The 72,089-nt window shown below is 45.1% G+C and overlaps 2 protein-coding genes across 2 annotated transcripts; both read right to left on the minus strand.

The window, feature by feature from the left end:
• Positions 1–7,871: 7,871 nt before the first annotated feature.
• On the minus strand, positions 7,872–29,880 carry LOC120986620 (vitelline membrane outer layer protein 1-like). Its single transcript, XM_040415279.1, has 3 exons — positions 29,652–29,880; positions 25,725–25,849; positions 7,872–8,326 (listed from the first exon to the last, which is right to left on the minus strand). The coding sequence occupies exons 1-3, from the start codon at positions 29,808–29,810 to the stop codon at positions 8,032–8,034; spliced, it is 579 nt and encodes a 192-aa protein (XP_040271213.1). The 5' UTR covers positions 29,811–29,880; the 3' UTR covers positions 7,872–8,031.
• Positions 29,881–39,767: 9,887 nt separating this feature from the next.
• TM4SF5 (transmembrane 4 L six family member 5) lies at positions 39,768–51,029 on the minus strand. Its single transcript, XM_040415281.1, has 5 exons — positions 50,781–51,029; positions 50,383–50,463; positions 48,133–48,287; positions 46,250–46,436; positions 39,768–39,985 (listed from the first exon to the last, which is right to left on the minus strand). The coding sequence occupies exons 1-5, from the start codon at positions 50,949–50,951 to the stop codon at positions 39,974–39,976; spliced, it is 606 nt and encodes a 201-aa protein (XP_040271215.1). The 5' UTR covers positions 50,952–51,029; the 3' UTR covers positions 39,768–39,973.
• Positions 51,030–72,089: the final 21,060 nt, after the last annotated feature.

Genomic DNA, 72,089 nt, shown 5'->3' on the forward strand with positions numbered 1-72,089 from the left:
CAAGGCCTAAAATAAAAAAAATTCTATTCTCCAGCAGGGCACATTTTTGAGAGTTTCCCTTTAAGCCCTTAAGGACACGGCCATATTTCACCTTAAGGACCAGGCCATTTTTAGTAAATCTGACCAGTGTCACTTTATGTGTGAATAACTTTAAAACGCTTTCACTTATCCAGTCAATTCTGAGATGATTTTTTCATCACATATTGTACTTCATGACACTGGTAAAATGGAATCAAAAAAATTAATTTTTATTTATAAAAAAATACCAAATTTACCAAACCTTTAGGAAAATTAGCAAATTTCCAAATTTCAATTTCTCTACTTTTATAATAGATAGTAATAACTTCAAAAATAGTTATTATTTTACATTTCCCATATGTCAACTTTGTGTTTGGATCATTTTGGGAATGCCATTTTGTTTTTTGGGGACGTTACAAGGCTTAGAAGTTTAGAAGCAAATCTTGAAATTTTTCAATAAATTTCTAAAAAACACTTTTTCAGGACCAGTTGAGGTCTGAAGTCACTTTGTGAAGCTTACATAATAGAAACCACCCAAACTACACCCCTCAAGGTATTCAAAACTGATTTTACAAACTTTGTTAACCCTTTAGGTGTTCCACAAGAATTAATGGAAAATAGAGATAACATTTCAAAATATCACTTTTTTGGCAGACTTTCCATTTGAATCCATTTTTTCCACTTGCAAAGCAAGGGTTAACAGCCAAACAAAACTCATTATTTATGGCCCTGATTCTGTAGTTTATAGAAACACCCCACATGTGGTCGTAAACTGCTGTACGGGCACATGGAAGGGCGCAGAAGGAAAGTAATGCCATACGGTTTTTTGAACAAGATTTTGCTGGACTGGTTTTTTGACACCATGTCCCATTTGAAGACCCCTGATGCACCCCTAGAGTATAAACTCCAAAAAAGTGACCCCATTTTTGAAACTACGGGCTACGGTGGCAGTTTTGTTGGTACTATTTTAGGTTACATATGATTTTTGGTTGCTCTACACTCACCTAAACTATTATTAGGAACACCATACTAATACGGTGTTGAACCCACTTTTGCCTTCAGAACTGCCTTAATTCTATGTGGCATTGATTCAACAAGGTGCTGATAGCATTCTTTAGAAATGTTGGCCCATATTGATAGGATAGCATCTTGCAGTTGATGGAGATTTGAGGGATGCACATCCAGGGCACGAAGCTCCCGTTCCACCACATCCCAAAGATGCTCTATTGGGTTGAGATCTGGTGACTGTGGGGGCCATTTTAGTACAGTGAACTCATTGTCATGTTCAAGAAACCAATTTGAAATGATTTGAGCTTTGTGACATGGTGCATTATCCTGCTGGAAGTAGCCATCAGAGGATGGGTACATGGTGGTCATGAAGGGATGGACATGGTCAGAAACAATGTTCAGGTAGCCCGTGGCATTTAAAAGATGGCCAATTGGCACTAAGGGGCCTAAAGTGTGCCCAGAAAACATCCCCCACACCATTACACCACAACCACCAGCCTGCACAGTGGTAACAAGGCATGATGGATACATGTTCTCATTCTGTTTACGCCAAATTTGGACTCTACCATTTGAATGTCTCAACAGAAATCGAGACTCATCAGACCAGGCAACATTTTTCCAGTCTTCAACAGTCCAATTTTGGTGAGCTCGTGCAAATTGTAGCCTCTTTTTCCTATTTGTAGTGGAGATGAGTGGTACCCGGTGGGGTCTTCTGCTGTTGTAGCCCACCTTTCTTTCCCTTTCTGACATTAAGTTTGGAGTTCAGGAGATTGTCTTGACCAGGACCACAACCCTACATGCATTGAAGCAACTGCCATGTGATTGGTTGACTAGATAATCACATTAATGAGAAATAGAACAGGTGTTCCTAATAATTCTTTAGGTGAGTGTATATTACACTTTTTGTGAGGAGAGGTAACAAGAAATAGCTGTTTTGGCACCGTTTTTATTTTTTGTTATTTACAACATTTATCTGACAGGTTAGATCATGTGGTATTTTTATAGAGCAGGTTGTCACGGACGCGACAATACCAAATATGACTGGTTAGGTTATTTGTTTCAGTTTTACATAACAAAGCATTTAAAAATAAATAATGATTCTTTAGTGTCTCCACATTCTGAAAGCCATAGTTTTATTTATTTTTTGGGCGACAGTCTTGTGTAAGGGCTAATTTTTTTCAGGATAAGATGACTGTTTGATTGCCACTATTTTGGGGTGCGTATGACTTTTTGATCGCTTGCCATTACACTTTTTTATAAGTTTTTATTTTTATTAGGGTTAGGTCATGTGATATTTTTATAGAGAAGGTTATTACAGACGTGGCAATACCTAATATGACTACTTTCTTATTATTTATGTAAGTTTTACACAATTATTTCATTTTTTAAACAAAAACAAAATCATGTTTTAGTGTCTCAATAGTCTGAGAGCCATAGTTTTTTCAGTTTTTGGACTATTATCTTGGGTAGGGTATGATTTTTGCAGGGTTTGAGATGACGGTTTGATTGGCACTATTTTGGGGTGCGTATGACTTTTTGATCGCTTGTTATTACACTTTTTGTGATGTAAGGTGACAAAAATAGCTTTTTTATTTTTTACGGTATTAATCTGAGGGGTTAGGTCATGTGATATTTTTATAGAGCAGGTTATTTATGTAAGTTTTACTCAATGATTTCATTTTTGAAACAAAAAAAAACATGTTTTAGTGTCTCCATAAAAACCAACCAAAAGGAGTGGGTCTTTTTTATACGTTTTTATTTTTATTACGGTTAGGTCATGTGATATTTTTATAGAGCAGGTTATTACAGACGTGGCAATACCTAATATGTCTACTTTCTTATTATTTATGTAAGTTTTACATAATTATTTCATTTTTGAAACAAAAAAAAATATCATGTTTTAGTGTCTCCATAGTTTTTTTTAGTTTTTGGGCGATTATCTTGGGTAGGGTATGATTTTTGTGAGATGAGATGACGGTTTGATTGGTACTATTTTGGGGTGCGTATAATTTTCTGATCACTTGCTATTACACTTTTTTCTACGGTGTTCACCTGAGGGGTTAGGTCATGTTAAATTTTTTTTAGAACAGGTTCTTACGGACGCGGCGATACCTAATATATGTATACTTTTTTTTTTTACTTAAGTTTTACACAACACCAGCATTTTTTAAACAAATAAAATGATGTTTTAGTGTCTCCAAATTCTGAGCCATAATTTTTTCATTTTTTGGGCGATTGCCTTAGGTAGGGGCTCATTTTTTTGTGGGATGAGGTGACGGTTAGATTGGTACTATTTTGGGGGGCATACGCCTTTTTGATCACTTGGTGTTGCACTTTTTTGTGATGTAAGGTGACAAAAATGTTTTTTTTTTACACTGTTTTGATTCTATTTTTTTAATGGTATTTATCGTACAGGATGAATCATGTGATATATTTATAGAGCTGGTCATTACGGATGCGGCGATACCTAATATGTGTGTTTTTGTTTTTTGTTTTCAGTTTTTTATTATAAAATAAGGGGAAAGGAGCGTTTTTTTTTTCTTTTTTTTACTTTATTAATTTTATTACTTTATTAAAATCATTTTTTTTTTACTTTTTTTTCTTTACTTTATTTCTGATGTTCACTTTTGGGGGTCTGATCCCCTCTGCAATGCATTACAATACATTGGTATTGTAATGCATTGCCTGTTCATGTACTACAGTGAGTAGTACACGAACAGGTTGCCTAGGAGACCCAGCCCAAGGCATTGGGCAGCCTCTGCACGGCATCGGGCTGCCTTCTGAGACATCGAGTGCCCGCCACAGCAATGCGGGGACTCGATGGGCTCCCTCAAACACGCGGCAGCGGCATAGAAGGGGTTAATCTGCAGAGATCGCCGACATGGGGGAGGTCACAGGACCCCCCTCGGCATTGACCCAGGGTGCCTGCTGATTGATTTCAGCAGGCACCCCATTCCGATCACCTCCCACCGCGCGGCGGTTATCGGAAATACACAGGGCGTACAGGTACAGGTATAAAAAGGCCTAGGGATTGTATAGAATGCCTATTGTATTCTGGCAAAGTATAAAGCGTCTCAATACTTCCCACATTTTCTAGGCATTCTATATAATACCTAAAGGCAAATCTGCAAAGTGTAAAATACTCGTCTTCCAGAGTCGTTGCCATTCTTAGCCTTCCTTGTTGCAACAAGTGAGCAACAATACTTGTCCCTTTCTCTTGTTTTTCCAGCAAGAAAGTTTTGCATTTTGTTTATTGCAGTTCAAAATGCCATTCGCTGTTGAAACAAGTGAGGACATTTGCATTTCTTCAGTACAAGAACAAGTGCTAAACTGTGAAGTGCTCTAGTGTGAGGAGTGCAACAAGTGAGGACAATACTGATCTCTGCATCTGGTTTTTCAGTAATTATTCTTTCAGTACTTATTCATTTGTTTATTTAGCATTTCTTTTATTTCATGTTTTCACATCAATAAACATTTTTGCCCTTTGTTATCTTGATGGTAACTTGTTGTTTGTGTTTTTATTACCCTGTATGTGGATGTATTACATGAATTGTCACACTATGGTGATCATGTTGACCTGGTGATCTTTTTCCTGAGGAGCCTGATTAATTATTTTTGGGGATTTTAGTTGTTGTTAATCATGTGATGTTTCTTTTGGTTTTATAAAGACTGTCACTTTTTCAACTTTAGCTGCGGTACTTACCTTTATGTGCTTTTCCCTCCTTTCTTTAACCCTTTGTGTGCTTATATTTCCAGGATCCTCTTGCTGCACCCCCGGTTCTCATGTCAATGCTGTGCCAACTCTTGGTAGTTAGTCTTTTGTAATAAACTTCCTCATCAGTCCAAGCCCTGGATAATACCCTGAGACGAATCGTTCATACATAGAGATCCTGCTGACCTTTACTGAAGCCTCAACCATCATAAGGATTCTTTTGTGTAAAGTGAAAAGGGAATTTTCAGTTAGGAAATATGGAGATAATTGAGGAAGCTGCTGGTCCATAGGATCTCCTGGCAGCAACCATGAGATGTTAAAGGGGTATTCCCATGTCAGACAATGGGGACCTATCGTTAGGATATGCCCCGATTGTCTGATAGGTGCAGGTCCCACCTCTGGGACCTGCACCTATCTCAAAAAAAGTAGTCGAAAACGAAGCCAGTAAAGTGGTGGCCAGCAGTGCCAGATCCGGCTACCACCAAGCATTCCTATCGGCCCGCCAGAATCCCAATCTAAATAAATGGGAGCGCATGCGCAATCACCGCTTCCATGCACTTCTATGGGGCGGACAGAAAAAGCCGAGCCAGCTATATTCGGTGGGACTATAGAAAAGAATGAAGGGTGGCCGCGCATGCGATTATGAGATAGGTGCAGGTAGTAGAGGTGGGACCCGCACCTAAAGTCATGGCCCTAAATGTTGGCACCCTTTCAAAATACTTAATTTCCTTGAACAATTTCAGGGGTGCCAACATTTACGGCCATGACTGTATCAGACAATGGGGGGCATATCCTAGCGATATGCCCCCATTGTCTGAGATAGGAAAGCCCCTTTAAGATGGAGCAGATACATAATATGTTATAATTAGTCACATGGCTGAAGTACATGACTTGTAAATATTGCCTATCCTCTGATACATCATTCACTTCAGATTCCACACGACCTCTAGAAGTGACGTCAGGACGTGCATCAGGAGCTTCATGAAACGGGTTTCTATAGTTGAGCAGCTGCAGGGGTTGTGCAGTGCTACAATTTTGATGAATTAATCCTCAGGATAGGTTATTGATATCAGATCGGCGGGGGTCTGACACCCAGCACCCCCGCTGATCAGCTGATTGTAGCGGTGCTCATATGATCGCTGCTTCCACTTCAAAATTACTTACACGCCGTCTCGCTTGTAGCGGCAGCGCAGTGTAATTACAACTGCTTGTCCCATTCACTTGAATGAGCCAGACGACGCGCATATAATTTGGAAGCAATGCTCACATTAGCACCCGTTGATCGGGGAAAGGGGGGGAGGTGCAAAGAGTCAAACGCCTGCAGATTTCATATTGATGCCATATCCTTGCAGGATAGTGAATGCAGCTCTGGAGTATAATACAGGATGTAACTCAGGATCAGTACAGGATAAGTAATGTATGTATGTACACAGTGACTGCACCAGCAGAATAGTGAGTGCAGCTCTGGAGTATAATACAGGATGTAACTCAGGATCAGTACAGGATAAGTAATGTATGAACACAGTGACTGCACCAGCAGAATAGTGAGTGCAGCTCTGGAGTATAATACAGGATGTAACTCAGGATCAGTACAGGATAAGTAATGTATGTACACAGTGACTGCACCAGCAGAATAGTGAGTGCAGATCTGGAGTATAATACAGGATGTAACTCAGGATCAGTACAGGATAAGTAATGTATGTACACAGTGACTGCACCAGCAGAATAGTGAGTGCAGCTCTGGAGTATAATACAGGATGTAACTCAGGATCAGTACAGGATAAGTAATGTATGTACACAGTGACTGCACCAGCAGAATAGTGAGTGCAGCTCTGGAGTATAATACAGGATGTAACTCAGGATCAGTACAGGATAAGTAATGTATGTACACAGTGACTGCACCAGCAGAATAGTGAGTGCAGCTCTGGAGTATAATACAGGATGTAACTCAGGATCAGTACAGGATAAGTAATGTATGAACACAGTGACTGCACCAGCAGAATAGTGAGTGCAGATCTGGAGTATAATACAGGATGTAACTCAGGATCAGTACAGGATAAGTAATGTATGTACACAGTGACTGCACCAGCAGAATAGTGAGTGCAGCTCTGGAGTATAATACAGGATGTAACTCAGGATCAGTACAGGATAAGTAATGTATGTACACAGTGACTGCACCAGCAGAATAGTGAGTGCAGCTCTGGAGTATAATACAGGATGTAACTCAGGATCAGTACAGGATAAGTAATGTATGTACACAGTGACTGCACCAGCAGAATAGTGAGTGCAGCTCTGGAGTATAATACAGGATGTAACTCAGGATCAGTACAGGATAAGTAATGTAATGTATGTACACAGTGACTGCACCAGCAGAATAGTGAGTGCAGCTCTGGAGTATAATACAGGATGTAACTCAGGATCAGTACAGGATAAGTAATGTATGAACACAGTGACTGCACCAGCAGAATAGTGAGTGCAGATCTGGAGTATAATACAGGATGTAACTCAGGATCAGTACAGGATAAGTAATGTATGTACACAGTGACTCCACCAGCAGAATAGCGAGTGCAGCTCTGGAGTATAATACAGGATGTAACTCAGGATCAGTACAGGATAAGTAATGTATGTACACAGTGACTGCACCAGCAGAATAGTGAGTGCAGCTCTGGAGTATAATACAGGATGTAACTTAGGATCAGTACAGGATAAGTAATGTATGTACACAGTGACTGCACCAGCAGAATAGTGAGTGCAGCTCTGGGTTATAATACAGGATGTAACTCAGGATCAGTACAGGATAAGTAAAGTATGTACACAGTGACTGCACCAGCAGAATAGTGAGTGCAGCTCTGGTGTATAGTACATTGTTTAATTCAGCATCAGTACAGAATAAGTAATGTAATACATGTACACAGTGACTGCACCAGGAGAATAACGAGTGCAGCTCTCAGTATAATACAGGATGTAACTTGGGTTCTATAGAGGATAAGTAATGTAACGCGTGTACACATGAGTATAAGGCTTTTGGTGTCAACACTCAGGTAATTCTATGTGATGTTCAGTGTCAACAATCCAGACAACAAACTAACCTTGTTCTCAGCAATTGTCAGACCCACGAGAAGTACAAAATAGAAACATTTTGAATGAACATTTATATGGAAACAAAAATTTACATGTATGAAATATATTTTTTAAAGCAGAAGCAGATTGAAACATTTGGTTGAAAAAAATATTTGATTAAAAAATTGTGGCACAAAAAATTATTTTCATGTTTCCATGTTCTCCGGCGATGTTTACTTCTGACAGCAGATGAACTGGACATCATTAAGAGCTGTGTCATCTAGAGTGCCTTGTGGTGGCTCTATCTTGGTCTTCATGCCACAAATTCCTTTTATGCATTTTCCGCTCCACCTGTCATAGTGTCCCCAACTATGTCCAGTTCCCAACAGGATTTCATAATCACTGCACTGAAACATTATGTTGTTAGCAGCTGTATCATCCACACCTTTTCTTGGTGGTTCTACTTGCATGCTGAAGCTGATAAGATGTCCTTCCGGACACCATAAGGTGGGACTCCACTCACCCCAGCTGTGAAAAAAAACAAAACAACATCTTCAGATTTGACATCTTGGATGTAAACTGTAGCAACAATTCTCCTAATGAACCAAAATAGAGCACCTATAAAACGTTGCCCTATGTACAAGAATATAACTACTATAATACTGCCTCCTATGTACAAGAATATAACTACTATAATACTGCTCCTATGTACAAGAATATAACTACTATAATACTGCCTCCTATGTACAAGAATATAACTACTATAATACTGCTCCTATGTACTAGAATATAACTACTATAATACTGCTCCTATGTACAAGAATATAACTACTATAATACTGCTCCTATGTACAAGAATATAACTACTATAATACTGCTCCTATGTACAAGAATATAACTACTATAATACTGCTCCTATGTACTAGAATATAACTACTATAATACTGCTCCTATGTACAAGAATATAACTACTATAATACTGCCTCCTATGTACAAGAATATAACTACTATAATACTGCTCCTATGTACAAGAATATAACTACTATAATACTGCTCCTATGTACAGGAATATAACTACTATAATACTGCTCCTATGTACAAGAATATAACTACTATAATACTGCCTCCTATGTACAAGAATATAACTACTATAATACTGCCTCCTATGTACAAGAATATAACTACTATAATACTGCTCCTATGTACAAGAATATAACTACTATAATACTGTTCCTATGTACTAGAATATAACTACTATACTACTGCTCCTGTGTACAAGAATATAACAACTATAATACTGCTCCTATGTACAAGAATATAACTACTATAATACTGCCTCCTATGTACAAGAATATAACTACTATAATACTGCCTCCTATGTACAAGAATATAACTACTATAATACTGCTCCTATGTACAAGAATATAACTACTATAATACTGCTCCTATGTACAAGAATATAACTACTATAATACTGCTCCTATGTACAAGAATATAACTACTATAATACTGCTCCTATCTACAAGAATATAACTACTATAATACTGCTCCTATGTACTAGAATATAACTACTATACTACTGCTCCTGTGTACAAGAATATAACAACTATAATACTGCTCCTATGTACAAGAATATAACTACTATAATACTGCCTCCTTTGTACAAGAATATAACTACTATAATACTGCCTCCTATGTACAAGAATATAACTACTATAATACTGCTCCTATGTACAAGAATATAACTACTATAATACTGCTCCTATGCACAAGAATATAACTACTATAATACTGCCTCCTATGTACAAGAATATAACTACTATAATACTGCTCCTATGTACAGGAATATAACTACTATAATACTGCTCCTGTGTACAAGAATATAACTACTATAATACTGCTCCTGTGTACAAGAATATAACTACTATAATAACGCCTCCTATGCAGAAGAATATAACTAATATAATACTGCCTCCTATGTACAAGAATATAACTACTATAATACTGCTCCTATGTACAAGAATATAACTACTATAATACTGCCTCCTATGTACAAGAATATAACTACTATAATACTACCTCCTATGTACAAGAATATAACTACTATAATACTGCTCCTATGTACAAGAATATAACTACTATAATACTGCTCCTATGTACAAGACTATAACTACTATAATACTGCCTCCTATATACAAGAATATAACTACTATAATACTGCTCCTATGTACAAGAATATAACTACTATAATACTGCTCCTATGTACAAGAATATAACTACTATAATACTGCTCCTATGTACAAGAATATAACTACTATAATACTGCTCCTATGTACAAGAATATAACTACTATAATACTGCCTCCTATGTACAAGAATATAACTACTATAATACTGCTCCTATGTACAAGAATATAACTACTATAATACTGCCTCCTATGTACAGGAATATAACTACTATAATACTACCTCCTATGTACAAGAATATAACTACTATAATACTGCTCCTATGTACAAGAATATAACTACTATAGGGGGGCGGAGCCTGACCTTGGAGCTGAATGGTTGCTTGTTCCTGAGCTCCTCTCCCTGGCAGCTATTATAGCCCCTTTTATTAGCTATTTACTCAGTGCCAATGGGGAAACCAGGCAAGAACCGTCACCCTGAGACACCAGAGCCGACAGGGGCCCGTTCCAGGCAACCGGAGATGGATAAATACCTCAAGAAACAGTCCAGGAATCCTGCTGCTGTTGAAACAACCAGGAGGGCGCGGCAGCTCTCAGAAGCAGAGGAAGGCTCTGAGGCAGGAAGCACTTCTGATGTTTCTGATTGCAGACCACTGCAAACAAACTCCTCACTCTCCAAAACAGATCTCAGGGACATCCTGGAATCTGCTCTTGCACCTCTTAAAAAGGACTTGGAGGAGATAAAAGGAGACCTGCGGCAAATTGGGAATCGTGTGGAGTCCCTGGAGCTAGCACAGGAAGCCATCCTGGTGCATGAGGGTAAGACCCGTGCAGCCCTGCAAACCCACAGAGACTTGCTAAACGACGCGCTGATGCGCATAGAGGATCAGGAGAACCGGAGCCGGCGGCGAAATATTCGCATCCGCGGCCTACCCAAAAATATTGCGATTGACGCGCTTCATTCAGTCGCATGCGAAATTTTCTCCTCCCTGCTGGGAGCTGAGAGAGCAGCTCCGATTGTGATCGAGCGCATCCACAGGGCCTTAAGGCCCAAGCCAAAACCTGGTGAGCCACCGCGGGATGTTGTTTGCGGCATATTAAGCTATGTGGACACTGCTGCACTGCTCAAGGCGGGAAGGGAGGCCGACCGCATCATGTACGGCGAGACCCCAGTCCTATTCTTTCAGGATCTGGCCCCCTCCACCTTAGCCAAGAGGCGCATCGTGAAGCCGCTCCTAGAGGCCCTTAAAGCCACAGCTACGCCATTCCGATGGCTCTATCCCTTCAGTCTGGCCATCTTGAAAAACGGGAGGCAGTATACGGTGCGGACCCCGGGTGACCTGAAAGCTATTTGGGGCCCTCTTGGGATTGAACCCATCACAGTTCCCTCGTGGATGCCGGCTGATCAAGGGGATCCCCTGCCTACCCCTCCGGGTATAGATTCGTGGCAGCAAGTTTCACCTTCCAGAGCTGGGAAACAAGGAAAAGGCCGGTCGCAAGCACCTGTTACCTGACTCTGTTCCGGGAGGCGCTGAAGGCGCTTTTGTTCACTCTTCACTGAGTTCAATGTTCTGTGACTTTGCTGGGTCCCAGGACGTAGGAACTCTGTCTGGCTCTGTCTGAGCTGAATTTTCATCGTTTGTCCATAGGTTTTGGACTTATTTTAGGTCTTGGCCCACTGCCCCATTCTCATTGGTTTTGGGCCTGACCCTATGCTTTACTACCTTGCCTGCATGAGATGCGGGTTACGAGCTGTGCATTAGAGCACTGAATGCACTGTTAGTTATGCGGGGGTTATATGTCTGCACTGTTGTCAGTTATGTTACTGATTATGTCCTCTCCCTCACCCCCGGTGGCCCCACAGGAGCCCCCCTCTGATAGATCCCGGCTGTCCGCCGCTATGAAAAAGGATCTCCATTGTGTCAGATGCTGGGTGGGGTCACGTGCTCCCTGTCCATGGGGAGACATTCTTTGTTATTTGGGTTGTGTTACTGTCTCATTTGTTATGTCTTTTATTTTTCTTTTGACTTTCCCTTTGTCCTCATTCCTCCCTTTCTTCTCCTTACTCCGTCCGTGGCTTTCCAGACTGGATGTCCTCTTGCTCTGGGCCGACAGGCCTCCTCTGTCTTCACTATGGCCTCTGTTGTAGTTGCCTCATTGAATGCCAAGGGTCTGAACGAGCCATGTAAGCGGTCTCAGGTGCTCTCCTTGTTACTGAAAGATGAAGCCTCCGTTGTATTCCTCCAAGAAACTCATTTTAAATCAGGGAAGATCCCGAAGTTGTCCCAAAACGCATTCTCACAATGGTTCCATAGCTCTTTTGCCTCGGCTAGCAGGGGTGTCAGCGTGGCCGTCCACAAGCGCCTACCCTTCAAACACTCCGCTGCCCTTGCGGACACTGATGGTCGCTTCTTATTCGTTAAGGGGCACATCGCTGACGCGCCTGTTACCCTGGCTAATTTATATGCCCCCAATAGGGGTCAGATCCCCTGGCTTGTTCGGACTCTTGAGCAATTACAGGCTTTTAGTGAGGGCATGCTTATACTAGGTGGTGACTTTAATGTGACTATGGAGCCTGACCTTGACTCGTCCTCTCAGAGGTCTGAGTTGTCCCACAAACTTCTGCGACGTCTGAAGACTGCGCTGAAGAAGTTGCGGGTTATTGATGTGTGGCGCACTATGCATCCCTCTGGTAGGGATTACACGTTTTATTCAAACGCTAAAAAATCCTTCCATAGGTTGGACTACTTGTTTTTATCCTCCCCCCATATTTCCCAGGTGGTAGACACGAGGATTGGGAACATTACGCTTTCTGATCACGCCCCAGTATTTCTCCGAGTGTCTATGACAGCTCTTCCTAAACGAGAGAGAATATGGCGTCTTAATGACACATTGATCTCCGACCCTACCAATGCAGCTAGAATCTCCCGGATTATGTCTGAATTCTTCTCTCTTAATGCAGCGGGCGACCCTCCTCCCTCCCCCTCCATCTTGTGGGAGACTCATAAGGCGGTGGTTAGAGGACAATTAATTTCCCTGGGCTCGCATGCTAAAAAGTTGCGCTCCAAGGCTGTAGACGACCTGTTGTCCCGCATAGCGAGTCTTGAACTGACCCATAAGCAAACCCAGGCTCAGGCTGTGGCTGCTGAATTAGCGGAGGCCAGGAAGGGACTGAAAAACTTGCTCAACGCCAAATCAGCGAAACTTATATTCCGCTCCAGGTTTAAAGCTTATGCTCATGGGAACAAAGGGAATAAACTGATGTCTGCCATGGCTAAGCAAAGCCACGCGGATTCATTTATCCCTGCTATTCTAGATGCGAAAGGCAATAAGCACAAGTCGACTCATGACATAGCAAAAGCGTTTAGTGCTTTTTATGCGGATCTATATAACCTCCCCACTCCAGACCGTCCTGGTTCAGCCTCTATTGAGCAAGCCACAGATGAGTTCCTGTCCACTCTGAAGCTGCCCTCTGTTAGTCCCCTACAAGCTTCCCAACTAGTTGCCCCTGTATCAAGAGAGGAAATTGGCAAGGTCCTTTCCTCCATTCCTTCAGGTAAAAGTCCTGGCCCGGATGGACTCCCTATATCGTATTACAAGACCTTCAAAGACGTTTTGACTCCTCATTTTTAGGCACTCTGTAATTTCCTCCTGTCTGGAGGCTCTCTACCCCCCCAAACGTTAGAGGCCCACATAACTATAATCCATAAAGAAAACAAAGACCCCCTCCACTGTGGCAGTTATCGCCCGATTTCACTGCTAGATGCGGATGTCAAGTGGTGGGCCAAGATTCTGGCGCAGCGAATACAGCTGATCCTGCCGGGTCTTATTGATAGCGAGCAAGTGGGGTTTGTGCGTGGCAGACAGGGCTGTGAAAACACGATACGTTTGCTCCATCTTATGGATTGGGCTAGAAGCTCCTCTGCGCCTCTGGCTTTGCTGAGCACGGACGCGGAGAAGGCCTTCGACAGGGTCGGTTGGCATTATATGTCACGGGCCCTGTCGAGGTTTGGTTTCCCAGATTCGTTTATATCTGCGATCTTCACTCTGTACTCAGCCCCGTCTGCCAAACTCAAAATAAATGGTACGCTTTCTCCCTCCTTTTCCATATCCAATGGGACGAGGCAGGGGTGTCCTCTCTCCCCATCTCTGTTTGTCATAGTGATGGAGACTTTGCTGTGTAAGATCCGGCAGGATCCTGCGGTTAGGGGCTTGACCATTGATTCTCGGACCCACTTGACAGCCTCATTTGCAGATGACCTACTTATCATGACCTCCAATCCCGAAACATCCTTCCCTAGGCTTTTGTCTCTTTTTGAGGAGTTTGGCTATGTGTCAAACTTTAAAATCAACTATAGCAAGTCAATGGCCCTAAACGTTACTTGTCCAGAATCGGTTAAAGAGGCCCTTCAGATTACTACCCCCTTTCACTGGGCTACAAAAGACATAGTATTTTTGGGAGTGCACGTCCCGGCTCAGGCGAAGGACTTATTTGCTCTGAATTATGCCCCCTTATTGTCCTCAGTTAGGAAGCAGCTGCACTCTATTAGACTGCCGTTTATTTCCTGGTGTGGCAAGAGGAACTACCTCAAGACCTTTATAGCTCCTAAATTTTTGTACCTTCTGCAGGTGTTGCCTATCTGGCTGCCACACTCATTTTTTGTAGACATCCGCAGAGTTTTTTCCCTCTTTTTGTGGGGAAGTAAACCCTCCAGAATTGCTTATTCGGTGCTGACCAGAGAGAGGAGGTTTGGCGGCTTTGGTCTGCCCGACATACGTTCCTACTATGTGGCCTTTCAACTATTTAGAGGTCTATCCCTCCTCAATAGCACTTATAGTGCTCCATATGTGTGTCTTGAGCGCTCTCTGCTCTCCACTAGAATGAAGCGGATTCTCTGGGGGTTGTCCCCTTGTTCTCCGGGTAGTTCCTCTTTGCCACTCCTATGGAAGGGTATGTTTGTTGAGTGGGCCAAGCAGTTTAGGGATAGAACAATTGAGTTTCCCATACCGGGTACTCCGCTTTCCTCTTTACAGTTTTATGTCCATCCGGAAGCCGAGAAGCCCTCAGGTATCTGGCCTCTTTTGGCCGAGATCCCTTTAAGTGAGATTAGGTCCCTGGATGGGTCCCTGGATTGGTCCACGGTCTTGAATGACCCTAAAGTCAAAAAAGCTTCCTTCCTACAGAGTTTTGCCCTGCAGAAGGAGATTAAGATGATTAAGCTACCACCCCCCACCACCTCTGGAACCCCCTCTTGGCTGTCTAAGAGACTATCAGATGCCCGTAGGATCCCTAAACCGCTGTCTACTATATATAAGGAGTTACTCTCAGCCTCCCCTCCCGAGCTACATTTCCTTTCTTCATGGGAAAGGGAATTGTCCGTCCACCTTACAGACCCGGAAAGGGCTTTTGTCCTTACACACTCTCACGGCTTTAGCCGCTGTATTAAGGTACAAGAAAACTCGTATAAGCTGCTCACGAGATGGTACAAGTCCCCGGAGTTCTTGCATAGGCTTAATGCAGATTTCCCAAGTGAGTGCTGGAGGTGTAGAAAAGACGTAGGCTCTCTGTCACACATTTGGTGGCACTGTGAAAAGATTAAAGCGTTCTGGACCAGTATAGAAGCTCTGATAAATGAGGTGTGTGCTAAGCAGGTTAAGCTGGATCCTAAACTGATTCTGCTTTGGTGCCCTAATGACTCGCTTTCCCCCTGTAGATCTGATCTTCCTACTATGCTCATCACGGCAGCGAGACTGCTCATCCCGCTGCTTTGGAAGGATACTGAACCTCCCACTGTTTCGATGTGGAGGGATAAGGTGGATCAGATCTACAGGTTTGAAGAGCTGGCCCACTGGGAATCTTGCACGCGTTCCCGCTTTCTGAAAATCTGGTCGCCCTGGAAGACATATAGGAAGTTCCCCTGACAGAGTTGGGGAAAACTCCCCTACCCCCCCCCCCTTTCCTTTCCCTTCCTTTCCCTCTCTTTTACTCTTATTTGTGTTATACTTGATTTTTATTGTCTGTCACATTTGATGTATCATTTTGTACAACATGTGTTGCACTGACATGCATCTGTGGTCACTTCCATGACCGATTTGTGACTTTGCCTTACCAGTGATGCTACGATGGTTTGTGATCGTTTGATATGCCTTACTTACTTTGAATAAAAATAAATTTGGTTAAGAATATAACTACTATAATACTGCTTCTATGTACAAGAATATAACTACTATAATACTGCTCCTATGTACAAGAATATAACTACTATAATACTGCCTCCTATGTACAAGAATATAACTACTATAATACTGCTCCTATGTACAAGAATATAACTACTATAATACTGCCTCCTATGTACAGGGATATAACTACTATAATACTGCCTCCTATGTACAAGAATATAACTACTATAATACTGCTCCTATGTACAAGAATATAACTACTATAATACTGCTCCTATGTACTAGAATATAACTACTATAATACTGCCTCCTATGTACAAGAATATAACTACTATAATACTGCTCCTATGTACAAGAATATAACTACTATAATACTGCTCCTATGTACAAGAATATAACTACTATAATACTGCCTCCTATGTACAAGAATATAACTACTATAATACTGCTCCTATGTACAAGAATATAACTACTATAATACTGCTCCTATGTACAAGAATATAACTACTATAATACTGCCTCCTATGTACAAGAATATAACTACTATAATACTGCTCCTATGTACTAGAATATAACTACTATAATACTGCTCCTATGTACGATAATATAACTACTATAATACTGCTCCTATGTACTAGAATATAACTACTATAATACTGCCTCCTATGTACAAGAATATAACTACTATAATACTGCTCCTATGTACAAGAATATAACTACTATAATACTACCTCCTATGTACAAGAACATAACTACTATAATACTGCTCCTATGTACAAGAATATAACTACTATAATACTGCTCCTATCTACAAGAATATAACTACTATAATACTGCTCCTATGTACTAGAATATAACTACTATAATACTGTTCCTATGTACGAGAATATAACTACTATAATACTGCTCCTATGTACTAGAATATAACTACTATAATACTGCCTCCTATGTACAAGAATATAACTACTATAATACTGCCTCCTATGTACAAGAATATAACTACTATAATACTGCTCCTATGTACTAGAATATAACTACTATAATACTGCTCCTATGTACAAGAATATAACTACTATAATACTGCCTCCTATGTACAAGAATATAACTACTATAATACTGCTCCTATGTACAAGAATATAACTACTATAATACTGCTCCTATGTACAAGAATATAACTACTATAATACTGCTCCTATGTACATGAATATAACTACTATAATACTGCTCCTATGTACAAGAATATATCTACTATAATACTGCCTCCTATGTACAAGAATATAACTACTATAATACTGCCTCCTATGTACAAGAATATAACTACTATAATACTGCCTCCTATGTACAAGAATATAACTACTATAATACTGCCTCCTATGTACAAGAATATAACTACTATAACACTGCTCCTATGTACAAGAATATAACTACTATAATACTGCCTCCTATATACAAGAATATAACTACTATAATACTGCTCCTATGTACAAGAATATAACTACTATAATACTGCCTCCTATGTACAAGAATATAACTACTATAATACTGCTCCTATGTACAAGAATATAACTACTATAATACTGCCTCCTATGTACAAGAATATAACTACTATAATACTGCTCCTATGTACAAGAATATAACTACTATAATACTGCTCCTATGTACAAGAATATAACTACTATAATACTGCCTCCTATGTACAAGAATATAACTACTATAATACTGCTCCTATGTACAAGAATGTAACTACTATAATACTGCCTCCTATGTACAAGAATATAACTACTATAATACTGCTCCTATGTACAAGAATATAACTACTATAATACTGCCTCCTATGTACAAGAATATAACTACTATAATACTGCTCCTATGTACAAGAATATAACTACTATAATACTGCTCCTATGTACAGGAATATAACTACTATAATACTGCCTCCTATGTACAAGAATATAACTACTATAATTCTGTTCCTTCATTTTGAACCAAAAAGTGATAAAATAAGTGCAGTACATGGGTGCATTAATGTGGATGAGGGGGTTACAGTCACATTTATTATAAACACTGTCCAGGGACTGTACCGTAATATAACCCGCCTCATCCTCAGGAAGGCTCCCATGTACTTCAGTTATAGTCACATTTAATATAAACACTAATAATGATACAGTCCCTGGACAGTGTTTATATTAAATGTGACTATAACTCCCCTCATCCATAGGAATACACCACTCTACTGGGTGTATTCTTATGGATGATGGGGGGTTATAGTCACAAGTAATACATATTTCTCCAGCTCGGCCACTGAGCTCCCCTTCTTCATATCCAGGTTGTCACTCTCCCAGTAACTTCAGGTGGAGACAGTCCAGGAGTCCTGGGGAAAGCAGTGCTGACTCGGCGGAGCACTAGAGGGTTAGTAACAATTCTTTCCTCCTTCCTTCTCTTACAGGAGCGGCAAGCAACCAGGCGAATGACTGAACTGATTGGTGGAAGCGGCAGAGCAGCGGGCACTCACCACCAATCAGCTCAACATGCAGAGCAGCAGTGCAGAGGAGATGAAGAATCGCTCTCCTTATCCTTTGCTTTGGAGCGGGATCCCAGCTTTAGAACACACAGTATTGTGGGCTGGTGGCATTCAGCTCCAATGCCTGCCACCTACTCCAAACTTTCTCCTAGAGGCTGCCACCTCCCTTGTTAACGCTGGCGGAGTGCCCCTGGATATCAGCCTGAAATGAGCTTCCGGCCATGTTTCTGGGGTGCGTCTTATAAAGCGACAGTTGATAATTACTCTTACCGGTAATTGGATTTTCAGTATAGCCTCCACAACGGCACTAAACAGGGGGGCGAAGGGGGGAATACCCCGCCTCCCAGGGACAGGAAACAACATGGAGAACAAAGATTTAAAAGCCTCCTCCCCTTTACCTTCTCCAGTAAATATCCAAGATGATGCTGAATACGATTTGTATCTGGGAGAAAGAGTATAACAGACACAAAATAATTCAAATCAGAATAAATACAGCAAACATAATTAGAGTGCCGTTGTGGAGACTATACGGAAAATCCAATTGCCGGTAAGAGTAATTATCATCTTTTCCGCCTCCCCAACGGCACTAAACAGGAGGACTAACAAAGGAAACAATACTAGGGAGGGACTGCTGCAGACAAGACTTTCCGTCCGAAGGACAAGTCCTAGTTAGCCATAACATCAAGTCTGTAGTGTTTAAAGAAAGTGGATGGACTGGACCAGGTCACAGCCTGGCAAATCTGGGTTAAAGACACTGCCCTAGTCGAATGCGCTCTCAGATTTAAAGGTGGAGAGACTCCTTTTTCTTTATAGGCGATAGAGAGAGTAATTTTTATCCAGCAAGAAATTGTAGTTTTCAAGGCCCTCTTGACCTTTATTCTGCCCTGCATACTGAATTAGTAGATGATCTGAATTCCTCATTGGACACATAATTGGACATCCAAATTGCGAAACTTCTTCTCGTCTGCCAACTTAGCCTGAGAACAAAAAGGTGGGTAATGATATCTCCTGCTGGCAGTGAAATTTGGAAAATACTTTTGGCAAAAAAGAAGGTTCATGTTTCAGCACAATTCTAACGTCTAGAATGTTAAGATAAGGAGGTCTACAAGATAAAGCTTGAATTTCCTCTATTCTTCTAGCAGAGGTAATAATTGCTATTAGAAAGGCAGTTTTCATGGAAAATAACCTAAGAGAGATTTCACCAAGAGGCTCAAAGGGAGGATCCATGAGAACTGAGAGGACTAGGTTAAGATCCCAGGGAGGGACAGTGGATCTAATAGTAGGATGTAATTTGTATGCCCCCTTAAAAACCTCTTGATCAAATCTAGCTCAGCTAGTCTGATTTCCTAGGCACTAAGTGCTGCTATTTGGACTTTTAGGGTACTTACTCTTAAACCCTTATCAAGACCTTCCTGTAAAAATTCAAAAATTACCTTGACGTTAGGAGATAAGGTGGGATTCCAAGAGTCGCCAACGAAACGGAGGAAAGCGTTCCATGTTCTAAGATAGATCTTAGACGTGACTGGTTTTCTACTAAATAGAAGGGTGTTAATGACAGCATCAGATAACCCTTTTGATTTCAAGATAGACCACTCAATCTCCAGGCAGTTAGATTGAAATGGTGAATCTCTGGGTGCTGAGCCGGACCTTGCAGTAGAAGATTCAGGATCTGAGGAAGAGCCCAAAAGTCTACTTTTTGAGAGGCTTAAAAGCAGGGGAAACCATGTTCTTCTTGGCCAATATGGAGCTATCAAAATCAGGTGAGAACCTTCTTCCGGTACTTTCGTCAGGACTCTTGGAATCAACTCGATTGGAGGAAAAGTGTACATAAGTCCCACGCGGCAGGGACCGGAAAATGCATCCACTCTCTTTGGATTGTCTTAGAATGAGATGATCTGTCTGTCTGTTCCTTCTGGAGGCAACGAGATCTAGGCTTGGAGGACCCCATCTCTTGGAGATTTCTAAAAAGATCATCTTGTTCAGACTCCATTCTACTGGATTTAGTTTTTCCCTGCTCACGAGGTCTGCCAGAGTATTCTCCTCCCCTCTTAGATGGACTGCCGAAATTTAATTTATGTGTATCTGAGCTCAAGAAAAGATCCGGAATGTCTTGCGACAGAGATTTCTGCTTCTTATGCCCCCCTGTTTGTTTATGTACGCTACAGCGGTCCTGTTGTCTGACAGAATTTTGACATTTTGTGAGTGGATGGCTGGAAAAAATGCTTTCAGGGCTAGAAACACTGCCAATAGTTCTTTTGAATTAAAGGATAGAGAAAGGAGCTCTGGATCCCAGACTCCCTGCACTAGTTGATTCTCGCAGTGGGCCCCCCAGCCTGAACCGCTTGCATCTGTTGTGATAACAATTTGGTTTGATGTACGCCAGTAGACCCCCTGGCTTAGGTTCTTTGGATTTAACTACCACCATAGAGAGTTCTTTACTCAAGAAGGAAGAGTCTATTGTCTATTGAAAGTGGACTTCGTTTCCAAGACTCCAGAAGAAAGCTCTGGAGAATCCTCCCGTGGAACTGGGCCCATTTGTCAGCTGGTATTGCAGAAGTCATCAGTCCTAAAATCACCATGATCTTTCGAAAATATACTTTTCTGAGTATACAAAATGACGAGATTCTTGCTATAATGTCCTTCCTCTTCTGCTCCGGGAGAAAGAATGTCATCTGATGAGAGTCCAACAGAATCCCCAGAAATATTTTCCTCCTGCTGGGAGTTTCTCCAGATTCAACTTCCAGCCCAGAGGCTGGAGTTTTTTGTTTTTTTTTACTATCTGTAAGTGATGCTGAGATGAGAAAATCATCCAGGCATGGGACAAACATTATTTCCTTCCGATGAAGGAAGCTTGAGATTTCTGCCACCAACTTGGTAAAAATCCTCAGAGCTGATGAGAGGCCAAAAGGGAGGATCTAAAACTGCAAATGGATTGGATTGTTGTAAATGGGCACATGATAGTAGGCATCCACTAAGTGAAGGGTTATCATGTAGCAATCCTGAGCCAGCAAGTTGATGGTTGATCTCACTATCTCCATCTTGAACTTCATGCATAAGACGAATTTGTTGAGGTGTTTTAGATTGATAATTGCTCGGAAGGAGCCGTTTTTTTTTTTTTTTCTAGAAGCACCCGGGACTAGAACCCCCTTTCTACTTGGGGCAACCAAAAATATTTCCCATCCAATGGTATTTAACCCATACATATTATAAACCACACAACCAATAGAGATATATGGATCCACAAAGTATCACAAAAGATACATGTACAAAACCTAATAAATGAATAATGTATTATTAGCAATTTTATTATTGACATGATTAGCCCAACACAAAACATAAAAACACAATTAAAATAATAGGACTAGTAGTGCATGATTGATGGACAATATAAGCAAAGTGCAAGTGAAACAAAGGCCAGTGATGAGTAGATCTGAATATGCTGATAGGATTGGTAAGGTTATAGACAGAAGCAAAGCCTGATCTGAATTTTACTGATACAAGTGTAGGGAACCTGAATCCACACAATGAACATATGAGGGCCAAGTCCAAAGATCAAAATTAAAAGTAAAAATACAAACATATACTGACCAATATAAAGTCCACAATCACAGCAACATCACCAGTCCACTCCCCAACGTGCGTTTCCCGGTCTGCTTCCTCAAGGGGTAGTCACCAATCCTATCAGCATATTCAGATGTACTGATCACTGGCCTTTGTTGCACTTGCACTGTACTTATATTGTCCATCAATCATGCACTATCAGTCCTATTATTACATTTGAATTGTGTTTTTATGTTTTGTGTTGTGCTAACCATGTCAATAATAAAATTGGTAATAATAAATTATTCAATTATTTATTATATTTTGTACTTGTATCTTTTGTGATACTTTGTGGATCCATATATCTCTATTGGTTGTGTGTCCCCTTTCTACTTGGTCCTACGGAACTGGGATGAAGAAGACTTCCTTTTCCAACAATAGCAGGATCTGGGTTTCTAGAAGATGAGTTTCTTGTTTATTAGGAGTCTTTCTGGAGGGGGGGGGAGTAGAACTCTAGCCTGTACGACTGACGAATTATGTCCAGAATCCAGGGGGATTTTGTAATATTTTCCCAGGCTCTGATGGATCTTTTTAATCTTCCTCCTACTGGATCTCTGGCGTCATAAATTGGACTGCTTTGCAGATTTATCTGGGTTAAAGAGTAAACCCCTGCCTCTACCTTTTGAGGGCTGCCAAGGACCTGAATTATGCTTTTTCTTTTGTTTCGGTCTGTTCCTTTTTTTACTCCAAAAGTAACGTCGCTGATGAAAAGGTTTTGATTCAGTAGAGAACCCCTTTTTTTATCGGATGCTTTTTCAAAAATATTATCCAATGCTGAGCCAAAGAGTCTGTCTGCTTCACAAGGAATGCCACATAGTCTACTCTTAGAAGTAGCATCCCATGACCAGGATCTTAACCATACAGACCTTCTACTAGTATTGGAAAGAGCCGCAGACCTAGCGGACAATTTAACTAAGTCCGTAGAGGCGTCGGCTAGAAAATTTTAATCCTGTTTCAATACTGGCAGGGAAGATAAAATATCTTCCCTAGGGGTGCCAGAAACCAAATGTTCCTCCAGCTGGGACAACCATAAGGACAGGGTTCTATCCCTGTATGTGGCTGCTATACTGGGTCTCAACATATATGTATTCGTCTCTGTAACAGCGGCTGCTGTGCGCCGCTGTTCCCCTGCTTACCGCGGCGGTCCCGGGCGCTGTGTTCAGCGGTGATCTGCTGCCAGTGTTTCCTTTCAGCCCTGGCCACAGCATGCTTTTTGCTTGTTTCCTGCAGCATTTCCTTAAGGGCCACGCGAGTCACTTCCTGTGTTTTATGGGTTGGATCATGTGATCTCGCCAACCAATCCTAGCCCTTCTGCACATGTATAATTGGCTCAGCTTCCTTCCCAGATGCCTCAGTGTCAAGGTCCTTGTGTCCTGCTAAGGTTTCTGATATCCGCTTGTGTTCCTGGACTCTGCTACCTGTTTGATCCTTGCCTGCTTGCCTCGACTCTCCTGTTGCCGATCCAGATTGCCTGACCTGTACCTGTGCCTCCTGCCCTGATCTATTGCCTGTCTGACTTTGCCTCATCCTTCGGTCCTGCACTGTTGCTCCTGGTAACACCTGTACCTCTGGTACCTTTCTCAGGTACCTCCTGGTCCGTCTGGACCAGCTTCCTCGTGTGCAAATACTCCTCAAAAAGTACTGACCTGGTGTTCCCCTTGGGAAAGTCTATCCCCACTATCAGGGGTACTGTGAAGATCGAGGGATTCACTTAGACAACGGCCTTAGAGGAGGTAGGACACGTAGCACAGTGGGTTCACACATGCTGGTTCGTGACATTCTCCCAAGATCTCTTGAGAAAGAATTCACATTTTTTATCCATGGAATCTCTTAATAACCCCACGTCTTCGAATGGTAAAGAGAATTTTTTTTGAATCCTGGCTATAGTGGTGTCTACTCTCGGGGTTTTGTCCCAGTGGGCTGAGTTGGCTTCATTAAAAGGATACTTCCTTTTATAAATTTTTGAGATTCACAATCTTTTTTCTGGGTCTTTCTATTCTTCTGAAATGAGTTTTTTGATGTTATCATGAACCGGGAACACTCGCTTTTTCTTATCCCCTAGTCCCCTGAACATCTAACCTTGAATTGTATCAGTTTCCTTAGACTCTTCAAGATTATTAGTAGCCCTAATAGTCTTGAGAAGAGATTTCCTCTCCTCAATGGAACATAGGGGCCTTCCTGACTCATCTTCAGAAGAGGCAGAGTCAGAATTTGAAGAATTTCTTTCCTAATCATAATCCAAATCCATATGTATTTCCGGATTTGGTTTGGATGTAAAGGCTTTCTGTGGTATAGTGGCCATTTTAGCTTCGATGGCCTAGCTAACCTCCTCTTTAATTAGAGTTTTCAGGCTATCCACCAGCAAAGGGGCCTCTTCTCTCATGATTTTTTCTGTGCACTTCTGACAGAGTGGCTTTTTGCTGTGACCCGCTAACTGTTTCTTCCAGATAGCACACTTCTTCTTTAGGGCAGGTTCCCCACTTTTACCGGCATCTCTGCCCTGAAATTTAAAAATAACTCTTTAGTAAGGAGCAACTTATTATATGGGGAACCTCCGCCAGGGAAAAAGGTGACATATCACCCCTTTGTGCATATAAGATTTAAATAATTTCTCCCAAGAGGAGGCTTACCGGGCTAAGGACCTTAGGAGGGTCGGAAGACTTCTCTGGAGGCAACGACATGCTTCCTTCTGGATCCAGGATGTGTCTGGTTCTGTGAACGCCATACTGATCCCATGCCGGCATCTTAAAGGCCCGATCTTCCAGGTCATGTGGTATGAGGTCTCACGCCACGCAGCCGCGCGTTCTCCAAACTGCGCCTACGTGATTAGATATCACGGGACTCCGGCCCTCTAGGAAAACCGCGCTGCCGGCATGTCTTCCTCTCCTAGCCCCCACAGGAGCGTAATGGCCTGGGGCTGCCTGCAGCGCAGGGCTTATGCCACAGCAGACGGAGGGAGCAGTATCTTGTCCCGGATCCCGCTGCTCTGTATCAGCCCTCCTGAAAACATCAGGGACAACTTACCCAAAGGCTGAGCGGTATCTAAGCCGGAGGAAACACCTGCTAGTTCTCCACTTCATCCTGAGGGACAGGAAACAACTGGAGAAGATAAAGGGGAGGAGGCTTTTAAATATTTGTTCTCCGTGTTGTTTCCTGTCCCTGGGAGGCAGGATATCAACCTCCCCGCCCCCCGTTTAGTGCCGTTGGAGAGGCGTACGGAAAAAATACTGTATTTCATACAAGTGTAACTGTGTGGGTCCCATTCAGTGACTCCTTGGAGATGGACATCTGCTCTTGCACTGTAGTGCCATCTGTGGTGTACAGTATATACCTATTATTAAACCAGAGGTTCACACACCTACCATAACCCCACCTAGGTACATGACCCAGAGGCCACCCTCTAGCTATGTCCAGGGGACATTTTGATCTCCAGCACTTACGGTCCTTCAGCAGATGTGATAGTATATTGATGGTCTCTGTCCTGGTCAAAGTCAGTTTTGTTTAAACAGTGCAGGTGTATCCCGTTCAGGGCTGTGTCATCTTCAACTTTTTGCTTTACTTCCACCTAGGTCAGGAGAATTCAAAGGGACAAATGTGACCATTTTCCTGTGTTGTAAAAGGCACAATTCCATGAACTCAATGTATAGTCAAACGTGAAAAACTTCTCAAATTATGAGGTTGTGAAGGAAGGTCATTATGTAGTGTCCCACTACGTAAGGGTGGGCACTACTCAAGGGTCAATTGGGTCACGTTGTTCTCCACCTCCTGTGGAACATGGTTATGGTATTTTACATTGCATTGTAATGTGTATTTTCATATTATCTCCTGTGTACCAGGCCTGTTAGGGGTGTAGTTCCTCCTCCTAGGCAGTAGAGGGAGCTAGGGAACCCCCTAGTATATATAGACAGGTCCAGACCAGAGAGAGTAGTGTAGTCAGAAGCCAGTGTGCACTTTAACCAGAAGATAGCTGGGAAGCAGCTTCTGACATGCAGCTAGATAGCCCAGGCTCCTAGCTTGCTTCCAGGAGAAGAGGTTCCCTCCTGGAGATAACTAGCACATTATCAAGTACAGAGCAGAGCCATTTTTATCCAGCCAAATAGAAAGCTGAAGGGCAGAAGGATATTTACAGCAAGAAGACATATACCAGAGGAAGGTTTCCCTACCCAAGGATAAAGCCCGCAATAGGGCATATGGGCCTTGGTGAAAACCAGACAGGATCTGAGGAAAGTACAGCCTGATCTGTAAGTGTTATACCCTCTGAGTATCTTGCAAAGACTTTGCCTGCGAATTGTATGAAGCCTGCCTGTATTCAACATTATACCTATGGAACTAACTGAGGACTGTATATAGTTGAACTTTTCAGTAAAAAGAAGTTCTGGTTAACTGCAACTTTGTGTACCTCAATTATTCCTACAACAAATCGGTACTGGCGTCACGAACTATAAGGGATCTTGCCACCGGCACATTAAACTCCCAACACCCAGGGCACCTCACCTACCACCTGGCCTGGTCCCTATACACAGAGAGTTCCCCAGAGGATCCATGTGCCAGCCTCTCCATCACTGCTGTACGCCTGCCCAGGGTATATAAAAACTGTGAGTACCAAGAACAACCCTCGGTTTGTTAACTACCGCTGTGACCTCACATTCGCAACACCCTGCAGGGCTGCGTACTGCAATTCGACCTGAAAACCAATGCTGACAGCTCGGGAGGTAAAAACTAGCCTGCCTTCAAATTTTTTTAATTTCCCTTTATGCTGTTATTGCTGAACTTTTGCAGCCAGGACCTGGTTTACCATGTTTATAACCTGTGCAGATGAAGGGTGGCCTGATGATCCTCCTTATGAACTGTCTTTTTTAGTTCCACCATGGTAGGTCCCATCAGAGTATTTCCTCAGCTAGATAAACATATCTCAAGGTCACAGTGGAACCACTCTCTACCAGCGCAGAAGCAGTGGTGCACCCTGCGCCTAGATCTCGTCTAGCATAAGACCAAGGTGGTCGTGATGGCTATCCAGTAACTCCCTGGATGCCTGGATTCCATCAATATGGGGTGTCTCTAAATACTTCTGTCCTGAGCCCCCAGGTGGCCTGCAAACTGATGTAACTGCAGTGCACCCAGCTCTCTAGCCCCCACAGCAACTTAATTCTTGTGCTAGAGCTGGGAGGCTGATATTGACTTCTGGTCTGGTTGTCTTCTCTTGCAATCTCTTACATATCAGACCAGAGAATACTAGGCTTTCCTGTCTTGCATGGAACAAATGGCAATGGGTCAACTTTATGCTAAGTGAGGCGAGGGGCAGAATGTCCATAGACCCCACAGGGAATATTATTGGTAGGCTGATGCCCAGGGGGCTGCCTGAGTCCTCCTCTTTAGTCAGGTACATAAAGATCTGACACAACCAGCTTTAAATAAGGTCAAGTACCCACGCAGCTGGAGTCCTCCTGAGTTCACCTGTACTGTACTCCTCAGAAGTCATCATAGCGGTCTGGGCTGAATGAGGAAGATGAAGAAAATGTCTACATCAGAGGGGAAGCTTCTTCTGGGCAGTATTTTGTGCTGCTCTGTGGTATTTGGTTCTGTTGGGGCAGTATATTGTTCTGTACTGTGGTATTTGGTTCTAGTATGGAGATATTTTGTGCCGTACTATGGTATTGATGATCCCTACAACATTGGGCCACTTAACATTTTCTTTCCAGGGCACACTTTGGGTTCACAGTTCACCCTCAACTGAGACATACACCCTGGGTGCTTTTTGTGGGGGAGAAAGGGGCAACATACCACCTGCATGAGCCACGGTATGTAGCCACAGGGTGACAACACAGAACTGAACCTTAGCTACATTTTGGGGATGTGGCTGGGGGTGGGGGGGGGGGCTGGTGCTATATTATTGCCAGTCCAAGAGGGACATTTTTTGTTTTTCAGCAAGAGATTTTTACAGCAGGATGAAGTATACTCAGATATGTCTTTCTATTGTCCTCCCTCCACAGTATGACTTTCAATGCCAGTATACTTGGATGGGAGCAACACCAAATACTCTTTCTAAATCTTTATCTGTTGGACTTCGCATAAGCAATATTGGTCTTCAAACAGCAACCAGAGAGTTAGGGCTCATGCACACGACCGTTGTTGTTTTGCGGTCCGTTTTTACGGATCTGTTTTTCCGCATCTGAGGTTTTTTTTTCCCTGAGTTAAGTCATTTTCCGTTCCTTTATTGTACAAAACATATCCGTATGGTTTCCGTATTTGATCCGGTTTTTTTCCGGATCGGAAACGGAAACAGTAACTTATTAATCACCAAACACATGAGCAATATGGGCTGGGCATAGCATTTCTACAGTATGGATCCGCAAAATACAGATGAAATACGGATGACATACAGATGTGTTCCGTGTGCGTTCCATATTTTTTGCGGACCCATTGACTTGAATGGGGCCTCGGACCGTGATTTGCGGACAATAATAGGACATGCACTAATTTTTTGCGGAATGGAAATACGGACATACGGAAACTGAATGCACACGGAGTAACTTCCGTTGTTTTTGCGGACCCATTGAAGTGAATGGTTCCGCTAAAAAAAAAACGGAACGGAAGTGGAAAGAAAATACGCTTGTGTGCATGAGCCCTTAGGAAGAGTTTTTGGTCTACTCGGCCACAATGCAGTAGTTGGAAGTGTTGGATTAGTATTGTGGAGCAACCTCATACCCAAACCAAGGCATTATAAAAGCGGTGCACATAGATTTCAGTACAGAGATGTTAGGTGTTAGGAAGTGTTTACGAAGGAGGATAATACGTCTACGTCATTGTCCAATAATGGCCACCTTTGGTGTAATAGAGCCTGGTGGGAATATCTAGGAAAGATGTCCAAATGGATATGGTGTGTAGGCAAGAACCAGTACCATGAAATATATTCTAAATTGAATAGTCAACGGTTGGCATAGAACACATTTATCACTAAAGAAAAAATATATTCTCCGCTCTGCTCTTTCATATTCAAAGTACTAGTGGGAGCATCTTCAGAAGTACAAAATAAGGCCTCATGCACATTGAGGTTCTGCAAAACACGGATGGCGTCCATGTCCACGGACAGCCATTGATATAACTGCCTATTCTTGTCCGCAAAATGGACAAGAATAGGACAGGTTGTATTTTTTTTTACGGAGCAATGGTTGCGGACAGCACACGGAGTGCTGTGCGCATCTTTTGCGGCCCCATTGAAGTGAATGGGTCCGCACCCGAGCCGCAAAAAACTGCGGCTCGGATGCGGACCAAAACAACGGTCGTGTGCATGAGGCCCAAGCCTGATAATTCCTTTTCCAGAGGAGATTGTGAAGGGTTTATATTATCCACAGATTTTGTACACTTACCTTTAGAGAGAATCCCTTGGCATGATACCCACAGGGGCACCACTCCACAGGCCCCCATTCTCCCCAGGGTCCTCCGTTAGGTATCCCTATAACAGCATAGCCACCAAATGCTCTTGAGATGATAGAAAGCAAGAGGAACGAGCAGAGAACATGAGCCATTCTCCTGTAGTAGAGAGGATATGAGAGGATCTTCTGCAGTACACCTCTAGATAGACCAGGGCTACAACATTGGGTAAAAGGTTTCTCCGGGTTGCATAAATTCTTTTAAATATTAAAACCCAGATCTTTAGCCAAGTCCCCAATAAAAGACAAACAGAGCCTTCTCCCCACAAAGAAAGTAATGTCATTACCCTCACACAGCAGCTACATGTCCAGAAAATCCATCCTGCATTTTGCCAGATGCCAGCGGTCATCTCAGGTGACCATGGCACTGCTGATCTGTGATGACTTTGCATGTGAGCAGAAGATGCAATGTAGTGATTGTTTGCCACAAAATAGAATTAGGTGCAAAACATGAGACCATGGTTTAATACGTTGCACCTGGATGACGGATTATATTCATATGTCACAGTCACACCAGAGGGAAATTCATTTGTGATGTCACAGAAGCAACCTGAGTGAGATCTACTTGTGATGTCAAAGCAGTTTCCATTACTTAAACTCACTCATAATGTCAAAATACCACAACTAAATGAATCAGCACACATATCCTACTGGTGATGTCACAGGAGCTTACCTGACTAAATCCTACTGGTGATGTCACAGAAGCTTACCTGACTAAATCCTACTGGTGATGTCATAGAGGCTTACCTGACTAAATCCTACTGGTGATGTCACAGAGGCATACCTGACTAAATCCTACTGGTGATGTCACAGAAGCTTCCCTGACTAAATCCTACTGGTGATGTCACAGAAGCTTACCTGACTAAATCCTACTGGTGATGTCACAGAGGCTTACCTGACTAAATCCTACTGGTGATGTCACAGAGGCATACCTGACTAAATCCTACTGGTGATGTCATAGAGGCTTACCTGACTAAATCCTACTGGTGATGTCACAGGAGCTTACCTGACTAAATCCTACTGGTGATGTCATAGAGGCTTACCTGACTAAATCCTACTGGTGATGTCACAGAGGCATACCTGACTAAATCCTACTGGTGATGTCACAGGAGCTTACCTGACTAAATCCTACTGGTGATGTCACAGAAGCTTACCTGACTAAATCCTACTGGTGATGTCACAGAGGCATACCTGACTAAATCCTACTGGTGATGTCACAGGAGCTTACCTGACTAAATCCTACTGGTGATGTCACAGAAGCTTACCTGACTAAATCCTACTGGTGATGTCACAGAGGCATACCTGACTAAATCCTACTGGTGATGTCACAGAGGCTTCCCTGACTAAATCCTACTGGTGATGTCACAGAAGCTTCCCTGACTAAATCCTACTGGTGATGTCACAGAAGCTTACCTGACTAAATCCTACTGGTGATGTCACAGAGGCTTACCTGACTAAATCCTACAGGTGATGTCACAGAAGCTTACCTGACTAAATCCTACTGGTGATGTCACAGAAGCTTACCTGACTAAATCCTACTGGTGATGTCACAGAGGCTTACCTGACTAAATCCTACTGGTGATGTCACAGAGGCTTCCCTGACTAAATCCTACTGGTGATGTCACAGCAGCTTACCTGACTAAATCCTACTGGTGATGTCACAGAAGCTTACCTGACTAAATCCTACTGGTGATGTCACAGAGGCTTACCTGACTAAATCCTACAGGTGATGTCACAGAAGCTTACCTGACTAAATCCTACTGGTGATGTCACAGAAGCTTACCTGACTAAATCCTACTGGTGATGTCACAGAGGCTTACCTGACTAAATCCTACTGGTGATGTCACAGAAGCTTACCTGACTAAATCCTACTGGTGATGTCATAGAGGCTTACCTGACTAAATCCTACTGGTGATGATGTCACAGAAGCTTACCTGACTAAATCCTACTGGTGATGTCATAGAAGCTTACCTGACTAAATCCTACTGGTGATGTCACAGAAGCTTACCTGACTAAATCCTACTGGTGATGTCACAGAAGCTTACCTGACTAAATCCTACTGGTGATGTCACAGCAGCTTACCTGACATACACTCATTTATGATGTCAGTATTTGGCTCTATATCTCCTAATTAGTTTGAGTTAAACTCATGCAGTGACCCAATGGATCACTGAAAAGGGTTAATCCTCTAGTTCATTGCCTAAGTACTTAAATGGTTAATGCATTATTTTTCTTGTGAACTGTGAATACCCAAATGGTTAGCTATAGACATCCAATAGTTAACTGGCAGTCTTAGTGACGTTACCAGGGTGATGGACTGGCCACGTTTCCTGTTTAGGGGTAGTTCTTTCATATGATATTATGAGTGCAGGCCAATAGTCCCACAGGTGGCCCAATGCGCACACATATAGTAACCTATGATGCAGTGCGCTCCCGTGCGTACGATGTATTCCGCTCCGGGACATATGGCACACTCACGGACCGTATGTCTCGGAGGGCATACGGTCATGTGCATGAGCCCTAAAGCACAGAGCACAGCAATGACACTGCTCTCTCTCTCAGATCTGCAAAAAACTGCAGAAAGTGGCTGCTGTGGAGGTTCTTATATAGTAAGGGGTAGGAAACTTTCCTATTGGTTGCTAGGGATGTTGCTAAGCTCAGACAAAGACATTGCAGCCTTCTCATTGGCCCATAAGCAAGAAGTAGGGAGGGATCATGGGTTGAGATGAAAAAAATTTAGAATATTTGCGAATACGAATATATAGCACTATATTCTAAATGTTCGCAATTAAAATTTGCAATTCGAATATTCGCGCCCAACACTATTGAGAACCACTAAACAGTCTGAGTGTGGACAAACAATAGGGTAAATGCGCGTTTATGGCAATAGACCATGGTGATGGATCATGTGACGGACCATGTGATAAGCGCAGTGATGTCATCAAAGGTCCTTTACCCAGGTCCTGAAGAGAGAAGAAAGAAGAGAAGCCGGGCTGCGCGAACAAGTGGATTAAGGTGAGTTAAATAATATATTTTTTTTTTAACCCCTCCAGCCCTATTGTATTCAGAATGCTATTATTTTTCCCTTATAACCATGTTATATGGGAAAATAATAATGATCGGGTCTCCATCCCAATCGTCTCCTAGCAACCAAGCGTGAATATCGCACCGCATCCGCACTTGCTTGCGCATGCTTGCGATTTTCTCGCAGCCCCATTCACTTCATAGAGCATAATGCAATTTTCACGCAACGCTCAATTCACCGCTCATGTGCACAGCCCCATAGAAATGAATGGGTCCGGATTTAGTGCTGGTGCAATGCGTTCACCTCGCGCATTGCACCCACGCGGAAATCTCGCCCGTGTAAAAGAGGCCTTACAGTTCTGGAATGTATTGGATAACACTGGCATAATGCTGCCAGTGTTATTCAATACATTCCAGAAGTGTAAGGGTTACATAAATCAATATAATTGCTATGTGAATCCTGTCAGTGCTGGGAGGTCAGGCCAGGTGCTGCGATCCGGACTCGCTGCGGGAGGAACGCTCGTCTGCACGGGGCCTTCCATATAATGTAGGAGAAGGATAAAAAATAAAAAAATTGAGTGGAATTAAAAAAAATTCAACTTTGTGAAAGTTTTATGGGTTTTGCAATATAAGGACCCAAAAATTGGAAAAAAATTTAACCGTTACAAGATTCACTGTATGGGATAAATAGGTTTATATTTCAATAGCATGGGCATTTTGGAATGCAGAGATGCCAGTAATCTTTAATTTTTTTTATTGTTTATTTGTTTTTAGTATGGGAAAGAGAGGTGATTAGAATTTTTAGATTTTTAAAAACTTTTAAACTTTTTTCTCACTTTTGTAATGTCCCCCTAGGGTTAATTTGCACTGTGATTTAGGGCTCATGCACACAAACATGTCCGTTCCGGGTTTATTTGCAGACCATATACGAAACCATTCATTTCAATGGGTCCGCAAAAAAAAAACGGAAGTTACTCCGTTTGCATTCCGTTTCCGTATGTCCGTATTTCCGTTCCGCAAAAAAATAGAACCTGTCCTATTATTGTCCGCCTTACAGACAAGGATAGGACTATTCTGTTAGGGGCCAGCTGTTCCGTTCTGCAAAATACGGAATGCACACCGACGTCATCCGTATTTTTTTCGGATCCGTTTTTTGCAAAAAATCCGGATGACATCCGTGTGCATTCCGTTTTTTGCGGAACGGAACATATGGCCCCTAATAGAACAGTACTATCCTTGTCCGTTAGGCCTCATGCACGGATGGCGTCCGTCTGCGTTCTGCAATTTGCGGAACGGTGCGGACAGCCATTAATATAACTGCCTATTCTTGTCCTTAAAACGGACAACAATAGGACAGGTTATATTTTTTTTGCTGACCACGGAACGGAGCAACGGATACAGACAGCACACGCTGTCCGCATCTTTTGCGGCCCCATTGAAGTGAATGGGTCTGCATCCAAGACGCAAATACCGCGGCTCGGATGCGGACCAAAACATGTGGGCCTTATGCGGACAATAATAGGACATGTTCTATGTTTGAACGGAAATACGGAAACGAAAGACATGCGTAGTACCTTCCGTTTTTTTGAGGATCCATTGAAATGAATGGTTCCGTATACGGTCCATATACGGAACGCCAAAAAACGGAATGGAAACGGAAAATAAAAACGTTTGTGTGCAAGAGGCCATACACTGTTTCATATTGTTACACTGCATGTATATGTTTGTTGTGATGTATCCTCCTCGTTTGCACCTTTATTACACTACAGCTGCATTGCACTGTGGACAGGGTTATTGCATGGCCAACTAATGCCGACAGACTTTATGACTTTCTACCTATGCAAAGATTTGGAGGGGAAAGAACAGACACACCGACCTTCTGACTGTCTGGTTCAGCTCTGTTGTTTATATCTGGAAAAACTGCTTAGTCATTATTTCCATAGTCTTGCATTGAAGCATTCTGCAAGTCTATGACAGACTAAAATTGTAACAATGTTTCTGTTTAGGCTTCTCCACTCCGCCCCTCTCACTATAAGTTTCTACTTCAGCTATAAATTGTATATAAAGAGAACAGTCAGAGCCCTTGGTTGTCTACAGATAGGGACCAGAGTTTAGTAGGAGAGACTCTGCCAGACTGCATCAGTGACCAGGGGATACTTTCATACTTGCGCTTTTCCTTTCCGGTATTGAGATCCATCATAGGATCTCAATACCCGAGGAAAACGCTTCCGTTTTGTCCCCATTCTTTGTCAATTGGGACAAAACTGAACGGAACATAATGCACCGGAATGCTACAAGCAGCGTCTTTGAGTTTGTCACGGCACGCCGAGCAATGTAAGTCAATGGTGCCAGATCTGCTTTCTGCCGGAATCCATTTTTGTGCCGGAATCCATTTTGGCTATTTTAGCGGATCTGTTCTTAATGGATGCAGCCGGTTGTATTAACCTAACAGAAGCATTTTTGCTGATCCATCACTGATCCAGCAAAAATGCAGATGTGAAAGTAACCTAAGACACTCAGATGGGGATGCTAAGCAACAGACCTCGGGTTACCAACCTGTTGCCCAAGGCTCCAGCTGTAGACAACTGAGCCACAGACCCTGGGTACAGCTAGGCCTCTACTCAGCATCAAACAATTCTGCCCGGGAGGAGACTGAAGATGCTAGATGCTAGCCTACTTGTATTGTTTTGCAGTTGAGTTCCTCCAGAAAGAAGCACGCTGGTTAACTACAGACCCTGACTCTCTAGACCTATTTCCCTTTGTGGTGCACTATGACTTTCCAACCCTTCCGGAGAGCACAAACACGTGGTGGCAGTGATGAGGGCGGTGGTATTCCTCATGGTAGCTAACCCCAGTGCTTGCAGAAGGTGCTGGCAATGTCCAGGACACTGTCCTTGCATTTCAGCCATTCCTATGTGACAAGGAAAGCCCTGCTAGAGTTTTAGCAACAGGACAGTTTACCATTACAGCGCTTGATCCGTAACATTTCAACTCTCTGGAATTCCACTGTGCATATACTAGAGCATCTGTATGTGAGGGGTGAATGGTTCCATCATTCATCAGACCACCTCAGCAGGGAGCATGGGTTGTTTTGTACAGTGTTCATTTTTGAGATCAGATCCCCAGCAGGGACAACTTTGGTGTCAACGATTACATCCTCTGATATTTATATTAGAGCAAACACTCACGCTTGCTGACACAACAAGGGATGGTGGAAGAAGAACAGCTTCCAAATGTTGCTGGCTGCCAGGTTAGCTGTTTGGAACCACACAAACAAAATCCCATGGAAGAGGAAGTGAAAGAGGAGGAGAAGAATGAAGAGCTACCACTGGAGGAGGAGGAGGACACAGTGGTGGAGGAGGACTAGGCTGATGGTGAGAATGAGAATGATATTAGCGGTGATGACCAATCATCTCAGTGGGGTTAGAAAGAAAACTGGGTCCTCAGGCATGCTGGCCAGAATGGCAAACTGTATGGTTGGTGACAGGGGTATCATTAGCATCAAGCAGTCCAAATATATGTACACGGGGTGACCGTTTATCACCTAGCAGAGGGTGAGACACAGATTTCTAAAATGCGGACCTTTGATCTCTACTGACGGCAGATGTTACACAATGTATGTGTATTTGACTACAGAAGACAAAAGTCAATAAGAAGAGTGAAAAGATTTTTGCCTTTTAGATTAGGGTTGAGCGAATCAGGTTCAAATTGCTGTATCCGAACCCGATTCTTTAAAAAAACTCTTAATAAAATGTATGTCCTCCATGGAGGTCTTTGTGATGTTCCTGCAAATATCGCGAGGCTTACTTCGCCTCATCTCTATCACGGGTCAGTTCGTCTATTGGCATAAACTACTGTATCCAAAAACGAAGCTGAACTCGGCTTCGTTAATGAGGCACAAAACAGAGTTCGGCTTAGTGTTTTGATACAGTAACTCATGCTAATAAACGAACTGACATGTGATAGAAGTGAGCGATACGAACCCGATTCGCTCAACATTATCTTAGACCTTTAATGGAGAAAATGGACAATAAAACAGGGAACCCAAAACTATGTCTTGCTTTCTCCCAAAATCTATTTTGTTCAGTAAAAAAAAAAATACAAATAATTAAATATTGGGCCAGTGGGCAAATTACAGGAGCATAGGGCCGAGGGTCCCGGGCTACTTGAGAAACCTTGTCGTGGTGTCCGGGCTTAAGACATGTTCTACACCGTAGGACATGTTGACTAATCTCTCAATTTTAAAATCAGTTTGAGAATTAGTGAGACTGCAGAGTGCACCTATGTTTGTTATTGTTTTGTTATATTGTTATATTAATTATCACATCCGCACTTGTTACCTTGTGTAGGATGTCTATTGTGGTACTTGTGGTTCGCCGCGGGCATCCTCCATTGTATGCATTTTGCTGGGGATTGCCATTAGCAACGGGCCACAAGTGCAGGATTTGCTCCCCTATATATATGCACAACTGCATGTGGGTTTGAGCAGCTCCTGCTGATGCCAACCTGTCTTCTTAGTTTGTATATATAGATTCCTGGAGGTGTATAAACTCCTATTTAAATGTGCCTGTTTTCCATCTACAGGTCACATTTAGGTGCACCTGTGAAGCCTGGGCTATATCAGCAAGTCTTGAGTGGGACTCACAGACTCCTCCCTCCTCCCATTGCAAGCATGGCCACATGCTGGAGGTAACTGGTGAGTTGTTTGCGAGTCGGCCCTATGCTCCTGTAATTTGCCCACTGGCTCCTGGTATCGCCCATATGGCTCAGGTAGGAGAGTGTAGGGTCCCGGGCTACTTGAGAAACCTTGTCGTGGTGTCCGGGCTTAAGACATGTTCTACACCGTAGGACATGTTGACTAATCTCTCAATTTTAAAATCAGTTTGAGAATTAGTGAGACTGCAGAGTGCACCTATGTTTGTTATTGTTTTGTTATATTGTTATATTAATTATCACATCCGCACTTGTTACCTTGTGTAGGATGTCTATTGTGGTACTTGTGGTTCGCCGCGGGCATCCTCCATTGTATGCATTTTGCTGGGGATTGCCATTAGCAACGGGCCACAAGTGCAGGATTTGCTCCCCTATATATATGCACAACTGCATGTGGGTTTGAGCAGCTCCTGCTGATGCCAACCTGTCTTCTTAGTTTGACCCTCACCAATCACTAAAGCAGGTGGCTCGAGACTTGCCACCAATCCTGCACAACCACAAGGCAACGAGTAGTTGGAATAGAGTGGCAGTCAAGCATGCACTCCAGCAGTGCTACATCAGACCTCCAGCTGTGCCACATCAGACCTCCAGCTGTGCCACATCAGACCTCCAGCTGTGCCACATCAGACCTCCAGCTATGCCACATCAGACCTTCAGCTGTGCCACATCAGACCTCCAGCTGTGCCACATCAGACCTCCAGCTATGCCACATCAGACCTCCAGCTGTGCCACATCGGACCTCCTGCTCTTCTACATCGGACCTCCAGCTGTGCCACATCAGACCTCCAGCTATGCCACATCAGACCTTCAGCTGTGCCACATCAGACCTCCAGCTGTGCCACATCAGACCTCCAGCTATGCCACATCAGACCTCCAGCTGTGCCACATCGGACCTCCTGCTCTTCTACATCGGACCTCCAGCTGTGCTACATCTAACACCTCCAGCTGTGCCACGTCAAACCTCCAGCTGTGCCACATCAGACCTCCAGCTGTGCCACATCAGACCTCCAGCTGTGCCACATCAGACCTCCAGCTGTGCCACATCAGACCTCCAGCTGTGCTACATCGAACACCTCCAGCTGTGCTACATCGAACACCTCCAGCTGTGCTACATCATACTTCCAGCTCTGCTTCATCAGACCTCCAGCTGTGCTACATCAGACCTCCAGCTTTGCTACATCGGACCTCCTGCTCTTCTACATCGGACCTCCAGCTGTGCCACATCAGACCTCCAGCTGTGCCACATCAGACCTCCAGCTGTGCCACATCAGACCTCCAGCTGTGCCACATCGGACCTCCAGCTGTGCTACATCGGACCTCCTGCTCTTCTACATCGGACCTCCTGCTCTTCTACATCAGACCTCCAGCTGTGCTACATCGGACCTCCAGCTTTGCTACATCGGACCTCCAGCTTTGCTACATCGGACCTCCAGCTTTGCTACATCGGACCTCCAGCTTTGCTACATCGGACCTCCTGCTCTTCTACATCGGACCTCCAGCTGTGCTACATCAGACCTCCAGCTCTGCTACATCGGACAGAATGGATTAAAATAACAAATAATCATTGCTCACCTCACCGATTCCCCACCGCTGCCGTTTCGATGCTTCTCTGGACCCCGCTGCTCCGCACTTCCTGGTCCTGGGCTTGACACACAGGAAAAAGGCTTGCGATCGGTCAATCGCTGGTGTTTTCAGGAGCATGCGCTGGGAGTTTACACACTGACAGGTACATAGTACATGGGGCAATGTTCCCCAGCAGCACAGAGTATTTCAGGAGAGGCTGTGCTTATCTTCTGGAAGTTCACAGCCTGAGAGGTACATAGTACACCCCAAGCAGCACAGAGTATTTCAGGAGAGAAATGGGCTAATCTTGTCCGAACTTACAGACCGAGAAGTACATAGTGGAACTATTAAGGTCCTCTCAGCAGCACAGAGTATTTTAGCAGAGGGAAGTACTAATATTGTGGGAGCTTACATACTGAACGTTACTTACTAATTCCCCTGGCAGCACAGAGGATTTCAGGAATGTACTAATCTTGTTGAGGGGTATAGACTTTCTATTGTACTATGTGTTTCAGACAATTTCACAGCTGAGACTTTGTTACAATTGCACATGTGGCACAAACCTCTCTCCTGCCCAGGGTTTGTTACAATGTATCAGTCTGGACACAAGGCTAATTACTGTATGTCACCGCAGGTTTCCTGCCAGCCAATGAAATGATGGGTGTCAGGTGTGCGCCAGGTATAAATATGATAATTAAGGGGTGTGGCCATACAGACGGGGACAACCCCATATACACATAGATGACGTCTTCCCACAATTACAAATCTTTATTTACAATCTCCCAGTAAACACAGAGCCGCCCGCGGGTCATCTCCTCCGATCGCCGCCATCATATACCAAACTGCATCTTATATTTCCCTGAGATAAACGTCCACGTCTTCATAGATTTATTGTAGTTATACATTCATCCCTCCATCACGGGGCCACAGGGCTGAGAGCAGGAGGGGCCCCGTCACTATCAGCCTTCATTCTGTAGAGAGAGAAAAATAAAAGGATTATTCCTCCTCGTATTAATCCATCAGGGGGCGCTACAGGAGATGTAATGTGAGGCCACTAAGCCTCACAGCCTCCACTACTTATATTATACACTAGAGGGCGCTACAGGAGAAGTAATGTGAGGCCACTAAGATTCACGGCCTCCACTACTTATATTATACACTAGAGGGCGCTACAGGAGACGTAATGTGAGGTCACTAAGATTCACGACCTCCACTACTTATATTATACACTAGAGGGCGCTACAGGAGATGTAATGTGAGGCCACTAAGAATCACTGCCTCCACTACTTATATTAGACACTAGAGGGTGTGCCGGCATACATACATAATTCCTCTGGGTAGCCATTTTGTATGCTTCTGGCCTATGTAAAAGAACAGTGAACTCTCATCTTCCTGAAGCCTGGGTCAAGTATGATATAGATGGACACTTTTATTACCACTACTCTGTGAGGCCGGCTATAAAAGGTCATAAAGGCTATACCAGGCCCAGCTCATCCTGTCCTATAAGATAAAGATCAGCTCGCTGTCAAGCCTGGCTGGAGCGTGACGTCATTAATTTCCAGGTCTGGTTTGAGGAGATCTAATAGCCCTTAATTAGCTCTGGGCATAAAACCAGTCCACTTTCATATTTCAGTTATGAATCAACTTATGCCCTTTCTGACACCAGATCCAGGCTCTACAGAGTATTGTGGTTAATTGAGTATCAAATATGACCAGAGGATGTGATTCTGTAGCTCACCTATGGGTGGTAGAAGAACTACAGGTCCCAGCATTACCGTGTGTGGTCTCATTCTGTATGTAAATAAATAAGGATCGCAAATATGTATTCTGTATAAAAATATGCCGATGTATCAGGGAGATACAGGCTTAAGTATAATCCTCATTGTAGGAACCGAACTTTGATGGGGTCATAAAACCCTTGGAGGCCAATCCCTAGGCTTCACAGTCACTCTGCTGCCATTGGCTGACAGGAGTAAGTCTCCTGCCCATGGCAGAGTTCATAAAGTTCTGTGCACAAGGACAGAGGAGAGAGACCCATGGAACATCACCAGACACTTAATTGGACATTGACGGCATATCCCTGTATCAGAAGAACTTTGAGGGTCTCCCCTGATACATACTGAACGGGGTTTGCAAGGATTCAAAAAGGACATATGAACGACCATCTGAAACCCTCCAGAGAAACTAAGTATTCTTTCATCTTTTTCCCTTTCATTTGAACGGTCGTGATTATTTATATTGTTATTATTATTCTGTAGATTTATAGTCATTTTCATTAGACTTGTATGCACTGCTTTTTACCTCTTATTAAAGATTATAAAATCTAAGTGGCCAAGTCTTCCATATTCTAAGCTGCTGAACAACGTACCTTGCCTTTGAAGAGACGTTACCAGGTAGTTAGTTAAATTGCATTTAGGAATTGTAGATGGGGGTGATTGACTGCGGTTGGTCAGTAAGTGATATCCGGTTCATCCACTGATCTGTGTGATAGTGAATGACCCGGATAGTCGGCTCGTGGACCGGGAACCCACGTGGTGGCAGTTACCGAAGTGTAGTGTGGGGGTGTTAGCCGAATGGTAATACCCCGGTCACGTGAGGTCTCTGTGTGTGCGCAGACTCCGTCACAGACCACTACGTCAGAGCTGTGGGATCCGGAGCGATCGGATCCATAGTTCGTGACAGAGGGCGCTACAGGAGACGTAATGTGAGGCCACTAAGATTCACGGCCTCCACTACTTATATTATACACTAGAGGGCGCTACAGGAGATGTAATGTGAGGCCACTAAGATTCACGGCCTCCACTTCATATATTAGACACTAGAGGGCGCTACAGGAGATGTAATGTGAGGCCACTAAGATTCACGGCCTCCACTATTTATTTTAGACACTAGAGGGCGATACAGGAGACGTAATGTGAGGCCACTAAGATTCACGGCCTCCACTACTTATATTAGACACTAGAGGGCGCTACAGGAGATGTAATGTGAGGCCACTAAGATTCACGGCCTCCACTACTTATTTTAGACACTAGAGGGCGATACAGGAGACGTAATGTGAGGCCACTAAGATTCACAGCCTCCACTACATATATTATACACTAGAGGGCGCTACAGGAGATGTAATGTGAGGCCACTAAGATTCACGGCCTCCACTACTTATTTTAGACACTAGAGGGCGATACAGGAGACGTAATGTGAGGCCACTAAGATTCACGGCCTCCACTTCATATATTAGACACTAGCACTAGAGGGCGCTACAGGAGACGTAATGTGAGGCCACTAAGATTCACGGCCTCCACTACTTATTTTAGACACTAGAGGGCGCTACAGGAGATGTAATGTGAGGCCACTAAGATTCATGGCCTCCACTACTTATATTATACAATAGAGGGCGCTACAGGAGATGTAATGTGAGGTCACTAAGATTCACGGCCTCCACTACTTATATTAGACACTAGAGGGCGCTACAGGAGACGTAATGTGAGGCCACTAAGATTCACGGCCTCCACTACTTATATTAGACACTAGAGGGCGCTACAGGAGATGTAATGTGAGGCCACTAAGATTCACGGCCTCCACTACTTATATTAGACACTAGAGGGCGCTACAGGAGACGTAATGTGAGGCCACTAAGATTCACGGCCTCCACTACTTATATTATACACTAGAGGGCGCTACAGGAGACGTAATGTGAGGCCATTAAGATTCACGGCCTCCACTACTTATATTATACACTAGAGGGCGCTACAGGAGATGTAATGTGAGGCCACTAAGATTCACGGCCTCCACTTCATATATTAGACACTAGAGGGCGCTACAGGAGATGTAATGTGAGGCCACTAAGATTCACGGCCTCCACTACTTATTTTAGACACTAGAGGGCGATACAGGAGACGTAATGTGAGGCCACTAAGATTCACAGCCTCCACTACATATATTATACACTAGAGGGCGCTACAGGAGATGTAATGGGAGGCCACTAAGATTCACGGCCTCCACTACTTATTTTAGACACTAGAGGGCGATACAGGAGACGTAATGTGAGGCCACTAAGATTCACGGCCTCCACTACTTATTTTAGACACTAGAGGGCGCTACAGGAGATGTAATGTGAGGCCACTAAGATTCACGGCCTCCACTACTTATATTAGACACTAGAGGGCGCTACAGGAGATGTAATGTGAGGCCACTAAGCCTCACGGCCTCCACTACTTATATTATACACTAGAGGGCGCTACAGGAGATATAATGTGAAGTCACTGAGATTCACGGCCTCCACTACTTATATTAGACACTAGAGGGTGCTACAGGAGATGTAATGTGAGGCCACTAAGATTCACGGCCTCCACTACTTATATTATACAATAGAGGGCGCTACAGGAGATGTAATGTGAGGTCACTAAGATTCACGGCCTCCACTACTTATATTAGACACTAGAGGGCGATACAGGAGACGTAATGTGAGGCCACTAAGATTCACGGCCTCCACTACTTATATTATACACTAGAGGGCGCTACAGGAGATATAATGTGAAGTCACTGAGATTCACGGCCTCCACTACTTATATTAGACACTAGAGGGTGCTACAGGAGATGTAATGTGAGGCCACTAAGATTCACGGCCTCCACTACTTATTTTAGACACTAGAGGGCGATACAGGAGACGTAATGTGAGGCCACTAAGATTCACGGCCTCCACTTCATATATTAGACACTAGAGGGCGCTACAGGAAATGTAATGTGAGGCCACTAAGATTCACGGCCTCCACTACTTATTTTAGACACTAGAGGGCGCTACAGGAGATGTAATGTGAGGCCACTAAGATTCACGGCCTCCACTACTTATATTATACAATAGAGGGCGCTACAGGAGATGTAATGTGAGGTCACTAAGATTCACGGCCTCCACTACTTATATTAGACACTAGAGGGTGCTACAGGAGACGTAATGTGAGGCCACTAAGATTCACGGCCTCCACTACTTATATTAGACACTAGAGGGCGCTACAGGAGATATAATGTGAGGCCACTAAGATTCACGGCCTCCACTACTTATATTAGACACTAGAGGGCGCTACAGGAGACGTAATGTGAGGCCACTAAGATTCACGGCCTCCACTACTTATATTAGACACTAGAGGGCGCTACAGGAGATGTAATGTGAGGCCACTAAGATTCACGGCCTCCACTACTTATATTATACACTAGAGGGCGCTACAGGAGATGTAATGTGAGGCCACTAAGATTCACGGCCTCCACTTCATATATTATACACTAGAGGGCGCTACAGGAGATGTAATGTGAGGCCACTAAGATTCACGGCCTCCACTACTTATTTTAGACACTAGAGGGCGCTACAGGAGATGTAATGGGAGGCCACTAAGATTCACGGCCTCCACTACTTATATTAGACACTAGAGGGCGCTACAGGAGATGTAATGTGAGGCCACTAAGATTCACGGCCTCCACTACTTATATCTGACACTAGAGGGCTCTACAGGAGACGTAATGTGAGGTCACTAAGATTCACGGCCTCCACTACTTATATTAGACACTAGAGGGCGCTACAGGAGATGTAATGTGAGGCCACTAAGATTCACGGCCTCCACTACTTATATCTGACACTAGAGGGCGATACAGGAGATGTAATGTGAGGCCACTAAGATTCACGGCCTCCACTACTTATATTATACACTAGAGGGCGCTACAGGAGATGTAATGTGAGGCCACTAATATTCACAGCCTCCACTACTTATATTATACACTAGAGGGCGCTACAGGAGATGTAATGTGAGGCCACTAAGATTCACGGCCTCCACTACTTATATCTGACACTAGAGGGCGATACAGGAGATGTAATGTGAGGCCACTAAGATTCACGGCCTCCACTACTTATATTATACACTAGAGGGCGCTACAGGAGATGTAATGTGAGGCCACTAATATTCACAGCCTCCACTACTTATATTATACACTAGAGGGCGCTACAGGAGACGTAATGTGAGGCCACTAAGATTCACGGCCTCCACTACTAATATTATACACTAGAGGGCGCTACAGGAGATGTAATGTGAGGCCACTAAGATTCACGGCCTCCACTACTTATATTATACACTAGAGGGCGCTACAGGAGACGTAATGTGAGGCCACTAAGATTCACGGCCTCCACTACTTATATTATACACTAGAGGGCGCTACAGGAGACGTAATGTGAGGCCACTAAGATTCACAGCCTTCACTACATATATTATACACTAGAGGGCGCTACAGGAGATATAATGTGAGGCCACTAAGATTCACGGCCTCCACTACTTATATTATACACTAGAAGGCGCTACAGGAGATGTAATGTGAGGCCACTAAGCCCCACGGCCTCCACTACTTATATTATACACTAGAGGGCGCTACAGGAGATGTAATGTGAGGCCACTAAGATTCACAGCCTCCACTACATATATTATACACTAGAGGGCGCTACAGGAGATATAATGTGAGGCCACTAAGATTCACGGCCTCCACTACTTATATTATACACTAGAGGGCGCTACAGGAGACGTAATGTGAGGCCACTAAGATTCACAGCCTCCACTACATATATTATACACTAGAGGGCGCTACAGGAGATATAATGTGAGGCCACTAAGATTCACAGCATCCACTACTTATATTATACACTAGAGGGCGATACAGGAAATGTAATGTGAGGTCACTAAGCCTCTCGGCCTCCACTACTTATATTATACACTAGAGGGCGCTACAGGAGATATAATGGGAAGTCACTGAGATTCACGGCCTCCACTACTTATATTAGACACTAGAGGGCGCTACAGGAGACGTAATGTGAGGCCACTAAGATTCACGGCCTCCACTACTAATATTAGACACTAGAGGGCGCTACAGGAGACGTAATGTGAGGCCACTAAGATTCACAGCCTCCACTACATATATTATACACTAGAGGGCGCTACAGGAGATATAATGTGAGGCCACTAAGATTCACGGCCTCCACTACTTATATTATACACTAGAGGGCGCTACAGGAGATGTAATGTGAGGCCACTAAGATTCACGGCCTCCACTACTTATATTAGACACTAGAGGGCGCTGCAGAAAACATCATAGGAGCCTGATAAATAATTGTATGTGTGAGATCTTCTATCTCTGTAGATGATGATGTTGATTTCCCGGTCTATGTGACGATATCACCATCTACATTACTCCTTTAGAGCACTTACCTTTCCTTTCTTCCTGCAGTCTCCACACATTATTCCCATGAGACTGTTAATTAGTTGAGTAGCGCAGAGGACGAACTCCAGAGCTCCGATCCCCAGCAGAATGGAGAACAGGACGATGTGCCAGAGGACAATGTTGGGGGGCTGTATGCAGTCATTCCATGAGGTCTTATTAAACAGGTAACTCTCACTGGTGAGAAAACAGAAGTTTCTGTAAAACACTGGAAGGTCCTGGAGTCTGCCCCTCCCCCGCAGGGCCATACTACATAGGATGTGCACTATTATGGAGGTTACATTATAGATTCGTGGTGGTTAACTTCACATATTTAGCTTGTGACATCACACGTCATGGTCTTTGGTACATGGCCACTCAAGCCTGGAATCTATATGTTGGTGATCCCAAAGTAGGTGAAAATGGGAGGGTCATGGTAGGTTTTCCCAGTAAATTCATGGAAGGAATTTTGGTCAGTGTCCTAAGAAATTTGGACATAAAGGGTGAAGTTGGATGGTCCTCATGCCAAAGTTAGCCAAAAGTAGGGAGCTGTATGCTTCAGTGGACAATGGGAATGCGATGTCTGTGATCAACTACTTGATGTGAGATTTCAAGAACCTTAATGAAGGGGAGGGATGATGCTTCAGCATTAAATCTTGTGAAGAGGACCACCCAACTGTACATTTTTCACAGGGACATTGTACATATTTCTGGGTCATGTCAAAGATTTTTACCCACTTTTCTCCAGTCCTCAAGCTGGAGACTTCCTCTCTTGTCTCCTGCCCATGAGGACTTCATGTTTTGCCTTCAACACCCTTTGCACTATTTATCTTCCATTTTTACTCTACTGTCTTTCATCACATATTATGAAGGCTACCTACCATATCCTCACCAAAATATATCCACAATAATAACATTCAGCAATCACGATACTGCCCACTTCTCCCGATTCTGTGCACCCATTGAGTTACAAGTATAGGAACTACTCATATAAAGACACCGCTCACATTGCCCGCCCCTGCATCCAGTTTAAAGGGTGTATTAGGCAGATTTTCTGCCCGATGATCGTTACTGAGTGTTCATATGAACGCTCGGTAGAGATCATCTGGCAGTGTAATACTGCTGCCGATTGCACGATGAACAAGCAAACACTCGTTGATCGGGTAATCCAGATCTTTCAGCCTGCTGCTGAAAGATCAGGGTTTGCCGGCGGCAGATCATGCTGTCTAATTACGATTTGCTGCCAGCAAACCACTATACAGCATGGGCACGAGTGATGGCATAGTGATCGCTCCTCACCACGCTGTGGAGGAGATTGCTGTATGTAATAGCAAATGTTTCCCTCCTGACAATCATCTGCGTTATCGGGGTGTCTAATACACCCTTAAGAACCATCCAACCTCACTTGAGGACCACACTTTTTCTAACTTTGATCCCTTTTCATGCCTTCACCATCAGGCAACCCTTCTGTCTTTCATCTTCTTGAACGCTAAGATCCTTGACTAACCCTCTAGTATTATAGTCTCCACATTGATATCCACTCATCTAAGTGTCAAGATGGACATAAAAACTAGGTCAGTTTACCCAAGAGTCAAGACCTTAGTGTCCACACCAAGGTGCTAGGTTGATCTTTTGACTGTGCTGCTACCTCCTATATACGTATGCACCTTTATATACATCTTAACCCTTCTTCTAATGATGCCCTTTGGTTTAAATTATTCACCTTCCCTTTCCTAACTTCAACCCCTCTGGAGAAATAACCATCTCATATTCCCTGACCCTTGCATCAAAGGGTGGCTTTAATCCTTGACAGTAATGGCCAGAACTTTGTGTAATTGTCCATATGATTTTTATATACAACTGCAGAGACCGGTATATTGACGATATTACTTACTTCAAGCCCTTCAGGTGGTAGCCCCAATTTGCCGCACTAACACTGGGATCATTCACGTTACACATAGGTCCATCAGACAGTGCCACTCCTGATACGGCAATGCAGTAAAAGCTACCAAGTCCTCCGAATATTGAAGAAATGGTTGACCTTAACATCTGAGACAGGACAAAAAAAGGGAGAAGACATTCAGTAAGAAGTGTCAAGAAAGGAAAGAGTCATCACATGCGTTGTGGACTAGTACGATAACAAAAATAAGAACCTTGTATGGAGGTGGCAATTCTTATAGACCTGTGGGTCCAAAGCTTGGGCTTTACAGGTCAGCCATGAACAATAAAGATGCAAAAGGCAAATGGAGTGTGTAAACCAATCTAAGAAGCTAGCCAGATGAAACAAACCATGGTAGTGTAATAAGAGGATCCTTATTGACTCCACATAGGTAACACATTTTTGGGTGTCAATGCACTTCTTCTTTAGATAAAAAAACAAGTATGTGGAGACAATAAAAAATATATAGATTTCACCACCATTTTATATGGAGCTGTGCTCTCCATTCAATTTTTGCTCCTGTTTCGTTTCCAAAAGCCTTAGATTGAACCATCTGTCCATCAAATGCTGCAATAAAAGTGATCACCAAGATAAGGCTACTGCAAGCCACCTCTACAAGTAGAAAGGTCGACCTATTTACCTAACCCTTTGAGACAGAAAGAGTCCTCAGAGGAGCTGAGTGAAACCTGTTTGAACTCCACTGTCTTCATAGGATTCCACCCAAGCATCCTCCAGAACTCAGAGCACTAGGTTTGGAGAACAGAGGCCAAGTTGTAGGAGGAGAAGGAAGCTTTAAAGGGCATCTGTCAGCAGTTTTGTACCTATGACACTGGCTGACCTGTTACATGTGCACTTGGCAGCTGAAGGCATCTGTGTTGGTCCCATGTTCATATGTGTTCGCATTGCTGAGAAAAATGATGTTTTAATGTGTTTAAATGAGCCTCTAGGAGCAACGGGGGCCTTGACGTTACACCTAGAGGCTTTTCTTTCTCTTCAACTGCTGAATCCACTTTACTTTGATTGAGTCAGACGTGATGACGTTTATACTGCCTGGTCCTGTCAATCACAGTGGAGAGGTAGTGTCTGGGAATAGAGAGCAGAGCCTCTAGGTGTAATGGCAACGCCCCCGTTGCTCCTAGAAGCTCATTTGCATATATAAGAACTTAATTTTTCTCAGCAATGTGGGCATATATGGACCAACTTTTTAGCTGCCAAGTGCACATGTAAGAGGTCACCCAGTGTCATAGGGACAAAACTGCTGACAGATGCCCTTTAATAACCATACACTCCCCTCTTAGACCCCCAGGAGGGACATCACTAACTAAGGGCATCACATCCTGAGAAATCCTGAAATAAAACATACAAGCAAAATGAAGACACAGAAAATAAGTGGGTTTACCATCCCCTAGTGATTTTTGAGGGCCCATCCTGTCCCCAGTCCAGAGGCATTTAAACCCACTGGTGGGCGGATAGGTGATTTTGTGGGATAAGCAATTTAAAGAGGACCTGTCCCCTCTCCTGACATGTCCGTTTTAGTCACGATTTGCATTCGCCATGTAATACCAGTTCTGGAGCATCTATTCTTTTGACTCTATGTTGTTCCACTCCTTTATTATTCCTGCTAGAAGTTTACAAATAAAATGCCAGCAGTCTGCAGTAAGTGTACAGCTGGGTGTTACCAGAAGTGGGTGTGTCTGACTCTTTCCAATCAGTGCCGCTAGTGTCAGACTGTGCAGGGACACACCCCAACTGGTAACACCATCTGCAAACCGCTGACCATTCATAACTTCTAATAGAAATACGAGGAATTGCCCAACCTATTGAGAAGAATAAATGTTCCAGGACTCTTACTACATGGAGAATGCAAGTAGTTACTAAGACAGACATATCAGGAAAAGTGACAGCTCTCCAGCCCTGACTTAACAGGCCTGGTCAGGTGCCCCTGAGTTAGCCACAGGTATCACTTAAAACAGTCCACCAACGTCTAATTCGCCTTGTGTAAAGTATATCTGAGTGCCTCCTCAACATCAGCTCATCAGCACCTCAAGGTCTCTGAAACTGCATATTATTGAGAAGTGTGACTTGTTAGATGGTCCTCTGGTCCACTGGTGGACCAGTCTCACCCCATTTCTATTATGTTGCTCCACTGAATGGAGCCATTTTTCAAAATGGTTAATGGTGCATATAAAGGTCAACAAGACTTACCCGGCACCTATTTCCACAGCATCCTTCACCACAGCAGCCTTTACCACCAGCACGTATAGCATTACACGACGGGCATAGCATCTGCACAAAAAGGGAAGTTAGCAACCATAAAGACCTGCAAAGCCTCATAATAGTCATCTTCCACGTCTGTGTTCTATAGAGTAAACTGTGAGGGTTAGGACTAGACTTGGGGTTCTTTTCTGGTTCTGTCCTGGGCTCACTCATAGAAGGTTACCACATGTCCATGACCACTCTTGTGTCACTTGATCACCCTTAAAAGAAGGGAACCAAGATGAGATCATCGTCAAATCATAACCCTAGAAGCGTGGCAAACTCAAAATAAGTCGAATCTTTGTCTACAAAATGCTGCATCACTATGCTTATCGAGAAATACTCACAAAAAGACCACTACCCAGGAGACCAGCCATGAGCCAGACTTGAAGCGCAATATGGTTGGTCCATTTGGTTTCGCCATTAGGAAACATCAACAATAGGTTGGCAATCATACTAATAAAAGCCATGGGTAGGAGCGAGAGCCCCACAAAGCGGGACCATTTTCCTGTACACATCCTGGCACCTCTGGGACAGGGGATTTGATGTTGCTTCTCTGAGAGCCCTTGTGTGTCTGCTCTACTCAATGCAAATTGTTGGTTTAGTGATAAGGAGATGAACAAAGTTCAATTGAAGCTATTGGTGACAGTCCGCGAATGGGACCAGGGAAGTGGGCGAGGTAGGAAGAGGAGGGAGGAGGGGACCCATAGCAAAAGATTAAATGACCCAGGGGATCAATAAAACAAAATGCAAATGTTGTTGACTTAAGGATGATGTCACTTCCGAGTCCATGATCCGGTGACACTGACGTATCCTGTAGTCATGGATGTTATCTACATCTACACATTTTATAGGAGATCTCATACCTGACATGTTTCACACCAGAAGTCAACCCACAATACTATTCAGAAGCTGACAGACCTCACAAATACCCAAAAATTAGGGTTTCCCACTAAGATTGGAATATACAGGTAGAACCATAGCAAGGGTAGTCAAGAACTTTTTGGAAAGGTCCACATACCTCGTTCTGCAGTCAGGTAAAGGTCCGAGCTACAAAAAAAATGTAAGGAGGTACCAAACGAGGTGTGTGGCGCACTGCAACAAATTATATATTTTTTTTAACAATAAGCCACAGCACTAAACCCACCCAATAAGAATGTCCCTAAGGTGCCACCTTACAATAGTGATGCTCCTTAGTGCCCCCCAGACATTAGGGTGCACCTTAGTGCTCCTCAGACTGTACTCCTTTAGTGCCCTCCATAGTGTATGATGCCCCCTTAATGCCTCCTCTCACAGTATGATGACCCCTTAGTGTTCCTCATGCAGTATTATGGGCCTAACTGTTCCTCTCCCAGTAGGATGTTTCTTAATTTTCCCTTTTTTGATCTTAGACGTTTCTTGGAATTTACTTGAAGTGTCCTCATGCTCTGCTTTTAGTAGGTTCAGCACAGTGTGACAGTGGCCTTTAGGATAGTTTGATGTCATTAAGTAGGTGGTACTTGGCTAGAGAACATTTAGCAATGGTCAACTTCGGTCCTACAATGGACACAATCACTGTACACTGGATCCCAACTACACTAATATTCAGCGATGCATGGTTGGGAAGTAGCTTCACTACAATGAAGGTGAATAGAAACCGCAATCTCTACTCTAACATTGGGTTACACACCTGGCCTGCATCCAGCAAGTTTCCATCAAACCAATAGATAGTTGTTGCCCAAACCCTTGTTCTGCTGATAGATATTCCTCCCCCCCCCCCAGACACAACTGTCCCAACCAGACACCTCTGGTTATCTTCCCTGACAATAAAAGGACCAGCATGTCAAAACCCAAGTGCTCTATCCTTCTTCTCAATATCTGCCCCTGGGGGAGAGTTGGGAGGTCCCCATACACATTAGATGTCGGGCCAGTGCCAAGGAGAGCTCCTAACGTTCCCTGTGCTTGCAGTCTTGTGTGTTCCCATATCTGACGACTGGAAACTTTCTCGCTACGTGAAGACCAAATATGAAAGCACCGATAATCCGAGCATCTCCGTAGTTAAAGATAATGAATCAAATGTACAAACATTTAACATTGATTTAGACCAATCACATTTTGACATGATGAAATTGCAACTCCAGATCACCCATAATGCCATGCATGCAGCCAATCAGCAGCCAGCCAGCCCTGTGATGTCATAGCCCTATAAAGAGCCTCAGCTATCTTGGATTCTGCCATTTTCCAGTGTACTTAGTGCAGGGAGAGACGTCAGCAGGCGCTAGGGACAGTGCTAGGAAAGACTTTATTGTGCTAAAAAAACGATTTACAAGTTCAGGGAAAGATAATTCAAGGTGTAGAGAAAGGATAGGGAGAAATCATTCCACAGCATTTATGTACAACAGGGTTCAGTAGGGAAGGTTACAGCCTGGGTAATAGGAACAATCCTATTACACCTTGCTGCACTGACTGGGGATCCAAATTGCCATTATACAGCTCTGTAATTCCAGCAAACCGTTCTTGTTATTGGGGTGCAAATGGTGTGTGATACAGCCATTAACAGGGTTTATTACAAGGAAATATATTCTAAAGCATTTTTTGGCTTGTATTAGTGGGAAAAAAAAGGGCTTATTAGCCGTTATGTGGTGAAGTGCGAAAATTAAAGCCCTTTTTGTCGTGAATTAGTGGCAAAAGAAAAATATATTTGCCCTCCAGCGGTGCAGTTATATGTTCTAAAGCCCCTTTTGGCGTGTATTAGTGGCAAAAGTAAAATATATTTGCCATCTAGTGGTGCAGTTATATGGCCTTTTGTGGCGTCTATAAGTGGAAAAAATAAGGGTCTATTTGCGGTTCTGCGGTGCAGTTATATATTCTAAAGCTTTTTTTTTGTGTATATTTGTGGGGGGGGGGGGGGGGGGGGGGGAAGGGCTTATTAGCCGTTGTGTGGTGAAGTGAGAAAATTACAGATTTTTTTATGGTGTTTTAATTTCCTTTTTATTAATTTTTTGATCTAACAGTATGTCAGGCAGAGAAGTGCCAGGCCCTGCCACAGGGGAGTGGCAGAGGCCAAATGTTTCTGGCGCAGGCACAGGTCGCAGCAGAGGTAAGGGGCCGTGGCAGCAGGGGTCACTTCGAGAGGCATGAGCTCTGGGTGTCATCTAGCGGCCGTTGTCTTGACCAGCAACCAGTGGTTGTTGAAATGGTTGACTCGATCTTCAACTTTGTCGCAAATGATATCAGGCACCACCAGCCAAGAGTCGTGGGTTCGTCAGACACAACCCTTAGTTGGCATGGCCCGGGAGCAGGCCCTGTGCCCTCACCTGTCCTCAACCTGCCTCTGTCCTTTTCTGTTCCCTCAGCCAGAGAAGTATTATATGCCAAGGTGGTCTCAGGTCAGACGGGTCCTGCGCTAAACCTACCTTAAGGTAGGTTTAGCGTAGGACCCGCCTAGATAGGTTTAGCGTAGGACCCGCTGACCCTGAGACACCTTGGCGCTTGGTAGGCGGGCTCAGATGTTATTTTGATCAAATATATTGGCTAAGTGTCTCAGATATTATCATATCAGAATGAGGACTTTGTCCATATAAATAATGCTTGCATCTACTTTACTAAGTGCATTATTATATTATTTCTGTGATTTTCTTCAATAATATGGCCAGGGGCATCCGCAAATTTGTATATCATATCCTGCAGGATGTTTTTATCTTAGTTTTTTCTGTGATTTTTTTGTCTATGTAGTATTTGCTTGAGGGAGTGGCACCTTCAAGTGTGAATGCGCACCTATTTTATCTTGGGAGTAGCATTCCTCTGCACTTTTTGCCCTTCCTATCCAATAGAGCGCCTTAATTAGGGGGTACATATAGGTGTGCTTGCTTCTCCTCCCATCGGTTGCTTGATGCAACTGGAGGTGACTAGGAGCAGCACACCATATGTGCTGCGTCTGCGCTCCTGAACATAGAAGCCCAACTGCTTAGGTAGGTTTAGCGTAGGACGCGCCTGACCTGAGACCACCTTGGCGCTTGGTAGGCGGGCTCAGATGTGTTTTGATCAAAATATATTGGCTAAGTGTCTCAGATATTATCATATCAGAGTGAGGACTTTGTCCATATATAATGCTTGCATCTACTTTACTATGTGCATTATTATCTTATTTCTGTGATTTGCTGTACATTGAATATATGTATGCAGTGCAGTAAATCTACTGTGTTATGTGCCACTTGTGCAGGGGGTGGGAGATTAGGGGCCCACCTTGCTCAGGGGCCCACCGGGGGATTCCCCTGTACCCCTGTGGGCCAGTCCGAGCCTGGAGAAGAGGATGGCAGCTTGCCCGTGAGGCAGCGGCTTAGCCAACAATTTGCTAGCGTGGCCGGGATTCAGCAGGGTGGCAGCAGTGGGAGGTCAGTAGCCAAATGTGCACAAGGTAGACCACCCACTTCGCAGGAGCCTACCTACCTGGGAAGTAGTGGTGCACAGGTTCACGGAAGTAACAGCGGTAGCAGTCAGTCAGTGCGTCGTGTTGAGGGTAAAATCACCTACTCGGCGGTATGGCAGTTTTTTGTTAAACCGCCGGAGGAAGTGAACATGGCCATATGTAGAATCTGTGGGCAGAAGGTGAAGTGTGGCCAGGGTGACAATGTTTGCACCATGGCCCTGCCTCAACATATGCAGCATACCCATAAAGTGGCCTGAGAGAACTGTGGCTCCGATGTGGCACGCACCCGATTTCAGGCAGTCACTCTACCACCTCAACCGAAGGGAGCTGTCTGTCCTTCCCATCATCTGCTGGTCTGATGCGCCTGCTCCTCCTCCTACTGCTCATGAGTGATTCTGTCAGCAATCGATCACCGAAGCGATTGCCAAGAGACAACAGTATGCGTGCACTCATCCAACGGAGCAGAAGCTGAATGTGCACCTGGCCAAGTTGCTGGTGCTGCAGTCCCTCCCTTTCCAAGTGGTGGACTCTGCACCTTTCAGAGAACTGATGGCTGGTGCGGAGCGGAGGTGGAGAGTCCCAAGCCGTAATTTCTTTGCCAAAAAGGCAGTACTAGCCCTGCACAGATATGTACAGTCGTGGCCAAAAGTTTTGAGAATGACACAAATATTAGTTTTCACAAAGTTTGCTGCTAAACTGCTTTTAGATCTTTGTTTCAGTTGTTTCTGTGATGTAGTGAAATAGAAATTACACGCACTTCATACGTTTCAAAGGCTTTTATCGACAATTACATGACATTTATGCAAAAGAGTCAGTATTTGCAGTGTTGGCCCTTCTTTTTCAGGACCTCTGCAATTCGACTGGGCATGCTCTCAATCAACTTCTGGGCCAATTCCTGACTGATAGCAACCCATTCTTTCATAATCACTTCTTGGAGTTTGTCAGAATTAGTGGGTTTTTGTTTGTCCACCTGCCTCTTGAGGATTGACCACAAGTTCTCAATGGGATTAAGATCTGGGGAGTTTCCAGGCCATGGACCCAAAATGTCAACGTTTTGGTCCCGAGCCACTTGGTTATCACTTTTGCCTTATGGCACGGTGCTCCATCGTGCTGGAAAATGCATTGTTCTTCACCAAACTGTTGTTGGATTGTTGGAAGAAGTTGCTGTTGGAGGGTGTTTTGGTGCCATTCTTTATTCATGGCTGTGTTTTTGGGCAAAATTAGTGAGTGAGCCCACTCCCTTGGATGAGAAGCAACCCCACACATGAATGGTCTTAGGATGCTTTACATGTTGGCATGACACAGGAATGATGGTAGCGCTCAACTTTTCTTCTCCGGACAAGCCTTTTTCCAGATGCCCCATACAATCGGAAAGAGGCTTCATCAGAGAATATGACTTTGCCTCAGTCCTCAGCAGTCCATTCACCATACTTTCTGCAGAAGATCAATCTGTCCTGATGTTTTTTTTTTTGAGAGAAGTGGCTTCTTTGCTGTCCTTCTTGACACCAGGCCATCTTCCAAAAGTCTTTGCCTCACTGTGCGTGCAGATGCGCTCACACCTGCCTGCTGCCATTCCTGAGCAAGCTCTGCACTGGTGGCACTCCGATCCCGCAGCTGAATCTCTTTAGGAGACGATCCTGGCGCTTGCTGGACTTTCTTGGACGCCCTGAAGCCTTCTTAACGAGAATTGAACCTCTTTCCTTGAAGTTCTTGATGATCCTATAAATTGTTGATTGAGGTGCAATCTTAGTAGCCACATATCCTTGCCTGTGAAGCCATTTTTTATGTTACGCAATGAATGGCTGCACGCGTTTCTTTGCAGGTCACCATAGTTAACAATGGAAGAACAATGATTTCAAGCATCACTCTCCTTTTAACAGGTCAAGTCTGCCATTTTAACCCAATCAGCCTGACATAATGATCTCCAGCCTTGTGCTCGTCAACATTCTCACCTGAGTTAACAAGACGATTACTGAAATGATCTCAGCAGGTCCTTTAATGACAGCAATGAAATGCAGTGGAAAGGTTTTTTTGGGATTAAGTTAATTTTCATGGCAAAGAAGGACTATGCCAATTCATCTGATCACTCTTCATAACATTCTGGAGTATATGCAAATTGCTATTATAAAAACTTAAGCAGCAAACTTTCCAATTTCCAATATTTATGTAATTCTCAAAACTTTTGGCCACGACTGTAGAACAGAAGGTGGGCCAGTCTTTGAGTATGTCGGTGTCTGCCAAACTGCGTGGTTTTTCTACACAGGTGACAGGAGAGGAGGAGCAGGAGCAGCCAGAGGAGCTACAGGGCGAAAAGGAAGATGAGGCAGATGACCCAGGCACATTGTGGCAGTATGTAGTGGAGATGGAGGCAGGGAGTCCCTCCTAGTCACTTGCACAAATGGCCCGCTGCATGCTCACTTGCTTGTGTAGTGACAGCCGAATTTCACTAATCGGTAGAGGGATGACTTCTGGCTCTCCACCTTGTTGGACCCTCGCTACCGGTCCAAAATGGGCGCCTTTTTTTACATCCGCTGAGGGGGAGGACAAAACTGAACTACTACAGATACATACTATGTAGTCAGTAGGGCCGCTGACTATCTGCGCCATAGTCCATCTTCTCACAGGTCTGACCGGGGGGCCCTCTGAGCTCACGTTCCACTGCCATTGCTGCTGGGGAGTGGTGGGATGGCAGGAGCAGTACCAGCTCCATCAGCAGCAGCCTGAGTCTAGAGTTGCTGAGGAGTAGCTTTCTTCACCAACATAGTGAAGAAACTACATACCAGCAGCTAGACATAGAGCAGAACCTGAACCAGCAGGTGGTGGCATACTTGGAGTGCACCCTGCCACCCCACATTGCAGATCCGCTGGACTATTGGACAGCCAAACTGGATTTGTGGCCGCAACTGTCCGAGTTTGCCCTGGAAAAGCTGTCCTGCCCGGCCAATAGTGTGGCATCAGAGGGGGTGTGTAGTGCGGTGGGGGCCATAGTTACCCCAAGAAGAACTGGCCTGTCCATCCAAAATGTGGAGAGACTGATAATTCAGGCTTGGATTAGCCAGGATTTCCACCCACCAATGCCTGTGTTAGGGAGTAGTGTCAATCGAGGCTCACCTGAGTCTGAGGACACCCGAGCTGGAAGTATGGAGTCCAGTGGCAGAGGCCCACAGAAGCAGGAGGCAGGTAGCGCGGTCGATCAGTCCGGGTCGGCAGCAGAGATGGCAGCGAAGGTAACAGCAGGAGTAGACGGAGGCGTGGTCGGGTGGTAAGCAGTAAGTCAATGCAGGCGGCAATTCAGCGAGGTCAAAAACGGTCCGGGTTGGCAACGATGGTAAATCAGCAATAGCGGTGGAGGAGCAGAGAGGAAGCTTGCTACAGGCTTGGAGGCACAATAACCAGCAAAGGGCTGTGTTCAAGGGCTGGGTTTTATAGGGAAGTAGCAGGTGCAAGAGATTGGAATAATCAGCAGGTCAAGGCAAGGACAAGAGAGGTAGTTAGAAGTTAGCTAGAGAAACAGTCCAGGGAGAGAACGGTAGCCTAGTGGGTAGAGCTACCGCCTGGGACATGACTGGCCACAGGTTCGAGTCCTGACAGTACTCTCCCCCTTCCAAGGTGACCTCCGGGCACCGCAGGGGAAGGCTTATCTGGGTGACTCAGATGGAACTCCCTGACAAGTCTGGGGGCATGAATGTTCTCCTCCGGTTCCCAGGAGTTGTCTTCTGGAGGATAACCTTTCCAGGAAATCAAGTATTGATTTTGCCCCGGTGGAGTCTGGAGTCAAGGATCTTTGAGACAATGTACTCCTCTTCGCCTTGTACCCTTACTGGTGGTGGGGGGGGGGAGGATGGCGGCCAGGGAAGGTGTTCTCTACAAACGGCTTGAGAAGGGAGCAATGGAAGACTGGGTGCACCCTGATGGAATGTGGGAGGTCTAGCCGAAAGGTGGACTTCAGAGATCCGGAAAGGCCCCAAGTATTTTTGGCCCAATTTCTGAGCAGGTACCTTCAGTCTTAGGTTTCTTGTGGAGAGCCACACTTGATCTCCTATCTGAAAGTCCGGAGCGGGTCTACGACGTTTGTCTGTCGCCCGCTTAAAGCGGTCTCTGAGCCCTCAAGGAGATTATTGGAAATGTTCTCTTGTGCCTCTTGTAAATTTGCCAGGCGTTCGGCCACAGCTGGAAGCGTGGAGGTGATGGGCAGGCGTGGGATGAAAGCTGGATGCAGGCCAGTGTTGGCGTAGAAAGGACTGTAATGGGGTGGAACTGTGTTCCGCATTATTGTAGGAAAACTCGGCCGTAGGAAGGTGGTCCAACCAGTCATCCTGCAAATGAGTGATGAAAAACGTAGGATACTGCTCGTGGTTCTGGTTTGTTCTCTGTGTCTGCCCATTAGACTGGGGATGGAAAGCGGGAGGACAGGTTTTACCGTGATCCCAAGGGCCAGGCAGAAGTCTTTCCCAGAATTTAGAGGTGAATTGCACTCCTCGGTCAGAGACCACATCATCTGGAACCCCGTGTAACCTAAAGATTTCACGGAATACTAGGTCAGCCGTCTGTTTGGCGGTGGGTAGGCCCTTGCAGGGGATGAAATGGGCCATCTTGGTAAGGCGGGTCCACGACGACCAGGATGGTGTTCATCCCTTTTGAAGGGGGTAGGTCAACCCACAAAGTCCATAGAAATTGAACCCCAAGGGGCGGGAGGGGATGTGGAGTGGTCGCAGCAGCCCCACGGGTGAAGAGCGGGGAGTCTTGTTGCGGGCACAGACTGTGCATGAGGAGACAAACCTTTTAGTATCTTCTTATACGTCGGCCACCAGAAGGAGCGGGACAGGAGTTCCTGGGTCTTTCTTGTACCTGGATGGCCAGCCAACTTGGTATCGTGGTTATATTTTAGTACACGAGCCGTTGCCATTTCTGGTACGTACAGTTGTCGACCCAGGTATACCCAGAAGCCACCCTTGAGGGTGAGGTTGACGTCTTCTGCTGGGTGGGTGAGGAAGGGGTCCTTTTCATAGCCTTCTTGATTGACCCAGGAGTTCCTTTGGGTAAGTAGCTCCTAAGACATTTTTCTCGGGTATGAATGCTGGCTTGGCCCTTGTTGTCCCTGTGAAGGTTCAGAGAACATCCTGGAAAGGGCATCTGCCTTTGCCATTCTTCGACCCAGGGCGATATGTGATAATGAAATTGAATCGAGAAAAAAAAAACTCCATTCTGGCTTGTCTGGCGGAAAGCCTCTTGGCAGAACGGATGAATTCGAGGTTTCGGTGGTCAGTGAACACAGTTATGGGATTGATGGCCCCCTCCAATAGATGTCTCCACTCCGAGAAGGCATCTTTGATTGCCAGTAACTCCTTATTCCCGATGTCATAGTTCCTCTCTGCGGGGGACATTTGGCGAGGAGAAGAAGGCGCAAGGGTGTAAAAGCATCTTTTCTCCCGTACGTTGTGATAGGACAGCGCCTACTGCGGTGTCGGAAGCGTCCACCTTCGATTGTGAAAGGGCAGTTCGGGGATTAGGATGGATCAGAATTGGAGCAGACGTGAAGAGGGATTTAAGCTTGGTGAAGGCTTCCTGTGCTTCGGGTGTGTCCAGGAAAAAGGGCACAGTCTTTTTGGTTAAGTGGGGTAATTGGAGAAAGATTTTTGAGAAGTTCCGAATGAATTTTCGGTAAAAGTTGGCGAAGCCGACAACCTCTGTATTTCTTTTTCGTTCTTAGGGGGAGGCCAATCTATTACAGCCTGAATTTTCCGAGGATCCATACTAAGCCCTTCCGGGGAGATGATGTAACCGAGAAACTGGGTGTGGTGGTCTGTTCGAACTCGCATTTCTCGAGCTTGATGTAAAGGGACTGCTCGCGAAGTCTTTGTAACACCCTGCGGACATGTTTGCGATGTTGATCGAGATTTTCCGAGAAAATTAAAACTATCGTCCAGGTATACCACTACGAAACAGATCCAGCATGTCCCTAAGGACGTCATTAATGAAATGTTGGAAAGTGGCTGGGCATTGCAAAGTCCGAAGGGCATAACTAAGTATTCAAAATGTCCATATCGTGTGCGAAAGGCGGTCTTCCATTCATCCCCGGGGCGAATGCGAACCAGATTATAGGCCCCTCGAGATCGAGTTTCGTAAAGACTTTCGCCGCCCGGAGTCTCTCGAGAAGTTCCGAAATCAAGGGGAGAGGGTAACGGTTTTTTACCGTAACATCATTCAGCTTGCGATAGTCAATGCAAGGGCGTAGAGAGAGAGTCTTTTTTCTCCACGAAGAAGAAGGGTGCTCCCGCGGGGGAGGTGGGAGGGTCGAATGAAGCCCTTCTTTAGGTCCTCGTCCAAGTAGTCCTTCAGGGCCTTGAGTTCAGGCTCCGAGAGGGAGTAGATGCTGCCGAAGGGTATTTCAGCCCCAGGTAATAATTCAATTGGGCAGACCGTATGGTCGAGCGGGGGCAGCTTGTCTGAGTTTTTTTTTTCGCAGACATCCTGAACTCCACTATATTGTGGAGGCAACAGCTCCTTGACCGTTGGTTTCCGAGATGATAGATACTTTGGGTGTTGGGGGAAGCAGGTTCATGCAGACAGTTCGAAAAGCAGAACTCGGATGTAACCGTAGACAGCGGGTTTCCCAGTCCACCGAAGGGTTGTGAGTGGCTAACCACGGGATGCCCAAGATCACCGGAAACTTGGGGGAGGAAATCAAAGAGAAGTGGATGTCTCGTGGTGGTCGGTTTTAATGTGGAGCTGTAAATCTGTGGTCTGATGTGTAACGGGTCCTGAGGAGAGTGGGGACCCATCCACTGTTTCCAGATCGTTGGGGGCTGTCTGGTTACAAGCGGAATGTTGTTCTCGTGAGCAAAAGTTTGATCCATAAAATTGTCGCCAGCCCGGAGTTCGAGCATTGCAGAACAGAGAAGTTGTCGATCCCCGATGGTAATGACAATTGGAATGGTGAAGTGGGACCCCGGTGGCTGCTAACTCAGTTGTCTCTGCGTTACCGGTGGGATTGCGGCCTGCGCTGCTCTCGCAGTTTAGTGACGGCAATGGTTCTGCGGGATTTGTTGGGGCATTTGATGGCAATGTGCCCTGGCTCCCCCACGTAGAGGCAGAGGCCCTTCGGCCAGTCGTCGTTCTTTTTCTGCTACGGACAGAGTTTTGCGCACTGCGTCAACCATCATCGGCTCGATGGGAGGTTGGGCGACCCTGCTGGGTAGTAGAGTAAGTGGGTCTGTCGCCTTGGAACAGAGCCTTTCTTTCCTTCTCTCGGTGAGCCTCTGATCAATACGGACACCAACCTGAATGAAGTCGTCCAAATCATCCGGGGCTTTCAAGTCTGGCAAGTTCATCTTTGATCGCCTCCGATAGACCTCGCCGAAATTGGCCTCCTTTGAGCAGCTGGGTTCCAGTTGGTGTCTGAGACCCAGCGGCGGAACTCGGCGGCGTACTCGGCGACAGAGCGTCTTCCCTGTCGAAGACTGTGTAGTCTTGCCTCAGCTGTCGCACAGCGATTGGGGTCATCAAAGACCTGGCTCATAGCTGTGATGAAAACATCCAGATCGCGCAGCAGACGGCTATTGGTTTCCACGTATGGAGACGCCCATGCCAGGGCCTCATCCGTCAGGAGGTTAAACAATGAAAAATACTTTCTTCTCGTCAGTGGAAAAGGGGGCTGGATGCATCCGGAAGTAGATACGGCACTGATTGAGAAAGCCCCGGTACTGGCGACGATCTCCATTGAATTTCGAGGGTAGTGGCAATGCGGGTGTCTGCAGCCGCGCCGCGTATGTCCAGGAGTTGCCGTTGGAGCTCAATGATCTCCCCCTGTTGACTCTGTACCAGGCCTTGGATTTGCGAAAATTTCTCCTGGTAGGTGGTGCCGGAACTCTTGCAGCTCAGACACCTGCTTGCGCAGGGTGGCGACTGCGGACTCCATTTTTTTTGGGCTGGTTATTCTGTTAGGGAAGTAGTGTCAATCGAGGCTCACCTGAGTCTTGAGGACCACCCGAGCTGGAAGTATGGAGTCCAGTGGCAGAGGCCCACAGAAGCAGGAGGCAGGTAGCGCGGTCGATCAGTCCGGGTCGGCAGCAGAGAAAGGCAGCGAGGTAACAGCAGGAGTAGACGAGGGCGTGGTCGGTGGTAAGCAGTAAGTCAATGCAGGCGGCAATTCTGGCGAGGTCAAAACGGTCCGGTGTTGGCAACGATGGTAAATCAGCAATAGCGGTGGAGGAGCAGAGAGGAGCTTGCCTACAGGCTTGGAGGCACAATAAACCAGCAAAGGGCTGTGTTCAAGGGCTGGGTTTTATAGGGAAGTAGCAGGTGCAAGAGATTGGAATAATCAGCAGGTCAAGGCAAGGACAAGAGAGGTAGTTAGAAGTTAGCTAGAGAACAGTCAGGGAGAGACGGTAGCCTAGTGGGTAGAGCTACCGCCTGGGACATGACTGGCCACAGGTTCGAGTCCTGACAGTACTCTCCCCCCTTCCAAGGTGACCTCGGGCACCGCAGGGGAAGGCTTATCTGGGTGACTCAGATGGAACTCCCTGACAAGTCTGGGGGCATGAATGTTCTCCTCCGGTTCCAGGAGTTGTCTTCTGGAGGATAACCTTTCCAGGAAATCAAGTATTGGATTTTTGCCCCGGTGGAGTCTGAGTCAAGGATCTTTTGAGACAATGTACTCCTCTTCGCCTTGTACCCTTACTGGTGGTGGGGGGGAGGATGGCGGCCAGGGAAGGTGTTCTCTACAAACGGGCTTGAGAAGGGAGACAATGGAAGACTGGGTGCACCCTGATGGAATGTGGGAGGTCTAGCCGAAAGGTGACTTCAGAGATCCGGAAAGCCCCAAGTATTTTTGGCCCAATTTCTGAGCAGGTACCTTCAGTCTTAGGTTTCTTTGAGAGAGCCACACTTGATCTCCTATCTGAAAGTCCGGAGCGGGTCTACGACGTTAGTCTGTCGCCCGCATAAAGCGTCTCTGAGCCTCAAGGAGATTATTGGAAAGGTTCTCTTGTGCCTCTTGTAAATTTGCCAGGCGTTCGGCCACAGCTGGAAGCGTGGAGGTGATGGGCAGGCGTGGGATGAAAGCTGGATGCAGGCCAGTGTTGGCGTAGAAAGGACTGTAATGGGTGGAACTGTGTTCCGCATTATTGTAGGAAAACTCGGCCGTAGGAAGGTGGTCCAACCAGTCATCCTGCAAATGAGTGATGAAACAACGTAGGTACTGCTCGTGGTTCTGGTTTGTTCTCTGTGTCTGCCCATTAGACTGGGGATGGAAAGCGGAGGACAGGTTTACCGTGATCCCAAGGGCCAGGCAGAAGTCTTTCCAGAATTTAGAGGTGAATTGCACTCCTCGGTCAGAGACCACATCATCTGGAACCCCGTGTAACCTAAAGATTTCACGGAATACTAGGTCAGCCGTCTGTTTGGCGGTGGGTAGGCCCTTGCAGGGGATGAAATGGGCCATCTTGGTAAGGCGGTCCACGACGACCAGGATGGTGTTCATCCCTTTTGAAGGGGGTAGGTCAACCACAAAGTCCATAGAAATTGAACCCCAAGGGCGGGAGGGGATGTGGAGTGGTCGCAGCAGCCCCACGGGTGAAGAGCGGGGAGTCTTGTTGCGGGCACAGACTGTGCATGAGGAGACAAACCTTTTAGTATCTTTCTTATACGTCGGCCACCAGAAGGAGCGGGACAGGAGTTCCTGGGTCTTTCTTGTACCTGGATGGCCAGCCAACTTGGTATCGTGGTTATATTTTAGTACATCGAGCCGTGCCATTTCTGGTACGTACAGTTGTCGACCCAGGTATACCCAGAAGCCACCCTTGAGGGTGAGGTTGACGTCTTCTGCTGGGTGGGTGAGGAAGGGGTCCTTTTCATAAGCCTTCTTGATTGACCCCAGGAGTTCCTTTGGGTAAGTAGCTCCTAAGACATTTTTCTCGGGTAGAATGCTGGCTTGGCCCTTGTTGTCCTGTGAAGGTTCAGAGAACATCCTGGAAAGGGCATCTGCTTTGCCATTCTTCGACCCAGGGCGATATGTGATAATGAAATTGAATCGATAAAAAAAAAACTCCATCTGGCTTGTCTGGCGGAAAGCCTCTTGGCAGAACGGATGAATTCGAGGTTTTGGTGGTCAGTGAACACAGTTATGGGATTGATGGCCCCCTCCAATAGATGTCTCCACTCCGAGAAGGCATCTTTGATTGCCAGTAACTCCTTATTCCCGATGTCATAGTTCCTCTCTGCGGGGGACATTTGGCGAGAGAAGAAGGCGCAAGGGTGTAAAAGCATCTTTTCTCCCGTACGTTGTGATAGGACAGCGCCTACTGCGGTGTCGGAAGCGTCCACTTCGATTGTGAATGGCAGTTCGGGATTAGGATGGATCAGAATTGGAGCAGACGTGAAGAGGGATTTAAGCTTGGTGAAGGCTTCCTGTGCTTCGGGGTGTCCAGGAAAAGGGCACAGTCTTTTTGGTTAAGTGGGTAATTGGAGAAATGATTTGTTGAGAAGTTCCGAATGAATTTTCGGTAAAAGTTGGCGAAGCCGACAAACCTACTGTATTCTTTTTCGTTCTTAGGGGACGGCCAATCTATTACAGCCTGAATTTACCGAGGATCCATACTAAGCCCTTCGGGAGATGATGTAACCGAGAAACTGGGTGGTGGTCTGTTCGAACTCGCATTTCTCGAGCTTGATGTAAGGGACTGCTCGCGAAGTCTTTGTAACACCCTGCGGGACATGTTTGCGATGTTGATCGAGATTTTCCGAGAAAATTAAAATATCGTCCAGGTATACACTACGAAAGATCCAGCATGTCCCTAAGGACGTCATTAATGAAATGTTGGAAAGTGGCTGGGGCATTGCAAAGTCCGAAGGGCATAACTAAGTATTCAAAATGTCCATATCGTGTGCGAAAGGCGGGTCTTCCATTCATCCCCGGGGCGAATGCGAACCTGATTATAGGCCCCTCGAAGATAGAGTTTCGTAAAGACTTTCGCCGCCCGGAGTCTCTCGAGAAGTTCCGAAATCAAGGGGGAGTGGTAACGGTTTTTTACCGTAACATCATTCAGCTTGCGATAGTCAATGCAAGGCGTAGAGAGGAGTCTTTTTTTCTCCACGAAGAAGAAGGGTGCTCCCGCGGGGAGGTGGAGGGTCGAATGAAGCCCTTCTTTAGGTCCTCGTCCAAGTAGTCCTTCAGGGCTTGAGTTCAGGCTCCGAGAGGGAGTAGATGCTGCCGAAGGGTATTTCAGCCCCAGGTAATAATTCAATTGGGCAGTCGTATGGTCGATGCGGGGGCAGCTTGTCTGCGTTTTTTTTTTCGCAGGACATCCTGAAACTCACTATATTGTGGAGGCAACAGCTCCTTGACCGTTGTTCCGAGATGATAGATACTTTGGGTGTTGGGGAAGCAGGTTCATGCAGACAGTTCGAAAAGCAGAACTCGGATGTGAACCGTAGACAGCGGGTTTCCCAGTCCACCGAAGGGTTGTGAGTGGCTAACACGGGAATGCCAAGATCACCGGAAACTTGGGGAGGAAATCAAGAGAAGTGGATCGTCTCGTGGTGGTCGGTTTTAATGTGGAGCTGTAAATCTGTGGTCTGATGTGTACGGGTCCTGAGGAGAGTGGGGACCCATCCACTGTTTCCAGATCGATGGGGGCTGTCTTGGTTACAAGCGGAATGTTGTTCTCGTGAGCAAAAGTTTGATCCATAAAATTGTCGCCAGCCCCGGAGTCGAGCATTGCAGAACAGAGAAGTTGTCGATCCCCGATGGTAATGACAATTGGAATGGTGAAGTGGGACCCGGTGGCTGCTAACTCAGTATGTCTCTGCCGTCACCGGTGGGATTGCGGCTGCCGCTGCTCTCGCAGTTTAGTGACGGCAATGGTTTTCTGTGGGATTTGTTGGGGCATTTGATGGCAATGTGCCCTGGCTCCCCACAGTAGAGGCAGAGGCCTTCGGCCAGTCGTCGTTCTTTTTCTGCTACGGACAGAGTTTTGCGCACTGCGTCAACCATCATCGGCTCGATGGGAGGTTGGGCGACTGCTGGGTAGTAGAGTAAGTGGGTCTGTCGCCTTGGAACCAGAGCCTTTCTTTCCTTCTCTCGGTGAGCTCTGATCAATACGGACACACACCTGAATGAAGTCGTCCAAATCATCCGGGGCTTCAAGTCTGGCAAGTTCATCTTTGATCGCCTCCGATAGACCTCGCCGAAATTGGCTCCTTTGAGCAGCTGGGTTCCAGTTGGTGTCTGAGACCAGCGGCGGAACTCGGCGGCGTACTCGGCGACAGAGCGTCTTCCCCTGACGAAGACTGTGTAGTTCTTGCCTCAGCTGTCGCACAGCGATTGGGGTCATCAAAGACCTGGCTCATAGCTGTGATGAAACAATCCAGATCGCGCAGCAGACGGCTATTGGTTTCCACGTATGGAGACGCCCATGCCAGGGGCCTCATCCGTCAGGAGGTTAACAATGAAACAATACTTTCTTCTCGTTAGTGGAAAAAGGGGCCGGATGCATCCGGAAGTAGATACGGCACTGATTTGAGAAAAAGCCCGGTACTGGCGACGATCTCCATTGAATTTCGAGGGTAGTGATGCGGGTGTCTGCACGCCGCGCCGCGTATGTCCTGGAGTTGCCGTTGGAGCTCATGATCTCCCCCCTGTTGACTCTGTACCAGGCCTTGGATTTGCGCAAATTTCTCCTGGTAGGTGGTGCCGAACTCTTGCAGCTCAGACACCTGCTTGCGCAGGGTGGCGACTGCGGACTGGGCTGGTTTTTCTGTTAGGAGTAGTGTCAATCGAGGCTCACCTGAGTCTGAGGACACCCGAGCTGAAGTATGGAGTCCAGTGGCAGAGGCCACAGCAGAGGAGGCAGGTAGCGCGGGTCGATCAGTCCGGGTCGGCAGCAGAGATGGCAGCGAGGTAACAGCAGGAGTAGACGGAGCGTGGTCGGTGGTAAGCAGTAAGTCAATGCAGGCGGCCAATTCAGCGAGGTCAAAACGGTCGGCGGTTGGCAACGATGGTAAATCAGCAATAGCGGTGGAGGAGCAGAGAGGAAGCTTGCTACAGGCTTGGAGGCACAATAACCAGCAAAGGGCTGTGTTCAAGGGCTGCGTTTTATAGGGAAGTAGCAGGTGCAAGAGATTGGAATAATCAGCAGGTCAAGGCAAGGACAAGAGAGGTAGTTAGAAGTTAGCTAGAGACAGTCCAGGGAGAGCCGGTAGCCTAGTGGGTAGAGCTACCGCTGGGACATGACTGGCCACAGGTTCGAGTCCTGACAGCTGATGCATCAGACTAGATCATCCATGGTGCCACACCAACACTTGACAAAAGAGACCGGTTTCTTCTGGCTACCTGCCTCAGCTACTATTCAGATGCTGCCACCCGCCTGATGCCATAAATCTGATGCCAAGTTCTCCTTCTTTCACCCACATCTTCAGCTGGTAATGGTATTGCTACCACCTCCCCACTCTGTCACCGGGTCACTCTGTGGTCCTCCTGATGCTGCTGCCACCTCACCACTATGTCACCTTGCCACTCTGTGGTCTCTTCATGCTGCTGCCACCTCCACAACTATGATACCCTTGCCACTCTGTAGTCTTCTGATGCCACCACCACCTCCACGATCTGTCATTGTGCCACTCAGTGGCCTCATGATGCTGCTGCTGCCACCTCCACACTGTCATTGTGGCCTTCTGATGCTGCTGCCACCTACACACTATGTCACCTTGCCACTCTGTGGTCTCCTCATGCTGCTGCCACCTCCACACTATTTCACCTTGCCACTCTGTGGCCTCCTCATGCTGCCACCACCTCCAGACTCTTTGGGCCACTCTGTGGACTTCTCATGCTGTTCCCACCCTCCCCACTTCATGACTGGGCCACTTTTTTGCCTTTCGGCCTGGCTGGCATCATTTATTTGACCCTTCTTCTGATCTGTCAGAAGGAAGGAAAAATGAGACGCACAATTGATCCTGTTTGTGTAGCAGCTATAAGGCCTGTATGGTCCCCATCAGAATTGGCTTGTGATTTGGTAGCCAAAGCAGGAGTGGGTACAAAAACAGTAGACATGCAAATATTCCATTCACGTGTCATCTCTGTTTTGGAATCCACTCCTGTTTTTTTGGGCCATTAGCAATACTGATGGATTACTGACCAAATGCTGACCTAGTGAAAGCGGATGCTCCACAGACAGGATCCTTTTTTTGTGGGTTCTTGTTCTGATGGATCAGAGGAAGGGCAAAATAATCAGTGACGTCAACACAAACTTACTGCTGACACCCTCTCCACTCTGTCGGGGGCTCTACTTGTATAAGCATTTAATAGAACAGGTTCTGTAGACATCTATGTGGAATCAGTGCTGAGGACGGTTTGTAAAAGGAGTGCGCTTCTTCTTGGCGCTAACATCGACCTGTAAGGCTGAGTTCACACTTGAGTTATTTGGTCAGTTTTGGCCCCGTGACTGCCCAAATTATTGAAGTGTGCAGTGATTCTAAGAGCGATCACTGTCATCTGCATGTCATACGGACTCACAGTATTTATTCACTACCACAGCAGACCTCCCCTATGCGTGTTACTTCGCAGGCACAGTGTTCTACACCACTATAAAGGCTCTCTGCAGCAAGGAAATAGTGTTTTTTAACGCGATTCGCCGTGAAAAAATTTGGTGAACCAGCTGAATCGAATTTTTGAAAAATTCGCTCATCTCTAACTATAACGTCCAAATAAAAGACGGCTCTCGATAACTTATCTTATGGCACGGTCCAGCAGGGTTAGTATTCCCCCGTCTTATCTATGATTTCCTGCCTTATTATCTGTGAGTGTTCTTTTCCCTTCTATGTATTTACCATAAGGCGATCATAACCTCGTCTCCATAAAATGAAGGGGTGGGCGAGGAGATAAGACTGGTATATTCCGTGATGCAATCACAGCCGTTATCACGTTAGAGTTTGTACTAATGAAACCATTAGACTATAAATATCTGAAATTATCTGATCAGGAACAAGACGGTGAGAACTCTGCCCTGTGTGACACTTTACGGAGCAAGCTCACTGTGCAATGTCATGGAGCAGAAGGTACAACATCTCACTCCCAAGGTGGTGCTGGTGACGGGTTATCGGGGCAACTTGCGGGACGGGAAACTGCTGGTAGTGTCCAGTACTAAAAGAATAGGGCATGACTGGATCTTCAACTCTTCATCTACCCCTTTAAATGGGTGAAGTCTTATTTAAAGGGGTTATCCCCATGATTCATGTGAAACACAAAAAATCTGACAATCATATAGTACATGACAATATTTTCTAACAAAGCTTCAACAGCCCTGTACCTCACATGGATCCAGAGATCTCCACATTCATTGCCTCCAAATGCTTTTCTAGATTTATTTCAAGCTGGAAGCTTAGGGCGTGTTCTTTGTTAGGGGATGTCCTTTCTGCTTCAGCTCAGGGGCCATGTTCTTTCAGGAGATATGGTTGGTGGACAAACAATGGAGCCTAGCATGTGCAGCCACCTCCGGGAGGTAGGACAGATGAGAAAGAAGAACCAACAGCAAGTGACGCTATACAGATATTATGAGGATATGGTAAATGTTAATGACATGCAGTTATAATCGTATTCAGAATCCAGCTGCTAACCATGCTGGTCTGAAAAATGTGAATAATTATCGTGTTTACAACCCCTTTAACCTTTTTGGATTTTTTTTTCTTCATCTTTTTTTCTTTTCGTCTACCAATGTATAGGACTAAAGGGATTAATAAGGGACAGACTCATGGAACAGCCCCTTTCATTTAAGATCCTAAAGGTTTAGGCTCCTTCTAATCTAAAGCCGCACTCACAAGACACCAAGGGGCTGGGATGTAAGATGTTTTTTTGGTGGGGCCCCTCACAATGTGAAAGTTTTCATTTTTTGTTTGGATTATTTCTCTACGTGCTTGCAACTAAGAGGGACATTGTAAAGGACATAAATTCATAAATGTTTACTCACGGACCAATCAACATCATTATTTTGTTAGTCAGTTCAGGGAAGACAACATCAGTCACCACTTTGTTCTCACCAAGACACAGCAACAGCTAGAGAGTCTCTGCAGTCCAGGAATCTCGCTGGTCCTGCTTTCAACTAGGAGGTGGAGTATTGATGCAGTCTAAACTAATTTTGTTAGGTTTTGACTTTTGAGTTATGCGTTAAAGCTGCCCACTTTAGACACTTTAGATAGCTTTTGACTGACCTCTTCTTCAGGTAACTACCCCTGACCACCTTCCTAGGCAGAAGAGTAATTGTATGAGACCAAAGTAAAGGCTCAAGTACACTCAAGTCATTGAAGTTCTTCATCCATAGATGTCGGACCGTACAACCATCTCTCTCGTCTTTCTCATGTATGGTCGTATTGTGTACGGCAAATTTCGTAGGGAGAGGAAGATATGCTGCTGCCGAGCACTCCTGGCTGAGCCCTCCTGATGGACAATAATACAGTTGAATACTGTGGCAGGATATGGGAACTCATACTCACTGCCCTCTGTTTACCTTCATGGGCCACAGGCTACTATAGTATATGAGTCAGTGTACAGACGGTGCAGGGGACCACACGCATCTCAGGTTGGAAAAGGCCCATGGCCTGCCTCAGAGATAGCGACTTGGAACGGGACCTTAGGTATTTTGTTTTCTTTCCTTGGACACTTGGGAGTGTAACGGATCCCCTGGCACCCCGACCGGGTACCTCCGTTGATAAATGCTCCCAGTGCCTCCCGAGGACTCCAAGCACGCCGCTCGACACCGATACCACCACAGGAACCAGGAACAGGAACAGCTCTTATATATATATAATGTATATATCCATGGATAGCTCTGATCTGGGTGAACAACATATCCAAAAATCACCTAGATCCGAGCAGGGGTTCCCGAATTCCATGGAAGTCACATTTGGCCGAAAGCAAGCATGGCTTTCCTGCCCAAAACAGTTCCACAGATTTAAGCTGTGCGGCCGGTCTGTCTTCTCCTTTAAAGTTAGTATGGGCCATAATCCTGAGGCAGGAGGCTGGCAAACAGGCCCCTCCAAAACCCAGTGGTGAGGTTATTTTCGCCACAGGGAGCATTCTACTGGGGGTACAATAGGGGTCAATACTAGAGGAAGTCCAGGCAGAATGCTGAAGGTGGGGCTGGCCTGGTGCTGTAGCATGCATTTCACCTCCTAAGCCTCCTGTTCCATATCTAAATTAGAGGCAATTGGAGGAGGACAGAACGTGGCAGCTACAGAGGGACAGTTTTTTGGTTCTGCT

The sequence above is a fragment of the Bufo bufo genome, chromosome 1, assembly GCF_905171765.1.
Source record: "Bufo bufo chromosome 1, aBufBuf1.1, whole genome shotgun sequence".
Lineage (NCBI taxonomy): Eukaryota > Metazoa > Chordata > Amphibia > Anura > Bufonidae > Bufo > Bufo bufo.

Bases quoted from the DNA above. Each gene is read 5' to 3' on its own strand.
- LOC120986620 (XM_040415279.1), bottom strand. From the start codon at position 29,810: ATGGCTCATGTTCTCTGCTCGTTCCTCTTGCTTTCTATCATCTCAAGA. The intron at 25,850-29,651 runs GTAAGTGTACAA...CTCCTGACCTAG, and splicing joins CCAAGGGATTCTCTCTAAAG to GTGGAAGTAAAGCAAAAAGT. The intron at 8,327-25,724 runs GTAAGTGCTGGA...TTTTTTTCACAG, and splicing joins ATCACATCTGCTGAAGGACC to CTGGGGTGAGTGGAGTCCCA.
- TM4SF5 (XM_040415281.1), bottom strand. From the start codon at position 50,951: ATGTGTACAGGAAAATGGTCCCGCTTTGTGGGGCTCTCGCTCCTACCC. The intron at 50,464-50,780 runs GTGAGTATTTCT...CTTTTTGTGCAG, and splicing joins TCCTGGGTAGTGGTCTTTTT to ATGCTATGCCCGTCGTGTAA. The intron at 46,437-48,132 runs GTAAGTAATATC...TTTTCTCACCAG, and splicing joins TACCACCTGAAGGGCTTGAA to TGAGAGTTACCTGTTTAATA.